Source organism: Pagrus pagrus (genome assembly GCF_965226575.1).
Source record: "Pagrus pagrus genome assembly, chromosome: 19".
Classification (NCBI taxonomy): Eukaryota; Metazoa; Chordata; class Actinopteri; order Spariformes; family Sparidae; genus Pagrus; species Pagrus pagrus.
This window is the reverse complement of record NC_140203.1, coordinates 23,934,281-24,006,369: the sequence shown is the minus strand read 5'-3', so window position 1 is coordinate 24,006,369 and position 72,089 is coordinate 23,934,281. Positions and strand designations below refer to the sequence as shown.

At 40.6% G+C, this 72,089-nt stretch overlaps 3 protein-coding genes across 5 annotated transcripts in view; 1 reads left to right on the top strand and 2 right to left on the bottom strand.

The window, feature by feature from the left end:
• wdr7 (WD repeat domain 7) overlaps positions 1 to 12,675 on the top strand; it is a 121,977-nt gene extending 109,302 nt beyond the window's left edge. For all 3 annotated transcript variants that reach the window (XM_084383740.1, XM_084383739.1, XM_084383741.1), the window contains 2 exons: positions 5,465 to 5,569; positions 7,820 to 12,675. In XM_084383740.1, coding sequence (XP_084239866.1) covers positions 5,465 to 5,569; positions 7,820 to 8,023 — 309 coding nt within the window. In that variant the 3' untranslated portion in view covers positions 8,024 to 12,675. The remainder of the gene's footprint in view (positions 1 to 5,464; positions 5,570 to 7,819) is intronic.
• Positions 12,676 to 55,851: 43,176 nt separating this feature from the next.
• LOC311274985 (cilia- and flagella-associated protein 20-like) lies at positions 55,852 to 57,100 on the bottom strand. The gene is made up of 6 exons (XM_084383124.1): positions 56,935 to 57,100; positions 56,726 to 56,805; positions 56,537 to 56,648; positions 56,253 to 56,441; positions 56,048 to 56,161; positions 55,852 to 55,945 (listed from the first exon to the last, which is right to left on the bottom strand). The coding sequence occupies exons 1-6, from the start codon at positions 57,016 to 57,018 to the stop codon at positions 55,940 to 55,942; spliced, it is 585 nt and encodes a 194-aa protein (XP_084239250.1). The 5' UTR covers positions 57,019 to 57,100; the 3' UTR covers positions 55,852 to 55,939.
• Positions 57,101 to 59,382: 2,282 nt separating this feature from the next.
• On the bottom strand, positions 59,383 to 60,633 carry LOC311274883 (cilia- and flagella-associated protein 20-like). The gene is made up of 6 exons (XM_084382880.1): positions 60,464 to 60,633; positions 60,255 to 60,334; positions 60,066 to 60,177; positions 59,782 to 59,970; positions 59,577 to 59,690; positions 59,383 to 59,476 (listed from the first exon to the last, which is right to left on the bottom strand). Exons 1-6 carry the CDS (start codon positions 60,545 to 60,547, stop codon positions 59,471 to 59,473), a joined length of 585 nt encoding a protein of 194 aa, XP_084239006.1. The 5' UTR covers positions 60,548 to 60,633; the 3' UTR covers positions 59,383 to 59,470.
• Positions 60,634 to 72,089: the final 11,456 nt, after the last annotated feature.

Sequence of the window (72,089 nt, the reverse complement as noted above, 5' to 3'; positions counted from 1 at the left end):
ATTGTTAGCATAACCTGTTCAAACAAGACCCCAACCCACAGGACCCAAAAGATCTGTTTCCCTACGGCCTGGTGTCAGCAGTCCCGTGTCCCTCTCTTAATGCTTCAAAGCTGTTTTGGCAGTACGAGGGGGCCATCCTGGCTGCTTACACACATTCAGCTGCTTTCCTATTTATAGTATCTTTATTTGTTGGATTATCAACTTTATTGTTTTTAACAGTGTTTAGTCTTTGTTTATTAGCATTTTCTATTGAAACCAACATACGCAGCTGCAACTCTAGTATTAATTCTACCCAGTTATTAGCATGTTTAGCTTTCCCTGTTGAAACCAACAGACTCCAACAGTTACATTAGTTACAACCAGTAGTTAGCACTGGTAGCGTTACCTTATTAAAACAGCTTTACTTAGGTGTTTCTTTGATAACACAACACTTAGCGTGGCCATTAGCTTTCCATTTTCTGCATTGTTAGCTACAACCTGCTAGTACTTTCTAGACCTGCAGCAGGTACCAAGGTCCTGGCATAGCCCTAAAGTAGTACTGTTAAGTAGTGGCTGAAGAGATAGTTTAATACTTGCTTGAGACATTGCTCAAAAATTGAATGCAGAATCTGAGTAATGCAAGTTTGTGTGAAAAAAACCCTCTTTTGGCTAACATAATTCTAATTCTAAGGGCAGGCGTGATTTAATAGCTGTTGTACTTACAGGAGATGGAAATAAGATGGTATGATCACACACACACATATACATATACACACACGCACGCACACACGCACGCACACATGCACACACACACACACACACACACACACACACACACACACACACACACACACACACATGCACCCACACCCACAGCCTATTCCCCAGGCATCAGGTGTATTGAAGTACACAGTGCTGTAAATGGTTTCAGTGTGCTTCACTGCTCTCTGATAGGCTGATTGATTTGGTAGGCAGTCCACCGTGACACACACACACACACACACACACACACACACACACACACACACACACACACACACACACACACACACACACACACAAACTGATCATAATATATATGAAAGCATCAATATTTGATGCACATTAAACAGTCGTATTGTGCGTCATGTTTCTTTCTGTGTCTTGCTTTATACATACATGTTTTTTTTTCTTTGTCTTTCTCATTCATGTTGATGTTGTGAGGTCCTCGAATGTCAAACACCATTAAAAAGACTTCCTCTCAGATTAATATATGTGTAAATAGTGATGAATGTAGTAATTCAGAATTAAATGTAATCACAGTGCTCTTATAATGTACTCTTGGCATTCTGTTCTTGTTGCCCTGCACTGTAATTGGACCACAGTACAGGCATTGCATGGAACACGGAATACTTGCACACGTTTGCAAGTTTTTTTCTAATAATTAAATAATAAATAGTAAATTCATACATTTAAAGGTGCCATTTGTAAGAAAAGTAGATTTTTGAATCTCATTCCTAACTAGTCCGATAATGACGTTATAATGAATAGAGTGATTTAAAACAGTAATTTTATTGCGTTTGCATTTAAAGATTCATTAATAAACTCGTAACATTTTCCAAACAATTACATTTCCCAAATCTGTCTTTAAATGATGAATTGATAATTATTTTTTAAATTGAATAGGTAAAATGGTTTGTCAAAAATGGCAGCCCGTCATTTTCCATCTGACATTTAATTTGTTTGCAGCTTCCATTTTCATCACAAACCGAACACATAATAGCAGTGTGCTACCTAAAAATGCATTGTTCAACCCACAGAGCAGCACCGGACGCTGATTGTCTTGATGTTGTGCATTGACCAGAGCTGTGGTGTTGGCAGGAATCTTCTTTTTATGTTCTCAGGGCTCAAGGCTCCATTGCATTCCAAAAGATTGTTAAGTAATATTAGGATCCATCTGAAATTAAATAGCATTTTTTAGTGATACAGCAGACATATCTGCTCTGTAATTCACTTGTCCTGTGTTCTCCTTTGAGAAAAGCACCTCCTACTTCTCATTGATTTAACAGAGTAGTGTCCTGTTAACTGGGACAAAAAAGTAGTACTGTGCTTAATTTATGAGGAACCTGTACCTTACTGAAGTGCTTTTTACTCCACTACATTTATTTTCATTTCATTTAAGTTACTAGTTACGTTGCAGATTGTGTGCTGCATTAGTAACAAAGTAAAACATACAGTATGTAAATGATTTTATTTGATTAGAAAAACACAATGCTGCACAAAAATGCTGAATATTGAATCCAGTAATCGGTCAGGTGGGTAATCCCCTGGTCAACCCATAGTATACAGTTTTAATGGCAGCATGCAATTGAGCTGGCATGGACTCCACAAATTTGCGTAAAACCTGATAACTTGTGTTATCCAAGTATAATTTAAGTGTTCCACAAGGCTTTCTGTGATGTCACAGAATGCTTGACTTTCTTGTCTTCAAGTCTCCAGATAAATGTTCAATAGGGTCTAGGTCAGGTGACTGTGGAGGAAAGTCCATGACGGTCAGGACTCCTTGTTTTTTTGTGGTCTTCGAGTATTTCTTGCAAAGCTTTAAGGTGTGTTTGGGCTCATTATCCTGCTGCAGTATAAAGTCGAGTCAAATCATGGCCGGCATTGCATGGAACCCTAAACACTTTTCAGAAACTGGATCACTTGTCAGTTGAAGACTGAGAAAGCCAAGCATTCTTCTGTGGAACACTGTCAAATCATGTTGGGATAACATGAGTCATGAGGTTTTACACAACTTGTGGAGTCCATGCATGCTGTCTGAAAATCATAAACACTTTTCAAGGATTCCAATTTTCACTTAACTTGTTAAGTGAATGTAATGAATCCAGATGTTATCAGGATCATAAAAGCTTGCTGGTTTGGTTCGACATGATGAGTGTTAGCAGACAAACTGTGTCCACTATGTTGACCTCCTGATCATTTTGCTTTTAACAACAGTAGTGATGGGAAATGTGACTTAGGATCTTGCCAAAGAGAAAATAATGGAGGAGAAAGACTGACAGAGGTGAAGGATGCAAAGAAGGGAAAAAAAAGCTGAGGAGGTGAGAGAGAGAGAAAAGAAAGAGAGGCAGACTGGGGTGGAGGCTGGAAAGAAATCAAAATAATTGAGCTTTTTCCTCAGCACACTGCTGGAATCTAATAGGATTTCCCCTAAAAGAAGGAGGGAGAGACTGAATTAAAAAGATGAAATTTTGATTTCATTGTGTTATTATTTTTTTTCTGCTTTAATCGTCACAGACAGGTTATTATTTCATGGTCTGGGTGCCTGAGGCGACGCGTCTTAATCTCATCTGGAGGTGAGAGTTTGTAATCCCAGGCAGAGGCAGGGTGGAGATTTCTGGAAGGGCGTTTATTGCGTTACACACCCTGCATCTGGTGGGACAGTTTATTGCGTTACACACGGCGTGGCGTCGCTTTATTTTGTCCCCTGAGTTCTGGAGGCGAATGGCAGCATCTGTTGGACCAGAAGCTGGCCCTCATCTGATGGAATTATCTCGTCCAAACCAAACACTTACTGTCAAGTAAAATCTGGGCGGCAAAACGAGTTTTTCTGAGATGCCTCGATGAAATTTCAGCAACGACCAAATTTTGTTCTTCGTCTCGTCTTTATCACAAAACAGAATTTATTGAAGTCTTGAACCTCGAGCTGCTGCTGCTGTAGTTTGGATTCATCAACAAGACGAATCTTGTGAAGAACTCAAGTTTAGCTGCAGTGGTTGATGAGGAACGATGTGGAGGTGCTCGAGATACGCTTGAGGGTTTCTGTTTGTTGTTTTTTTATAAAGAATTGTGATATTGATAGTATAAAGTGGCTGTTTGTTCCTGTCTGTTTTTCATCTGTGAAAAGGTTCTATAAACCTCAATAACACTGCTACACACTTCATAAACTGATGAAATTGTGGTACCATTTTTGGCCATACAGAGCTGCACACACATTCACCTAAACACACTTTTTATGGCGTAGTACCTGTCAGTAACCCCTAATACTAAAGACAGTTATGAGAACCCTGAAATATAATAACATTCAAAGATATAAACCAGACAGAACAATAAGGGAAACAAGAAAGTGAGTGTGAACAACACAGACAGAGCTCAGGTTTCTTGGTGATTATAAAGTCAAAGGCCTCCAGTCTCATGGTGGTGTAGTGCAGCAGTGTGTACTGGAGGAAACAAGACTGAAAAGACTCATCACAGTTTAACAATTCAGCACCCAGACCATCAGCATCCAGACCATCAGCACCCAGACCATCAGCACCCAGACCATGAGCACCTAGACAAAGTCATATTCACCTCCAAGCCGCAGACAGAATCACTCCATTAACTTAGATTCCTCCGTGACGTCTTACTATCTCATTTTACTAAATGCCATACTTACCCACTTCTATAAAATAACAAGCCTAAATGTGTAATTTGTTATTGATTATTTTATTTTATTGACCAAATTTATTTTATGAAGGCAGCAGAAGATGTGTTCTATTATTCAGCAGGACTGCAGAGTAAATACAAAAGGAGTATCAGCAAGCACTAAAATGTAAGAAAATGCAGCACCCAGAGCACTGGTTGATCATCTGCAGGACCTTTAGAATATTCCTATACAGACTTAGATTTAGGATTTACGGTGTAGTACTTCACAGCTAATCTAACAACTTGTAAGTAACTTCAGTCGCCTGAGAAAGTGATATGCATTGTAGAAAACAGCTCAATACTTTCCATTCACAGCTCAGCACTCCTTTATGTTTGATCTAAGTAATCTCTTTTCAATTAAATTGTCATACAAGATGCAATTACATAATTAAAGTCACTGCTGTAAGTTATATGTTTTTATTAAAGTAAATGTTAAGTAACTCTGTATTCCAACAGTAATCACTGTAACAGAGTGTTTGGTCAGTAACCCATGTCTCCTCCCCTGCTCATGCAGTAACAGAGAAACGAAAGTTTCTGTAATCCCTGCCCACTTTATCCAATCAGGACAGAGAACTCCATAAAGAGCCGGTCAGAGCAGGATCGTCCTGTTTGCTGCTGTGTCTGGCGGTTACTGCTGCACGTTCATGTGGTGACGTAGAGAGGAGGAAGGGGATTGCTAACTGCAAAATGGACAGGAAGTTAGCTTTAATTTGTAGCAGGGAGCCCTTTAAATAGAAGGAAAAATACTGTGCCACTGACATTAGATCAGGTTTTTGTTGGTTTATGGCGGAAATGGCGACAACGTCGGTCGGAAACTAACAATGACAATCCCAGCCCGGAGTCCGACATTTATTTCAAAAATTCCCAGTAACATGAAAGAAACCTCTCCGCCAAATGATTCACTGCTGAAAATTGTGTCTGTAACATTCAGTTTGTTCGAGATAACTGAGGAGTTCAGCCCTGTAAAACGTTCATTTGATGTAATGACTCTGTTTCATTTTTTTTTTGACTATCCTCTCTCTCTCCCTATGTCTCTCTGTAGAACATTGTGGGTCATAAGGGTCCCATCACAGCAGTTTCGTTCGCCCCTGATGGTCGTTACCTGGCAACTTACTCCAACGCTGACAGCCACATCTCTTTCTGGCAGGTAAGTGACACACACACACACACACACACACACACACACACACACACACACACAAAAGGGCCTAACAGGTTTTAAGGTCTTAGGGGGTTTAAAGTTCAGCCATCACAGCTGATATTTCTCATTTGTGTCTCACTTTATGTCAAGGAGGCACTGATTGTTTCAAAACTTTAATCGGAGAAAAGCTTTTTACTCCACTCCCTATTTTACATTTTTAAATATGTCTAAAATAAAAATACAGCAGCTTTTTCAAGCGATCATATGACTGCTGACAGACAGAAGCATCTGTTCACATCTGAGCTTTGACTAACTAATCATTCAAACTTTCTAGTGTACAGAAGGTGCTGGCAGTATAGCCATGAAGGAAACGTCACATCAGGAAAGAAACAGCATGATTTTAAGTCAAATAACTCACCAGCTCTGGGGTTTTGCGGTTATAAAGTCCATCTAAAGTTCTATTCTGAAGCCTGCAGATTCTGTGTTAGCTGCCGTTGCTTGTGCAGCTTTGGTCTCACAACATCTGATTAAAGAACTGAGCAGATATATGAAAATATTTCCACCAGAGAAAAGTCAGTCAATTTGTTTTTCCCAGAACCAAACTGAAAGAAACAACCATGAAGTGTTTACAGTTGTTTGTACTTTATTATCAGTAACTTACCCGCCCATATACTGTACACCAGTACTAATACGATTCTTCTGAGACTTTATTTGATGTTCATTTTCATTTAGATGAATACTTACACAAAAGAGTAAGTCTTTATTCACAAACTAAGCCCGTTTTTTACACACTGACTATATCCAAAAATGTTTTCAGAGATTTGTTTTAATTCAGATGTAAAATGAAAAAACCTGCAAAAACATCTTTCAGACGGTGGTTAAAAGGACCATGAAGACGTGTTTCTGTACAAAAAACAACATTTGTAATTAAAAGTCTGAAGCACTCAAGAGGGTAATGATATAATTATAAATATAAATTATAAATGATTAAAAAAAGGGTTAGGGTTAAAGTTAGAGGTTAAATTCAACCTTTTTTCGCCTGGTCTTTACATTTTTTTTAAAATAACGATATCTACCAAAATGAAACTTCACTATCGTGATAGACTTTTCAGCCATATCGCCCAGGCCTAGGACAGCATGTGCACTTTTAGTAATTTTCTCATGTATTTTTCATTTTTTTTGTTTTAAATCTTTATTTTAACACATTTTATTCCTTTCCGCTGGCTTTTTATATTTTGTTGAATTTGATTCTCATTTATTTACTTTTACAGTATATTAATATTAAGCTTTAGATACAAAAACGTAATGAATGACAGTCCCATTCATAAAGAAATATTAATAGCATCTAAAATAACCAATAATAAAACGTCAAGCGACCAATCACACAGGTAAATGATAAACATAACCAGACAGACACACACTTCGTATCTTCTTCCCAGAACTGTTATTTTGAATGAACGGTCTTTACGACCTATGACACGACTGTCTGCAGACACACACACACACACACACACTAATGGCATTACTGTAAGCATAAACCGCTGCTAGTGCACCGACAAGACGGCTGCTGTGGTAATGAGCTGGCAGACGCTCTGTCGGTGTGTGTGTGGCTGTGTGAGGGAGGGGCGGTGTCGTCTCAGGAAACGATAGAGTTTCTCCTCGCTGTGTTTTTCCTACAGACACACACACACACACACACACACACACACACACACACACACACTATGTCTGCCAATTTCTTCACAGGACGCAGCGACTGAGGCCTCATGGGTTAAACTCAGGGTTTTCTCAGAGGATTCAGCAGCTCCATCACTAACAGGAACTGCTGATGAGGCTCAAAATGTTTAGCAACTCATTTTCAATTCAAGAGCTGACAGTACAGTTTGATTGTAGAGAACGTATGAGTACCAACATACATTCAGACAGAATAGAGAAGATGAAGCAGATGCAGGTGAAAGAACGCTTCAGTCTGGTGATATGTAATGCCAATGTTAAATCAAAGAACACCTTTAGGCCACATTTGTATTCAATGTCAATCCAATAACTTAGCGAAAAAACATTACGCCACTGAGCCCTGATGTCCAAACCGACAATAAATTCCATTTTAACAGACGGATTGTGCAGCCTGGGGATAACACTGATTACATACAGCAGCTTCTCTAGAATGACCTTTTTCCCTGTCTCGTGCCAGTCACGTGATGACAGGTGAAATTGACTGTGTTCTCTGCAGCTTCAGGTTTTTCTTGTCCTCCTCAGATGAACACCAGTTTGCTGGGCAGCATTGGGATGTTAAACTCGGCCCCTCAGCTCCGCTGCATTAAGACCTACCAGGTTCCTCCTGTGCAGCCGGCGTCCCCGGGCTCCCAGAACCACCTGAAGCTCGCCCGCCTCATCTGGACCTCCAACCGTAATGTCATCCTTATGGCCCACGACGGCAAGGAGCACCGCTTCATGGTCTAAACCACATCTGTATCTCTAGCTGAGCCCATGGTGTTGTATGTGAGAGACCTGGACGTGTTTTAGGGTTTTTGCTTCAAGGCAGAATCTGAAGCGCTGCAGCGTGGATTCAGTCAGTGGTCACTTAAGTTATAGCTTCAGCTTTGTAGCTGCTTAGTCCAATTGTTGATAGTCTAAAATCAAGCAATCATGAGTCTTTTTACTGAGATTCATTCAAGGGTCTGTTTTAAGAAAAGACATCGCAAGTGAATAATCTGCTGTCTGGTCAGAGAAGTGAAAAACCCAGCTCAGGTCCAGGTTTGGACTGGATGAAGTTTTGCTTTTATGTCCCATAGTAATAACTGTGAGGAAACTCACTCTGAAATATATTTAAAGGCCGTGATAGAAGGCTTGTTTACATAATCACTTGGATTTCTGTGTTTTTTAGTTCTTGTCATTCCTATTTATTTGCTGTTTTGGCTGGATGCCATCTTGCTGCAATCATTTTGGGTCCAACTGTTCACTTAAAGTAAGACTTGGACTCACTGCCATTTGACTTCCCACATAGTTTTTCAGTTTATTTCAATGCATGGTAACTGTGTGCTATTGTTATTAAATGTTTGTAACATCATGCAGGAATTTGTGGATTCACTTGCAGAAACACTGACTGGAACATTTTTAACATAGGTACTAAAAATGAATCAATTTTGTCCTTTTTCCTCAATTTTCAGCTCTTTATATTAAAGTTTGTTTGGGAGTCAGAAAGTGGAACAACCTAAATGAAATTCTTAAATTTCTGGGATGAATTCTGACTGTTGGAAATCTTAAAAAAAAAAAAAAAATCTGCTCAAAGGCTTTGGTTCTCTCTGACCTCTGTAAGACAAGTACACACTTTTCACATTTCAAACTGCATACATGCTGTGTTTATGTGTGTGAGTACTTTGGTGTTTGCTGTTATTTTTGTGACACTTTGGAAGCTTTTCCATTTTCTCTGAGCGTCATGCAGGAATGTGTGTCTATGTATGTGTGTGTGTGTGTGTGTGTGTGTGTGTGTGTGTGTGTGTGTGTGTGTGTGTGTGTGTGTTTACACCCAAGTGTACTTTCATGAACACACATTCTCACTTCAGACTGTTCATCCTGAAAGCACACCCACAGAAAACCTTTAGACAGTGGAGTTGCAGCATTACTCACTGAAGAGAGTTCAAAAAGGACAAAAACTGAAGCATTTATTGTTTTGGTCACATTTTAAGGGGATCATATCAACACTTGCGGTTCAACAAAAGAGGTTCTGGGGTACAGGCCCTAACTCAGCTCAGTTCTTGAGTTTAGGTTCTATGTCTCCAGAGGGTTCATTTGCAAAAAGTACGTCTCCATATTAGTTTTTTTTAAATGATGTTTTTTGTGTCTGCAATCCGGGCAACATCAATTCAAGAGGTGTTGGGTTCTTTGGATTTTTGGATATTTTTTTATTGTTCTTTTGAAGAGAAAATCAATCAAACTGGTGTTGGTTTAATCATTTAAAGAATGGTTTTACTGCTGCTGTTTTTGCAGATGAACTCTTCATTTGTTCAAAAAGGGTTAAAGATAATTTAATAGTTAATCAGGTCAACACAGTAATTTTTCCTAAAAATGTCTTCCTTGAATTCATATTGCATTGAGTCTGAGCAGAACCTTAGCTTACTTTGGCCTCTTGGAGTCAGTTTTGTTTGGCAAATGGTTCTTTAGCAGTGTGGTGTTTTCAGGTGACAGCCTGCTGCCATGGTTCCCTATGTCTACATTTTGGTTTCAAGTGAAACTTTTTTTTTTTCTTTTTTTCTTTTAATGGGTCATGTCACTCACGTTGGTTGGCTTCTCCGGAGTTTTTGTCCTTCTCGTGATGTTTGTGGCGGCCTCCTTTGTTTGTTGCCTCGTTTGTGTGTTTGTTTGCAGATGATTTCGCTTTATACTTCACTGATTGATTGTGAAGACGTCTCTCCACCTTGCAGCTTTTCTCTTTCATTTATTCTGTTCCCATGTGATTCCAGAGAGGGTATCTCTACATATAGATGTGTACATACAGTTTACAGTATATATATCATCAGAACTGCTGAGTAATGTAGTCTGTTAATCTTGTACAGTGAGCACTGATCCTGTTTGGTGTATTTGTTGTGGCTTATGTGACTGTCTGCACTGACTAGTTCTTCAAATGAGTGAATTTCCAGTTTGATTGAAACCTTTTTCACATTTAGACATTTTTCAACCATCAACCACTTTTTCTAGAGCCCAGCTAAAACATTGAATATTTGGGGGCGATGCCGATGCCGATATTTGGAATTAAAACAATTTCAATATCAATATATCTGCTGATATTATATACACAGATTATTTACATAAGCACACATTTTTGTGCAATGATCCCACAAAATGGGTTTATCAAACACTTGTGACAAAGATACATGTGTAATGAAAGCAGGATATTTAGTTTAACAATAAACAAAATTACATCAGTGCACTGACACTGTGAACTTCACTGAGAATTTTAGAATTATAAATTACCCCAAAGCGTGCTTTTCTACATTATGTTCTCAAAACAAATCATATCGGCACATACTTTATCAGACAACATATAAGCAGATACAGATATATTTATCATAAGCCACTATTGGCTGAGATATATGTTGGTCAGGCTGAATTTTTTGCATTTTCCTTTGTTTTTAACAAGGAAGATCAACTGGCCCAGCTTGTTTAGGATTAGCTAAAAGGGCCAAAAACTTTAAAGTTTTCCTGTAACATTAAAAATACGTGAAGACATTAAAGCAGCATCTCTAAAATGTCACAGAATTTAATTTCCTATACACCTGTGGTTGTTTGATGAAGATCTTGACTGCTTTTATTGAGAAAAGCAAACGGTTAATAGGCTAGGGACACGTTTAAGGTTCAATATTTGTTGTTTTTCTTCCCTTTCAGTATAAAAGAAGACTGCATCTGTTCTCTTAAATGTTGCTAACATTCCTTATTAATAAAAGCAGGCATGAAGTAGCTTGTTAGCCTGAAACTAAACATCCCATCGCTTCTTATGAGGAATGCTAACATAGCTTTAACGACATAATCTGTTTCAAGAGCAACGTAACAGCAGCTGACAATGCTTTTGTACCTGATGGTGTGTCAATGCACCATCACTTTTAGGTGGGGTTACAGATGTACCAAAGCACTCTTCTGACCACATAATTTGAACTCTTGGCAGGAATTCCAGCATGACTCTGTTTATTGATGGTTATTACACATCATTCCTTATCTGTTGATCAGGACCTTTGTTTTTTTAGAATGCTGTCGCTGTTTCAGTGTTCAGAGTTTAATGCAGAAAGAGAAATATATATAGACATAGATATATATATATATATATATAGATGATATTTATAGAGATAGTGTTCTGTCAGAATCACTTTTAAATTGTTGATGTTTGAAGGACTTTGACGCACGCAAATTCGACATGACACTTCACTCGCTTTAATTCTATATTATCCACTCTTCCTTCTCTCCCCTCCCTCCCATCTCTACTCTGTCTTCCTCCCTCCTCTCCTCCCACCATCTCCTGTCAGTTTCATTAGTGCTGTCAGAAAGCTTCTAACACTGTTACACACCTGTAAACCCGAGCGTGTCAAAGCTTTTCACAAGTTCTCTGTCTCTTAAGAAAAAAAAAGAAAAAAAATAGGCAGTCAGATGGGTTTCTGAAAACACACACACACACACACACACACACACACACACACACACACACACACACACACACAAACACACACACACACACACACACACACAAACACACACACATACGTCAAGTCTAGACAGCTTTGAGATCTTAATCTTAGGTTTTCTCCATCACTCTTTACAGTTTGAGGAAAATCTGTTTTTGGCAGCCTCATGGGGGAGGAAAGGTGAGAAAAATAAAGAAGGCAGAGAAGAAGAGCTGAAGAGTAAGTAACAAGTGAGGAAGATCAGGTCATCCAGCCAGAAAAAGAAGGTTCTTTGGTGAAGGTAGTGAACCGAAATGTCTGAAGGAACCCTCTGGTTTTTCTTCATGGAAAAATAAGACAACATGTGGAGCAGGCACTAATAACGTCTCAAAAACTGCAGATAAGTTTGTTAAAATCGATGTTCACAGAACTGTAGCGATTATTTATGACAAACTGATGCTTGTCTGTGATTTGAATCTAAAACTTAAGAATATAGAAGGACCTTTTTTCCATTTTTACATCCCTCCCTGTCCCAGATTTTCTTTTTCTCGATCGTCCTCCTCCTGTTTCCTGTGAAATTCAACACATAAAACAGCCTCTTCAGTCCCTCCGGCTGTGGATAACAGGATTTACCTCAGTTTTCAAAATGTCTGATGTGCGATGACCAGACTGATTGTGTTTTAGAAAGATAACGGCAAATGTTCATTTCTGACTTTCACACTAAATGTTTTTCTTATTAATTTTGCTTTAATTTGATTATGCAATTAATGTTTATACAGTGAACTCAGCCTAGATATTTAAGAGTGTGTGCGTGTGTGTGTGTGTGTGTGTGATGTAGTGCATGTATATAAGCTTCCCTTGATGTAACACCGAGCAGGTTGAATCTACTGTGCATCATATAAACATGTGTTGTGTTAAAATGTGATGTTGTTGACTTTGTGTCCAATAAAGATGAAAACGAGACCATGTGTGTATCTGTGCTCTTTTTTTGTCTCCATATTAGTTTCTTTAATGTTAAACTAGAAATAGAGAAGTTTTTTTGCCTTAATGTATCATTATGAAGAAAATGTTGATTTCACAATGTAATGGCAACAGAAAAAAATAACCCATCATCATTTAGACTGGTTCCTTATAAGCCTCACTTCCACTGTGTTAAGACTGACCGACTACATTATAGACTACAATAATGAATAAACTTGTGTTTTTTTCCTGTGTTGTTGGTAGTTGCTGCTCTGAGCAAAGCAGAAACAATGCAGTTGTTCGTGAGGCAGCAGCACCAAAAATGATACCACTTGGAGACACTAATTTAAGCTTGGTGGGTATTTTACCTCCCTGCTGTTCGGACTGAAATGTCCTATAAAGTAAATAAACCAGCGATGAGAGAGACGATTATGAAGAATTTTCCCACTTTGACTCAATGTATGCTGCTGTCAAGTTCACCTGTCACTCACTCAGCCATGAAGAGTTATGTTTTTTAAACATGAACCTGGCTTTATTCGATCATCAGACTTCTGTTCTGGAAATGTATCCAAATGAGTACATTTTTGGAAAATGCTTACTTTGAATATTTCAACATAAAATTTCAGAAAACTTATAATACATGAAATAAGTGCCTTAATGTATGTAATGAATTGGGGAAGTTTCATGGTGATATTTTACCCTAGCGTCTCCCCTTAATGAGACTGTAAATGTCCAACTTGAGTCCCATAATTTGTAGCAGAACACGCTTTATCTTTCAGAAATACAAGAGAAGAGTGACTTGTGTATCTGTTTATAACGCAACTACACAAACTGTAGACTGAATGTTGTTTAATAGACTTTTTCTCAGAAAACATTTTGACATGTCATAATGGAAACCACAGGTGTGATTGATAACTTTAGAGGTTCCGTATTGTTGAAAGTGAGATTTCCACATATTATTTGGTTTATAAAACAGTTCTTGGTGCTATATGAAGTATCAAAACACTGGACCCTTAGGATCTGTGCCTTTAAAAGAACCATTAGGACTTTTGTAAGGTTGTGATGTCACAACTGTGCCTGCTCAGTCCTGTGAGAGCTGACCAATCAGAGCAGACTGGGCTTTTCTGAAGGGGGGACTTTTGTAGTGCTCACACTAAAGTTACAGTGCAGCACCTCACATGATCTCTGTCACGTTATCTCGAATGTAAACACCTTGACAGTTTTTTAGTAATGTTAATACCATAAATAAAAAGCAGAAGAAACAAGTCTTGATGATAAAGCGGTCAGGAAGGCGTGTTCAACATGGGCTGTCTATTCTTCAATGAGAACTGGAGGTGACATTTTAACTGTCAACAGTTGGATGCTAGCTAACGTTAGCCTCAAGGGCTAGGGTTGTTTACTGTTGCTTAGAAACAGTCTAAGTCTGGCCTGAAAGAGACAGGAGCCAAACAGAGGATGAATAGAGGTGCTGCAGCAACGGACAGTATGAGAAAAAAAAAATGTGTTCTTGAACATGAAAGCATGTAAATATTTTTCTAGTGGACACCGTAAATAAAAGTATGAACCTGAAAATGAACATTATATGGGATCTTAAATAATGGCTGCAATCCATTTAGCTCGACCAGTTTCAGGGCCCTGTCATTGTACATGCTGGCTCACTGACATGGCTGACTGAAAGTATGATCTCCGAGACGCATCTTTAGTGATCAATGCCTGTCAGCTCTAACATCAGTAACAAATCACTGCATTTCCTGTGGCTGCTCCACAGAAAAACCCGAAACAGAGGAATGCTCAATCATTTCCTCTAAATCTAGTTCAAGTGGTTACCACAATTTGATCAGGCAGAGAAATGGCTGACTCCGCCACCAACATTGAAAACTACTGTATAATAAAGGTAATTACAGAGTGTAAGTACATCGAATAACTTGCTGAAAAAATATTGACCATAAAACTTCAATTCTTTAAAAATCTTCACCTAAGATGAAATGATAGAATTCTGCACCTGTCCGTGTTTCTATCTGACTAATTATCGCTTTACACACACTCACACATGCTCTCTCTCCTAACTAAGATCATTATGAGTTCAGAGGAGAAGTGCTTTAATGAGTCTGATCACAGAGAAGTCGATCAATCTCTTCCTTTAATCTTAGCTCTCTGACATTCTGACAGTTTCTGTTTCCATCTGTCTGATATTTAAACTGAGCTTCATGTTTTCATCTCATTCAATCTGGTCACATAAAAGATGAAGTCTGTCCATAATTTAAAGGTGAATAATGATTCAAGTTGAAGGTGGAGGGTTACATGTTAAGTCAACTGTGCTCAATTATTCACTTTTAACTGCAGAATAAAAAATGCTGAGTGAAGCTTTAAAAAAAGAGGGCAATTAAAAACAGGAACAAAGAGTCAGTGTTTTTGTCTGGCTTTCATTCATTCATTCATTCTTTCTTTCTTTCTTTCTTTCTTTCTTTCATTCTTTCGGTAGCTTTCTGTTTTATCGTTGTTTTCATAATTTTTTAGTTTTGTTTAAAAAAGGACAAGTTCACCCATAAATAAAAATTCAGTCATTATCTGCTGACGCTCATGCCGATGGAAAAGTCAGGTGAAGTTTTGTCGTCCACAAAATGCTTCAAGAGCTTCACATTCTCCTAAACAACTGAAGTAGTTGGAGACTTGTTTTAAAATGTTAGAAATGACACAAATGACACCAAGACCTTGTAAGAGAGGTCATATACATTTAAACAAATTACCAATGATGTTTTTTGTAACCTTTTGTAAGACACTGGATTCTAAATTTCCCATAATGCATCTGGCTCTCATGTCAGATCCTCCCTGCCTTGTAAATGTGCACGTCTTTCAAACTTCACACTTCAGTTTGTGCTGCAGGTTTTCTATATGTGTGTTCTCTCCCACTCTAAGATAAGATAACCCTGATGACATCATTATGACATCATATGGGGTTATTTTTCTCCTCCAGAGCCACATAAGACAGTATAAAACTGCTGTCACAAGATGAGAGGTATGGGTATGGCTCCTTAATTGTTCATAGAAGCATGCATGAAGGAAAAAAAACAAAAAGTCGGAAAAAAAATGATGTCGGAAATGTCATCTCTGTCTCTGTTTTCTTACTTTCCCTCCATCATCTTCTCATCGCACACCATAGATCAAACCTTCAGCTGAGTTCGACCTTCGACCTAGCTGCTCTATCTTTCTGTTCTTTCTCTCTCTGCTGCTCCATAACTGCTTCCCTTACATGAACAGGATCTCTTCTCCTCCCTGCTCTCCTCTCTGTCTTTAATCAGTGCTCAGTATGAACACCATCAGGTATTGATGGTATTGATCAGGAGCTGTAATCTGCAGTCACAGCTCCACGTTTTCCTCCTCTTCTCTCCTCTCGCCTACAACTTCACATTCCTTCACACAGAACCAGGAAACAACCTGCAGACCTTTGAAAAAGTTTGAAAACTAACTTTGTCTTATGATGCCCTCACACAGAACATGAGCGATCGTGTGCACAGTGTATTTGCAGTTCAGGTGGTTTAACGAGGGAAGTCAGCCCTGGACTTTTAAATCAGACCAGCCCCCAAAACCCAGCGGGAGATTCACCCACACCCATACACCATCCCAAACTTCACAAGGACTAAGAAGTGAACAGAGATTTGATTTCTTTACTATGATCATTAGTAGAGTGATACAGGAATCATAAAGTCTTATTTAATGATAAGAATTATAATAAGTATTTGTGAAATGTTAGAATAAGGGTGAGTAACTGTTAATTAATGACTGTGTGAAGTTGTGAGGTGGACAAAATATCAGACAAACATTCACATATAAAAAGTACCTTCTCAAAGACCATTATATCACTGAGTCAACACAAGTGTTGCCAGGTTGGGAGGGTTTTGGTTGCATTGTGGGGGTAAAATGGGCTTTGAAAGGGAAGAATACGTGGAATAGAAATGGTGATATCGCTACGTCTGTACCCACGTGTCTATCCTCATAGATCTCAACCATTCTGGAATTTTACGCACGTGACCATCCCCACAATTTACTTTAAATGGCGTTAAACACACGTCTAATTATCTGGTTTGCGTATAAAGGGACAGAATTTAGCAAAGTGTCGAGGAGAAATGCGCTGCCCGTGGTGCCTACAGTACATGATCCACAATGCAGATTGCCTCACCCCTCTGCAAAATGTTCAAGTAATAAAAAATGTAAAGAGGGTTCTTCATGCATCTTCCAGCTGGGCTGCTCAGGTCCTCGTCTCTAGCTGTCGTAGGCAGAGTGGCTGCTGCTAAATGCATTCACTTGTTGTTTTGAAGCCTTTGGATGCTCTTATTTTGGAGGATTTTCAAATCAAATCAAATACATTTTGTTTATTCAAAATCACATTGCCTCAGTGGGCTTTAAAATCTGTATGGTGAACAACATCCTCTGTTCTTAGAGACAGAGAGAGAGAGAGAGAGAGAGAGAGAGAGAGAGAGAGAGGTAAACTCTCTGATCAAATGAATGACACAAAAAGGGAACCCAGTAAGCTGTTTAAATTAAATCCTACTTACAGATGGGTTCCAGACAGTGGAGACAAATTCATCATGGCCTTAAACTCACCTGATCTGATGAATGACATATCAATATATGACCAAAACCAATATGTCTCTACCAGAGATGGTGTAAACAAGGCCATTGATGATATCAATATCATATTTTTATAAGGCAGCTATTAAAGCTGACCTCATTAAACAAAAACGGAAGCCTATTAAAAGGCAAAACGCTGACAAATGGAATGCAAGACCATCAGAAAAGACCTGAGAAAAATAGCGAATGAAAAACATCGCCAACCAAACAACCCAGCCTTACGCATTAGATACAATGACATTTTAAAGAAATATAAATGTACAATTAGGAACAAAAAACAAAATTATACCTACATGAAACTTGAAGATATTGAGAATGCCATTAATCAAAATCAATTCTGGGATATGTGGAACAAGTTCAACACAAAGCAACAGACATTACCCATCCAACATGGTGACATCTGGAGAGCACATTTTGAAAATCTGTACAAAGACATACCAATAAACCAAATCCATTCAGATCAGTGTGTTATACAAGAAAAACTCCAACATTAGAAGAAACAATTAAAGACAACCAAGCCCCTTGATTTCCCAATTACTTGGGAAGAATTGACCACACGGACAAAATCTCTCCAGCCGAGGAAAGCTTGTGGTCCAGACAGCATTAAAAACGAAATGCTCAAATGCAGCACCCCAGAGATGCAGGGTGCAGTGTTAAAGTTGTTTAATATTGTATTACAGTCTGGATGTTTTCCTGACATCTGGTGCAAAGGGCTCATTTCCCCCATTCATAAGAGTGAGGACAAATCAGACCCTAATAACTACCGTGGCCTCTGTGTCAGCAGCTGTCCAGGTAAATTATTCTGTAGTATTCTGAATAAAAGAATACTAGATTTCCTTGAGGAACACTCCATCTTGAGTAAAAGTCAAATTGGCTTCCTCCCAAAACACTGCACCACCGACCACATAAATACCCTTCACACTTTAATTAACAAACATGTACAACAAACAAAACATGGTAAGATATTCACTTGTTTCATTGATTTCAAGAAAACTTTCGACTCTATTTGGCATGAAGGGCTCTATTACAGGCTTCTACACTGGGGTATAGGGGGCAAAATGTATGATCTGGTTAAATCAATGTATTTGGAAAATATGTGTGCTGTTAAAATTGGAGACAAACAAACTGAATTCTTCACCCAGAGAAGAGTTGTACGCCAGGGCTGCAATTTAAGTCCGACTTTATTTAACGTGTATATAAATGAACTCGCTGTTGAGTTGGATCAATGTGCTGCCCCTGGCCTCTCCCTCCTAGATAGAGAGGTGAAGTCTCTGTTTTATGCTGATGACCTTGTTCTACTGTCTCCTACTGAACAAGGACTACAGCAGCAGCTGGACATAGTAGAAAAGTACTGTCAGAACTGGGCCCTGGCAGTAAATATGAAGAAAACTAATGTCATGATCTTTCAAAAACACCCCAGATGTCAGGAGAACAAACACCAATTTACCATAAATAATCATATCATTGAACATAGCATGAGTTATACCTGCCTTGGTATAACCATTACAGCATCGGGGAGTTTCAACATGGCAGTGAATGCACTAAAAGAAAAAGCTGGAAGAGCCTTACATGCAATTAAGAGAACATTTTATAATTTCCAAATTCCAGTCAAAATCTGGCTTAAAATATTTGATAGTGTCATCCAGGCCATAGCGCTGTACGGTAGTGAAGTCTGGGGTCCACTCAGTCATCAGAGCTATACCCGCTGGGACAAACATCCAACAGAGTCTTTACATGCAGAATTCTGCAGACACATTTTACACATACACAGAAACACACCAACAAATGCATGTAGAGCAGAATTAGGCAGATACCCACTGATAATTCAGAGTAAATCAAATTTTAACACAATGTAAAGAAACCTATCTGGAACATTGGAAAGAAGAAACTAAAAGCCAAAGTAGATCAGAATGTTATCTGTTATCTCTAAAAAGAGATGATGAATGAGCAGAATATCTCTCTACTGTCAGAGATAGAGAGCAGAGACAGATCCTCACCAGGTACAGGCTCAGTGACCACAAAGTGACAAACAGGAAGACACAAACAATCATGGCAACCAAAAGAAAACAGAACATGTGGTCACTGCTTGACAGGTGAGGTTGAGACAGAGATGCACTTTCTCCTACAATGTAAAGCATTCAACGAAACCAGGAACATTTATTTTAACAAGTTCATCTCTGTAATCTCAGAGTTCAAAGAGCTGAATGACCTCTCAAAATTAAAAATACTCCTGGGAGAAGGAGACAGGGCATATCTGCTGCCCAATATGTGTCAACATGCCACAACCTGAGGGACAGTGAGTGACCGACACACACACACACACGCAGGCACACGCACACACACTGTATATACTCACAGTATATACTGTATATATCAGAATCAGAATCCGAATCAGAATTCCTTTATTTGTCCCGCAAATGGGGAAATTTCTTTGTCACAGCAGCCAAAGGACAGTATCACACTTAAACAGTAATAAAAGTAAAAAATAAACAATATAATAAGACATAAGAAATAGAATTTAACTGGTATATACATAATATCTACAATATGAATTTGGTATTTACAATATGACATAGTATTTATTATTTATAATATGGACAGTGTAAGTTTAAACAGTTGGTATTTTTATTTACAAACAATAAATAATAAATATGGATATTAAAAATTGTCCAATTTGTGCAAACCAGAAAGTGTGTGGATATGTGCAGAGTTTTTTATTGTACAGTGCACAGTGAGGTCTACTGGGAGCAGTGCTGGTTGTAGACTCTGACAGCAGCAGGAAGGAAGGACCTGCGATACCTCTCCTTCACACACTTGGGGTGTATCAGCCTGTCGCTGAAGGAGCTGACCAGTGCTGTGATAGTGTATATATAATTAAGTATTAAGTATTTGGACAGATGCTTTGGCAACATTGTTGTTAAAACTTTCATGCCAATAAAGCCCCTTTGAATTGAATTGAATTGAATTGAGGGAGAGAGAGAGAGAGAGAGAGAGAGAGAGAGAGAGAGAGAGGGAGAGAGGATCCTAGGCTGCCGGTGGTCCAGCAGAGAGGAGCCTGAGAGGGCAGAGTGACTAATTCTTCTAAATTGTCTTTGTTTAACCAAAACTAGGCAACAGATCCTGCTGTCCCCTGACTTTATTTCTGTTTTTGTTTTGTTTTTTTATTATCCATTTACCACATGGTGGAGGGGTCATCGTGGAACAAAGAAAAGTCTAAAAGTCTAAAAAGCAGCAGGAGGTTCAGTCTCTTTGGTCTCATATTTTCTTATTGATCGACTGAGTGAAGCAGCCAACCAAATTCTCCCTCCTCCATCTTACTTCTCCCCTCTCTTCCTTTGATTCTTCATTCCTCCTTCATTTCTCCTGAACTCTCGTCAGTTTAGTTTGTGCTGTTAGTTTTTAGTCAAAGCAGAGATGTTTTCTCTCAAACAGCACTGAAGACACTTTGGAATCATATCGCTGTTGGTTGAAGTTGCTCTGGATGTTAAAGTTTTGTTGAGATCAGAGAGTCGTGTTGTTCCAGTTTGTGTGTTTATCATTATTGATGTTCCCAAAAGTTCCTGCATTTCAGCTGCGAGTGGTTTATTTCTCTCAAGATAAAAAGATTATCAAAAGATCTGCGGTTGTTTAGGATCGATACGATCTCACAGCTGGATGGGAGAGTTTCAGGGGGAGAACAGAAAAATATTTCATTTGCAAATGTGTTGCAGGGACCAAACTGTTGGACATGACCCAGATACAGTACAGCTACAGAACCAATACGGTTTGTCATTTTTAAATAAATGTAATAAAAGAGCTCTGTGCTGCCCTGTCTCCTAAAGGTAATGTGTATGTACTCACTTTACTCTTAGCAGCAATAACATTTTAAAAGAATCAGTATCTACTGTTCGTTTTGTTTGTAGTGTTTTTAGCATTTTTGAACATTTTGTTAATCATCTAGTGAGATCAGCCAGTGTGCCTGTCTCCTAACCCAGCCAGTGTTTTGGGGCTTCCAGTGATGTCAGTTGATATCCAGATAACAGATATCCGGGCCATGTGTCCGTCTTCTGTTTGAGTCATTTCAACCTATCTTTATAAACACATATTTCCATATGAATGCAGACGAATTCAAATAAGATAATAGAAAGTTAAATCATCATCATACAATAGCTGATGGGTTCTAAGATTGCATTTTGGCCAATGTCTTCTACCTGTTTTGCTCTCCACATGGATTGTTTGCTGCCTTCAACCAAAATCCTCTCACGTGATTGGTCAATACTACAACAGAAACCAGAATGCTTCTGATACTGAAACCTTAGATCAGGAATCAGCTAGCCTCGTCAAGTTTATGAGCAATTAGGTTGGAGATTTCCTGCTCGCTTTCGTAAGACAGTGTACGTAAGTCACTTCACTTTTTTGGATTTTCATCCTACACATTTAAAAATAACAACAAAAAAGCTTTCCTGATATGAAACCATGTGATGAAGGCTTGGTTAGATTTAGTCATAAAAACACTTGCTCAGGTTCAGGTGAAGATCATGGTTTGGTTCAGATAACTACTTCATTAAGGCTTGAAGACAATCATTGTCATTGATAAAATAATAACCACTTGGTTAAGGTTTGACCAATTATGGTCATGGTAAAAAGAAACCAATGCTGACGGCCGGCGCAGTCATAATTACTGTAGCTGCTTTGTCATGAACGGAAACCGGTGGCTGACTGGAGGGAAGGAACTGAACGTAGAAACTGATAAATGACGTGGAAAACACCAGGCAGGGGCATGATAATTACATGGTTTGTATTAGTTTGTGGTAATTTTTAATCTAAGGCAATTGGTATTACTCTAGTTTGTGTTTTGAACTCAGATTTCCAATTAAAACTTCTCCCTGCAGTCTCCACTATCAGACCTTTATCCCTACAAACAGTTTTAAGTAGTCCACTTATCCACCCGCATCTTTTCTCTGAGCCTCGTGACAGCAGCAGCACATTTCAACATCAGAGCCTTCAACATGCTAAGTTCTCTTTGATCCTGAGAAAGTACCCGTGCATACTTAAACGTGGGACAAAGTACACGGTGTCGACGTTTAAAGAAAATACGAGGGAAAGTCGATGTTAAGTGCCGAGTGAAAAGCAGATCAAAAACAGGACAATATGTGTGTTTAGCTCCGACAAGCTTGGAGTTTGTTGTTAAAGTTAGTGAGGATGGAGAAAGAGAGCAGGGAGAGAAAGAGGAGGGAGTTTGGAAAGAGGGGGGTTAGGTTTCGATTAGTTAAGAGCAGAGAGGCTGTGATTCTGCTCAGCTGGAGAGAGAAAGTATTGACGTGGAGTCAGAGAACCTCGGCTTCCCCTCGCTTCCCTCCCCTTCAGTCCCTCAGGTAGGCATTAAAACCCAGCCGAGCGATGGAGGGATGGAAGGATGGAGAGACAGAGGGATAGAAACCCCCAAGAGCCCAGCCGGAGCTTTGATTCACCGGGGTTTCTCACATCAACCGCAGGAGTCTGGGGCCCGCAGCTTGAGGAGGGGCCGCCGTCTTTAAAACACAGCGCTGTCAAAAACTAATCGCGGCCGCTTTACTTTTCAATTATCAATTCAGTGTCGAGCTGCACTGCAGCTTAGAGCGGGCTTAACATTACTAACGGCTATTAAGATGCAGGGGTTTGTGGGATTTTGCGAGGGAATATTGTGTGTGTGGTGTTTTTAACAAGGTGAGGAGATCAGAAACAGATCATCTGAATACACTCAAAGAAGTGAGGAGGACTGTGCATGTTTTTATGCTGGAATTAAACTTGAATTATTTCAGCGGTTGGAGCAGAGCGCTTAAAACTGCAACGTGTGGTGGAGTGAAGAGTGTTAGCGTGTGTTAAAGTGCAAGTGTTAGTGTCTTTAGCACGTCCAACTAACTATCTAGTAGTGAGGCTGACTACATTAGTTTGTGGGGTCACAGGTTACATTTTTGAAGAAGTCCTGTTATTGACCAGCAGATCCTCTGTGAGGTATTTCCTGACCGTGAGGGAGCCGGTCCGGTGCTATCGGAGTTGAGGTTACACCCCGCCTTTCCGAAACCCCGCTGTTCCGAAAATAGACTTCCATTCTTTGTAATGGAAGGGTTTCCCATTTTTTCTAAAGACCCCGCTATTCTGAAAAGGCTATTGGGGAAACCCTATTGGGAAGTAATTTGAAGTTGAAAGTCGGAACAGCGTGTTTTGGGGGGAGGGTCGGAACAGTGGTGTTTCGGAATGGAGGGGTTTCGCAATGGAGGTGCAAGGATGTCCCCCGCAGTTGAAGCCTACGTTAGCAGTTTAAACCCAGCGACTGTAAAAAACAAAAGCCACAAAGCTAGCTAAGGCTAACAGCTAGCTGTGGTCACACAGAAAGAGAAGCGCCTCGAGTCATTCATGTGCATTTGATTGTGGGATCATTTGTGTTTATTGAAATTACTCATACCCCTAATGTCCAGAATACCTCACTGTGCCTACATTTCCCATGAGCTAGCGCGCAACAGCAGGCACAGAGGGCGTGTGTTTCCATGTGTTTGTATTCAGCTTGGCTTCTGGATAAAGTCAGCGCTCACCAGAGGCACAGCTCTGTGTTATTCACCAGGACATCTTTTCTTTTTCCTTTCTCTCCTCTGGTCATGACGTGAAGTTGGCTACATTTTCCCTTCCCATTCAGCAGTTAAATAGGTCAAATTACAGTGGACTTGTGCAGTTCTGCACCGGCAGCTGTAGAAGTTGAGAAAAATCCACTTTTTAATCTCCAAAGTTAATAGAAAATCTTTTATTTGCATGAAAAAATCCTCAAAAGTCCCCAACACCACAAACACGGTTGAAAGGTCACGATCAGTGACTGGAATTAAGGTGGTTGAGGTTAAGCCTCAAATCAGCCACGCCCTTATTTATACATAACTTTGAGCCTTAATATATTTAGATGAGTGAGTTACTTAAAAATTCACCCCCCCTGTACAGTCGTCATGAGCGGGGAACTTAGTGATAGAGACCAAAACCATTTTTCGTACCAGGCTGTAAACAGGGAGTGTGCTAGACTTTGAAGGCCAATTCCACCTAGTGGCCAAGACATATAATGACAGCGTTATGTGACGCACACTGGCCCAAAAAAATTAATTATTTTGAGCATCACAATCACAAAGGCCACATAATGCAGAAGCTATAGAGAAGATCTGGGTAGTTTTACAACCAGGACGTCAAACTTTTTTGGCCTCATGCACCACTGAGCTCCTTTCATGGCAATGGAAAATGCCTCTGAATGTGAATCCAGATTTCACTTATTAAATCCATGGGATTGAGCCAGCCTCTACTGGCCATCCAAAGAACTACAATTTGTTGCTCTTCTGCATCGGCTTCATTTTTCAGCCCCAGAGATCGTCAACTGCATTTGGCAAACACTATCGATACTCCACATGATGAAAACTTTTTGCCTTTAACTTTAAAAGTAAAAAAAAAAGCATACGTTTTGAAAATATGAACAGTATAGTGTAAATCTAACCTCTGTCTTGTTTATCTGAGTATGTAAGCAGGGCTTGGCAATATCACCTGGAATCAATATCACGATCAATAGTCAAATTTACCTCTGTAACATTTGAAAAATGAAATATGTACAACTTCTCCCATAAGGACGTTTATTATACATTTGCTATAATATTGTCATAATCAGTTTTTTAATCAACCGCCACTTTTCCTCGCTGAGAGGAGATTCAGTTAACATTAACAACAACACAAAAAGTGTATAACTACACTAAACATGTGTTATCACCAATTTACTAAATGTATAATAATGATATACTTCTTATTATGCTAAATAACAGGTCTTAAAGTGCTGTCAATTGAAGAATAATTAAAAGTAAAATCAGACATTACAAGTAACAGATCCTGAACACTGAATGTAAAATCTGAATGTACATGTATAAAGAAACTAAAGACTGTAGGTGTCATATAGCTGTTTAAATTAAGCTATGATCATCACTATAGTCAATGAATTACTGTGATGTTCCCTTAAAGAACACCCATCTGTACCTCTTCACCTTTTGCAGTGTTCTGGCCCCGCACAGTGGTGAACTCCTCTCTCCTCGGGATGAAAGGTACAAGAGCCTCAAAGAACAAACTTTCTAATGTTACATATTGATCAAAAATTACTTATGCAGCAAATTTAGGCCACGTTCCTTCATTCTGCTTCTCTTAATTCCTTTCATCAGGCGCTGTGAAGGCTTTTCTCCATCGAGCGCAGCCCGAACCTTCTGATGAGGAGCGGAGGCAGTATTTATCTTGGAATGACCTCGTTATTTATTATAAAGAAAAAGAAAAGTTCATCCACTGCTCTCCGTTTGCTGTCTCCACTCATGTTCATGAGCGAAACAAGCTGAGAAGTTCACTCTTTTACTTTTCCCATGTTCAGATGTTTCACTTCTGCAGAACTGCTGTGGCTCCATCAGCTGGAGGAACTTTTGGGCATCCTGATAGCCCGGTGGTATTATTAAAGGTGCATACTGTACTGTACTGGCTGAAATGCCAGAACAAGAAAAGAAATTTAACTTTAGTTTCAGTGGGATTCATAAAGGTGTTGTCATCACCTCTGCCAAAGAGGTCGTGTTTCACCTGTGACCGTTTGTTTGTTGGTTTGTCAGCAGGATTACACAAAAACTACTGAACTGATTTCCACGATACTTGGATGAGTCTCAACCCAGAATAGACCCGTTAACTTTCAGTGTGGATCTGGATAACAGAACAAATCAGAATAAATGAATCTGAATATTTTACCTTAATTTACCTTTCACCATCAGTCATGATGCATGTGAGGTATTTGAATGGATATTCCATTTCAATTTTAAATGAATAGATTTTAATATATATAGCTATTGTCAATGGTCATTAATAAAAGTTGACAGTTTAAGGAGTTTCCTTCAAAATAACCAAGCAATGTTAATGACATCTTTTGATTCACACCTTAAAAAGCCTTAATTTAACATCTGTCTCAAAACACCTTAATTACCTTTAATTAACCCCAAATTTGGGATGAGTCCCAGAAATAAGAAAAAAGAAATGGAAACAAGGTTTCAAGGTTAGCATCATGTAAACTTTTAATATATTACAGTTCATTCATTCATCCATTCATTTATTCTTATAATTTCCCTCAAACTTGGGGTTGACTTATTAATGTGTAAATTAAGGACAATGGCCGCGTTTCCCAGATTCGTTAAGAAGCTCTTAAGTGCTAAGATCTTCTTAGGAGCGCTCTTAAGAACGCTGTGAAAGAAGGATGCGTTTCCCAGAGTCGCTCTTAGCTTAAGAAGATCTTTCACCAAGAAGGAAATGTAAGATCGAGCTGACCCACTCTTAACAGCCTTCTTAGCGACCAAATGCTCGGTGATCAAGCGCGTCAGGGAAATTTATATCATCCACTTTGCGAAATAATAAAACAATGCTCAGTGTTGAAATGCGCTCATAGCTGCGGACCACTGGCGCAAGAAAAACAAAATAAGAAAATGGTAGATGGAAAAAACCTTTTTATTGAATTACACGTTTAACTTTTCCGCAACATCTGCATATATGAGTTTATAGTACTACACATAAAAAAAACAACAACCCTGTGGCATTTCACAGATATCAAGGGAACGGGTGTATTAAACTCAGCTGAACCTCATCCAGAGAGGCTTCCCCTGCTACTCTGCGTTGCCAAAGTCCGCGCGTGTGAGAAACCATGGCTGCAATACAGCACATTCTCCCTGCGAACCAACAGCGTCGCCGTGCGCGAAGCCAGACGGTTTACATAAATGCATACGTGCGTCAGCACTTCTCCCCACTGGACGTGCTGTCAGACCGGGCTGTCCAGGCAAAGTACCGGCTGCCCCGTGCGGAGATCCAACGGCCGTTGGATCTCTTTGCCTGGACAGCCCGGTCTGACAGCGCGCGCACACACACGCACTTATGCGCTGATAAAGAGGTGGGTGATCGATCTGCCTGGCATCGATTGATTCAGCACAGCAGCAGCGCGGTGGACAGCTCCCACTAAGAGCTTCTTCAGAAGCTTCTTTGGCTGGATCTTAAGGTTCTCCTAAGAAGGCAGTTAAGAACGCATCTGGGAAACACCCGTATCTTAGCGCTCCTTCTTAGCCGAACCCTTCTTAAGAGCCTTCTTAAGTCCTTAAGAACGATCGAATCTGGGAAACGCGGCCAATGTCAGGCATCCCTTAAGTTATGCTTAATTTGTTCATTCAAGGGTTTTTAAGTTGAAAGTTTTTTTGTTTTATTTTCAAAAGAATAATTTAAAGGGTCTTGTCACTGGGCTGTGCTCTGTGGTAAATAAGGAATAAAAATTGTTATTTTATGTGATTCTCACAGATCACCTGACAGTTAGGAATAATGGTAATAAACTAGGGCAGTATCAGCGGTAGTCTGGGATTCTAAACGAGTGTTTGTAAGGTTACCAGTTGTAACTGTGCTGTGGCACCAACAGTATAAGTACTTGCAATTGTATCAATAGTAAAAATAGTAGTAGTAACAAAAATAGTTCCAGCAGTAGCAAGGCAATTTTTTGTAGAGGTGGAATTGGTCGCAATAATGCCACTATTGTAACGCCAGTGTTTTTTATTTAATTTTTACTATGAATGCTGTTGTAGCTGTTTTTTTTAGACTCAATAATCTCCATTGCCCTCAATAATATCCTGCATTTTATTAATACTAACACATTGTGATTAAAATGACTTCGCTGCCTCAAATTTCTTTAGGATCAAAAACTTTACCAGACTTTACAATCTTAAAGGACTCTTCCAGTGGATTTACATAATTGGAGATGATCTTACAGCCATGTCACACACACACAGCAGACAATACAAATACCTTCATACCACAGATCAAGAGAAATGATCTTTATGTTGTAGCAGTAAGTAGCTGCAGCAGTAATTATTGCAGTAACCTAATAGCAAAAGTAGAAGCACTCGTAGCAGCCCACAGGGAGCAGGCCGGTACCATCAGTAGTATTTTTCTGTTCTTTCTCATTTTCTCTGTCATAAATAATCAGCTGTCATTATTTATTAATGAGCCTTGTCTGATTTTTCTGCTGTTTGTCTGAACTTGTTTCACTGGCTGCAGGTTTCTGAGGGGAAGAACGAGACAAGATGGGTGTGTTCTGGGCTGAGAGCCGCCTGGTGACCCACAGCCGGTCCTGCCTGTAGTCCTGAGCAGCTCAGAGGAACATGAGACTGCTAAGATTACACATAACAGTTTCTCCCTGTTGTTATCAAGCAAAAGCAGGAAATCAAATTCAAATCAAATCAAATTTTATTTGTATAGCCCAAATTCACAAATCACAGTTTGCCTCAGAGGGCTTTACAATCTGTACAGAGACGACACCCTCTGTCCTTCGACCCTCGATTCGAGTGAGGAAAAACTTGCCCCCCCCCAAAAAAAGCCCTTTTAACAGGGAAAAAAAAATGCGGAAGAAACCTCAGGAAGAGCCACAGAGGAGGGATCCCTCTCCCAGGACGGACAGACGTGCAATAGATGTCGCATGTACAGAGCAGATCAACGAGATCACAATGTATACAATTATAAGCGATGGTTGACAGGAGTGAAAGTACATAAAGATGTATTACAGCAATAATAATGAAATGCACATGGAAATGTGATTACTAGTGATAACAGTAGTAGTGATTAATGGTAAGGATAGTATGTAGTAATGCATTACAATAATAGTAGTGGAACGTATGTAACAGAGATATGACTAATATTAGCAACAGTAGTGGTGGGTGTCAGGCAGGGTCATGGCAGTAGGCGCATCCATGATCAGGCAGGGTCATGGCAGTAGGCGCATCCACGATCCACGACCCGGGCGCGGCCAGGATCCATGGGAGCCTGTAGGATGCCCCCCATTTTTTTTTACTTTGAAAATGAACTTACTGTCAAAGAATTCATAAAGCTACATATGTGTGTGTGTGTGTCAGCTCAGTGGCACACACATTACTGTCTATTTAGACCATCCCGCCTCCACACACGTCCTCTGACCCTCTAGGGTTGTGACCTCTGACCCCTGCACTGCTCATCACAATGTCACCACGTCCATCTGTGTGTGCGTGTGGGTGTGGGAGGAGGGAGGGAAGGAGGAGTTCCTGGAAACAACCCATCTGTCCCTTTTTAGGACACACAGATGTTTGTATTTCTGTCCTTCTAACCTGAAGCTTAACATTAACCCTGAAATCAAGACAGAACTTCATATTTACACCAAACAAATATCCTGCACAATTTTATTTATATTGCGCTACTCTTCTCTGCAATCCATGTCTCTGTTCAATTTTATTTATATATTTTTATACTTGGTGTTTTACCGCACATCATGACTGCAATTATCCATCTTGGTCTGTCTATCTCTGAAATGTGAATAAAGTGTATACAGTCTTTATTATTTTTTTTTCATCTTATTTTTGTATTACTCTATTTTTGTCTTGCTTTATTTTTATACATCATTTTCCCCCTCTCCTTCTGACTCTTGAGCCACTGAAACAAGCCAATTTCCCAGTGCGGGATCCATAAGATCTTATCTTATCTTATTTTATCTTATCTTATCTCATCTTATCTCATCTTAAAACTCACAAAGGGAAAGCTACAAAGATGCCACAGAGTGTCACAACACAAGCAGCACGTTATGAAAAGAAACTCTGCTCTAAAACGCATTAACCCAAAATAATATATATATAATGCAATATTTTCTAACTATTACACAAAGTGTATTATGTTCCCCTGGGGTTTCTTTTAATTTAAAACTACTTTAATTTCTCATAATAATGAAATACTTTCCTACCACATTAGTACAAGACAAGTACGTGACATTAATTTATGGGAATGCAAATGTAATAATTATGTGATGTTAAGAAATCAGTTTTATGGTTATAATAATAAACTTGGAATTATGAGAAATTATTATTAGTATTTGTGCAAATAAACTAAAAGACAGAAAAATTTAGTCGTAATCAGTCAGTATTATACAATAAGAAAAAAGAACTGTAATTTTAAAGAAATTATACTTCTTGAGGATAAAGGATGAAATTAATCTAAAAACTGATTACAATGTATAAACAAGATGGTCATGAAAAAACACTGGTGTAGCCCTTTAACTTAACGTTTACATTTTCCTCCAGGGTCCCTCCACCCCCTGCTTCTGTGTTCTGAATTCAGATTTCAGATGAAAACTTCTCCCTGCAGTCTCCACTGTCAGACCTTTATCCCTACAAACAGTTTTAAGTAGTCCACTTATCCACCCGCATCTTTTCTCTGAGCCTCGTGACAGCGGCAGCACATTTCAACATCAGAGCCTTCAACATGCTAAATTCTCTTTAATCCTGAGAAAGTACCCGTGCATACTTAAACGTGGGACAAAGTACACGGTGTCGACGTTTAAAGAAAAATGCGAAGGAAAGTCGATGTTAAGTGCTGAGTGAAAAGCAGATCAAAAACAGGACGATATGTGTGTTTAGCTCCGACAAGCTCCGGAGCTCGCTTCTAAAATGCAAAAAACCCAACTGTGTGGTGCTTTAAAGAGCAGATGGAGCTGTTAAACTGTCTATTCAGATCAGAGGTTTAATCCCCAAACCAACTCATATCCAGGTCAAGTACCAGGAACTGTGTGGGTGCACGCAGGGCAAGATCTACCCCAAACCACACATGTTCAAATAGCCTGCAGCAACACAAATGTATTATAGTGCAATTTAAACAGGGCAGTAAGGAAAGATGGTCTGTTTATGTTTTGTACAGACCTAAATCATGAACATGTTGTCTTATGTAAAACAACTACATTATGGAATGTGGGGTTTTTCTTCTTGGATTCCGTCCAACGTCATTTCTGCAGCGTTATTTGTAAGATCGTGTTTGCAACCTGTTATGAGTGAACAATAAGATAATAAAACAATTAAAAAAAAAATTAAAAATGTTTTCCTCTTTTCTCTCCACAAGACTTTGTTTTCTCAGAGGATGAATGTTATATCTTCTGTTTTAAAAAAGAAATGTGTCGTTTACCAGCAGCTAATGATTATTCTGCTTGTACTGTCCGAAGAAGCATGTAGACGATATGGATTGCAGTTAATATTGTTTTCATGGAAAAGGGGTCCATAGTGGAAGACTGGAATAATTCTGATTCTTATTTTGACCACACTCGGTGTGTATGTTCACATTATCAACATACAGTAAAGGTCCCATATTCCCAAAAAGTGAGATTTCCTGTGTTTTTTGACTATACAGCATGTCCAAGTGCTATATAATCTCTGTGAAAGTAATAAAACGCTTAACCCAAGCAGAAATGTGAACAGCCAGTATCCAGAACCTGTGCCTTTAAACAAGCCAACTGCACCTCTGTAAGGTTGTGATGTCATAACTATATAGTCACCATCCTCAGCTATGCCCATAGCATGGCCATTGTTTTAAACACCGGCAGAGCTCATGTGGAAACAAGGTGGGCCATGCCTGCTCATGCCTGTGAGAGCTGACCAATCACAGTAGACTGGGCTGACAGGCACTAACAGAGCGTTCATACAGAGGACGAATAGAGGTGCTGCAGCAATGGACAGTTTGAAAAAATAATGTGTTTTTGAACATTTAAGCATGTAAACATTTCCTATTACTGTACACACCTAAAATACACATTAGCCTGACAATGAACATAATATGGGACCTTTAGAAGATCTATTTGTGCTTTCCTCTAGTGGCCAAAATATCTGTTACTGCAAGTTTAAATAATGTCATTCTGTGATAATACGACACCAATCCAGAGATGGACAAGATGTGTCTTTCAGTATTATTGTTTATCTATTCAAACACTTTTTACTATGGTTTTCCCTTTGCTGGGGAGTATTTTTTAAGGACGGTTGTGTCCTTCACTGTTATCCCTCTACTAAGACTAATGAAAAACTGTCAAGGGTCTCTCTTCATTTCTGATGGATGAATGATAATAAGGGAACTTTTTTGGATTGAAGACAAAGTGCTTTGTTTTTTGGGGACTGTTCTTACATACAAAAATTAACTTGAAAAAAAAACAAACAACTTTGTTTTCCAGGGAAGTTGATGAAGCTCCTGTTAAGTGTCTTTAAATTGCTGAAAAGCCCCATCATAGCCTTCCTGACCTCCGACCTGCTTGTGAAAGGGGAAGAGAGTCAGTTCGAACAGGAAACAATGCAGCATGATATATATTTTTGAATCCCTCTTGTTGTTAAAGGGAAGCAGATAAACCCTTGTCTCCATGTTCATATCAGTTTCATGCTTGGTTTGAAACATTAGATCAATAGTTCTTGTGTTTGATGTCTTGAACAAGCATCGGTACGATTCCGTTCTTAACCGTAGTGATTTGTACACCGGAGGGCATAACGATTGATCACGTTACCAAACCAAGAGCTGCTTGATGATAAATATTTTATCTTTGTGCGTGTCGATAAATGACTCCCTAACAACGCGCGAGTTGATGTGAACTCATTCTGGACACAGACGATCTCAGTGAGGATATCGATGGATTGTTTATGAGCAGCTGATGGGAGATGAATTGGTTTTGTGGCGTAGCATCCGCTCTGTATGTCCGAGCTGCTGCTCATAATCACACCTCAGATGATTGACAGCTGGCTGTCTTTAGCCTGTGATCCATTCATGGGAAAATAAATGAAGAAGGAAACCTTGTATCTCCAGCTTACAGCTGTTGGCAAGTCTTGTTTCAGTTTGTATTCATCAGGGTCGAGATGTGTGGCTTTGAAGGCTGATCAAACCAAGAAATGGTGTTGTTTAAAACAGGTGAAAGTACAAATAAAGGCTCCCCTGCCTGCAGTCATTTTCAAGTCTCTGCAAATTGGAATTTAAAAGAAAATAACTGAAACATGTGGCTGGCTGGAGAGAAGGGAATCGACCTATAAAGTGATGAATTACTTGGGAAATGATCAGAAGGAATGGAAAATCAAATAAGGATGCTGATTTCTGTTGAATCTAAAATCCTACAGACTTCAGTCCTGGATGATTTGGTGTTTCTGGTCACTGTATAGCAGGTGAGGCCTTAGTGACAGGTGTATGATTTACACCCTTAAAAATGTATTAGGCAGGTAATTATATACATAACCACATTCAGCCAAGTCTCCAGAATAAATGCTAGGTGTCAAATTTGTGTCATACGTATCATATTGACATTTCTAAAATATGTGGCACTTTACTTTTGCGCTACATGTATATGAGCTGACTTTGATGTCTACAAACCACATATTTTTGACATGCAGCTGAGCTGGGACATTTCCAGCCGTCTTTGGGGTGAAAAAAATTAGGTATTTTATGCCAAAACAGGATCTTCTCCTGACCCTAACCAAGTGGTTTTTGTGCCTACTAAACTCGGCCATAAGCGCAGTGTTGTCACCAAATACATTCACGCACATCATTTATATGTGGACATCTTCGATATCTAGAAGTAAACCAACTTGCTGGAAACAAGTCAAAACCATAAAATGTAATGTCTCATGGACAGGAAGGGCCTCGCTGTCTCCTAGAAAACTATAAAGCAAAACTTGTTTTGCCAAAAAAAATGTGCTTGGAGGGAAATGTAATTGGATTTTGTTCAGTGGTAACTTTTTTTTTTCTAGTGTAGAAAGAGCTTGCGATGGGAAGGATGGGATGCAGAAGTGCAGAGGCCAGAGTTCACCTCCTGAATCCTGTGTGTCTTCAGGTCTAAGTAACTAAGTCACTTTTTGACTTTTTCATTATTGAACCATGAGTCATGACCACCATTATTTCTGAATTTTAATATTTAAACTCTTATGGCTCTGTTTCGGCAACTCAAAGCTCTTGGTTAATCAATTTTGAGTTGCTCTGAGCTGATGTTGTATTTCAAAAGCAGACATTGCACTAAAAACTAATAAAATACATTGCCGCTCACACTCATTAAAAAATGTCATTATGTTGTTTCGACCATAATTCAGGTGACATAGAAGTTATCTCTTGTTGTTGCAAATTCATATTTATTAACAATATTAGTATGATCATTTCTGAAAGTTTCCTAAACAGAAAAATGTAATTTAGGAGTATGTGGAGAAAGGTATTTATGTAGTAATATAAATATGTTTGAAGAGAGCTGCTTAAATCGTTTTAAGTGACAGAACCATTTGAAGCCATTCGGACAGTATATTGACAGTATATTGATTTACGCTCATTGGGATCACCATTAGCTAACACTATATCATTAGGTGGAAAAATATGTTGACGATTTTGTAAGTTCAGATGAGCTTGGTATAAAATAAAGGTTATGCTACCAAGTGTACACCAACAGTGTCTTTCCCTTTCTAGGAAATATCAATGGAAAAGAGACTTATGAAATAAAACCTTACCAAAACTATAATAGAGGTGAATAAAAAGTGCACATACATTGAATGGATACTTCTTTAAAAATATTGGACTCGAACATCGCTGATTTTTGTCTGGCTTGTTTCCTGTCATCTCTCTGTTGGCACTTGATAATAAAGTCATAAAGAGAGAATCATTTTTAAATAGGGTTGTCTATGATTCCAAATCTTAAAGATAACAATTTAACAACAAAAATGCAGGATCAGCAGCATAATCTTTTAAAGCATCCTAAAGTGTGTTGTTGCTGCTCGAGGCACTTTGTGACAGATTCAAACTGAAGCAAAAGCATTATTAGAAACTTTTGGTGAGAAACATCGTGCTGCAAGTTTTCTGAAATTGAAAATCCCTCAAACCAAGTCCAGAGGAAGCGAGGGGAAAGAAAGATTTATTTTCTCTCCTAAATGGCAAATGTCAATTCCGTGAAGCTACCACGTCTGAAACACTCTCACATCATTCTGTAATTTCACCTCAGAGCGAGCCTGAGTAACAAAAAACAAAACTAACAACGAACAATAACAAATAACAAACCCCCGTCTGCAGGAGACACATCGTGGAGAAGCGAGGTTGTCACCTGACGGAGGTAAATCACCTCCAGACCAGATTCCTCAGGTCTATTACAGCCGGAAGCCAAGCAGGAGAGACGGCGGCGGGCAGGATGTGACCAGCAGCAGCATCGACTGGTTAAGGCTGAAGATTGGTGGGAGCGGACGGATCGATACTCTCGGAGCCTGGACAGAGAGCTGGAAGCAGAAAGAGAGAGAGGCCTGTGATTACTGCAGAGAGAGAGAGAGAGGGAGAGGTCTGATATTACTCTCTTTTATTCTGTTTGTTTGTCGGAGAGTTCAAAACTATGTTAAATGGGGATTGAGCCTGCAGGTACACGTGTATTAAAACAACAAGACAACAGCCAATCTTGTCTTAACTTAACTTAAACTTAAAGGGGCTTTATGTAACAGTTTGTAGGAATGTACATGTATTAATAACTTTTCTATCGGACACAAATCCCTGACTTCACCCCAGAGAGATGTGTGTCTGGAGTTCTCATTGTTAGTTAGCAAGCTAGCCGAAAAAATGTCAAACACAATGGTTACCATGTACATATTGCAGGGACTGTTTATGGCTGTACAAGTTGACGAGACAACCGATGTGGTATTTGGGAGCCAGTGTGTGATCGTGCCCAGGTACAACACATGTTCCATTGTGAAGAATTCTATTTGTTCCCATCAATGGATAGAAATGTGGTGGGACTCAAAATGTATGAGTGAGAAGCTCCGGCCCTTCACTAATGTTCTCACTCACAGCTCGTCAAATATGGCGGCTTGGTCAGTGGCCCTACGCTTCAAAGTATGATGCCCTGCGGTCAAGTTAGCTGTAACAAATACTGTATGCAAAGTCTAATTAGACTTTCAAAAATGCCAGCAAACATTACACATTTTTTGATGACATATTCTTTTAGACAGTCATAAACATTGTGAAATGGTTTGGTTAGGGTAAGGCAACAATGACAGTTAGGTTTAGGCACAGAATCCACTGGTTTATCCACTGGTCTAAACCAGAATCAGTGGTTTGGGTTAACATAACTACGTTCCTTATGTCAGTTCTGTCACTTCACTTTACTAACGTTAAGTTAATTACGTAGGTTACCATACATACGTAATGTACAGTAGCTTAAAAATAAATCAAACTTGACACTTGGTCACACACAGGACTCAAACCCTGACTCTGGTGGAGAGTCCTGTGTATGACCCATCCAAACACCCTGTCCACCCCTCAAATTGGACTTTTTCCACAAGCAATACGATCAATCTAGAGATGTGCTTCGAGAAAGGATGCTCGAGGGGTAACTACAGGGTCAGACTTTAAAGCGTAGTCATATACAGTAAACTGGACAGTGAACAGGTCACACAGCATCATCATCAGGCTTGCAGGCAAGGCTAAAAGAAAGGTTCCCTCACTAGCTTTGTGCACTTCTTTGCTCATTGGGTAAACCTTATTATGCAACAGGCCTGCTCATCAAACCTGTCAGAATATTTTTCACCAACATCTAAGTTGTTGCAATGTTTTTCTCCAAGTCCCCCAAGAGAGCTGCAGGCCTGGACCAAGTGTGTGGCCAGAGGATTCCAACGTCAGGACAAACAATGTGCAACTTTGATCTGAATTCATTTGATACAGTTTTTATTTTCTTTTGAATACAACGTATTGAGTCCATGAATAGTACGGTCCCAAAGAAGTCAAAGGACAAAAATCCGAATGAAACAGAGGGTAGAGTGTGTATGTGTGTGTAACCTTGACACTAACTTTAGCCTTAGGCATGTCCTTTAGCTGGGGGGAAAACACACACACACACACACGCACACACACACACACACACGCACACACACACACACACACACACACGCACACACACACACACACACACATACTGATGAGGTGCACTGATGACACACATGCAAATGCAGGGACACAGATGAAAGTATGCAAAAATATCATTGTTTAGACACACACACACAGGCACACACACACACACACACACACACACACACACACACACACACACACACACACACACACACACACACACACACACACACACACACACACACAGCACCAAGTGTAGCCAGCAGGGCTGTGGCTCATTAATATTGCATTGATTGGACAGATAGGAGCAGTGGACTGGAAGAACTGTGTGTGTGTGTGTGTGTGTGTGTGTGTGTGTGTGTGTGTGTGTGTGTGTGTGTGTGTGTGTGTATGTGTGTGTGTGTGAGGTTAGAGGAGACAGGAAGGAGAGAGAGGAGTGTGAGACAGACCAGTGGAGGTTTTGGACAGGGACTGACAAAAACAGAATACATTTTAATGCATTTGAGGCTATAACTGATCTCATATCAGCAAGAACAACTGCAATCTACCAGAATCTCACATTAGAAGACCTCAAATCTGACACACACCGCAGGGTATCTGCAGGTTTTAACAAGCTTTACATGTTATAAGACTTTTCCATGCCACTACAGGACATAAATGTGTAACTGAAAGTAACAATACTTACAGTTCTGACAAGACTGCAGACAATAGGCAGCTTATAATTATTGATATTGAGAAACACTTAAAGCAGTGCTGTTTGACATGGAAACAGACAAATAATATCTATTAACTGGAAGTATACAGTATGTTTGTGACCATTATTGTAAATGTGTTTCCAACTACACAGATTTGTAAGAGCCTTGGAGCTGTCAAGGTTGTCAAAGCTGTCAAAAGTTCAGACAAGGGAGCGCAATGTTAACTGGACAGCAAGTTCAAAGTAAGATGGTTGAACAACAAGTGGTTTGATTTTCTTTTTCAGCAGCCTGCTAAAGAGAGAAATAGAATGTATGAGAGTCCAACATACAATCCTTATCACAAGCCTTTGAATCCAGGAATGTTTTGTCCTAAATAAAGAGCTTTAAAGTCCAATTTCTTAATAAAAGCTAAAACAGGAGAAAAAAAAAGTAATCCACAATTCAGTTCTTGCATAGTGATCTGTCATGTCCAGATCCAATAGTGCTTGCTTGTCGACAGGGTCCGTTGGCTCTGTCGGTAGACTAGTCTACCGTACAGGCTACTGACTGGTCGACCGGTCCCAGGCCAGCAGCAGCCCCTGAGAGACGGGGACCTGGAGGACCCCCCACATATGCTGACATAATCTCAGATCAGTCTGTGGTTGATCAGTGTGTGTGTCTAAATCGGATTCAGAGAAACTGTAGCAATTGAAAACAATTGATTTAACAGGGCTAATGATCTGCAGATATCCTGCACTACACGTTATTATCAGAGCTCTCCAAGTCAATAAACACAGAACGCCATTTAAAGTCTATGACTGTTAATCATAAACCAACCATTTATACAGTCACAGTCTGCAGAACAAGTAGATTTGACTTGAGATTGGCACACCTGGAAGATTATCTGCTCTTTCTTCCTTCATACAAACGTATCTTTTCACTTCAGCTAAACTGATCTCACTTTCTTTAATCTTCCACATAGTATCATAACAGGCAGGATGCCCAAAGCTCTGACAGCTGACTGCATATTAAGCTACATTTTCATACCAACCCTACTGTCAGACAAGAAGATGGAGGGATGGAAGATGGAAGGGGATGCAGGAAGGGAGGTGATAGGTGAAGGAGCTGAGGATGGAGGAAAGAAGAGAAGGAGGATGTGAAAGGGAGACTGAGGTAAGGAATGAAGGAATGGAGGAAGGAAAGAGAGATGGAAGAAAGGAGGGACAAAGGAAGGTGTTAAAAAGGAGATAAAAGATGAGTGTGAGGAAGGAGTAGAATGACAAAAGAAGAAAGGAAGGATAAAAGGAGGGACAGAGCAAAGAAAGGAGAGAGAAGAGAAAAGGAGGGATGGGTAGAAGAGAGGCGAGGGAAGGAAGGGAGAGAAGGGAGGTGAGAAGACAATTAAAACAGTCAACAGGCACTTTGGATTCCCCCGACTGCATCTCATCATTACATCACAAACACACACACACACACTCGCACACACACACACACACACATACAGAGTTTACAGGCGAAGTGAGACAGGCGGGCCAGACACGAAGCTCTTTGGTTGCCGCGGGAAACACTTCCTTGTTTGCCCTAACGCCCTCACTTCCTGTCCGCCGAGACGTTTAGAGAGCTGTGTGTATGTGTGTAGTTTTTATGTTGCATGGCTAATTTTGACAGCATGGGAATGAGAGAGTAAGTAATGGTCCCGGCAGACAGTATGTGTGCATGTGTGTGTATGTGTGTGAGAAAGAGTGCGTGTGTGTGTGTGTGTGTGTGTCCAGAGAGTTCCATCCATTAGTGATAATGGGGAAACAGAGCTGCTATTAGCTGTTAATGGACAAACACCCAACCACACTACAGGCTTTCTCTCTCTCTCGTTTTCTCACTCTGTCTCTCTCTTTCTCTCTCTCTATCTCTCTTTCTCTCTCTCTCTCTCTCACACACACACACATACACACACACACTGGATTGCTTCAACAGTTAAGTGAGAGCTCATTCAAGTCAGTAGAAAATCTGTTTTAGCAGGATTAAAATATGTTCCATCTTCATGTTCTATGTATTGAATTGTTGACCCAGTAGACCAGCAGAGCCATGGAGCCAAAGGATGAAGCTCTCAGCCTTCATCAGGTTCTGGATGCTCCTCGATGAGCTGACGTGCCTCAAGGGCCCCCACCGTCAGAAAGACTCCTGGTTTCTCGAGTCACATTGTGACTTTACCTGTACATGAAAAGTGTTGTACCTGCATCAAAGAGACATTCAAGTCACTTAAGGTTTGGAACAGCTACACTTATGCCTTCTGATGTGGTCGATCTACACTTTGTATAGAACTAGTTCTTTTTTATCATAATCTGACTTTACCATGCTAGCAGCTCTACATGTACCTCGGCACATCAGTGCTGTGAGCTAGTGCTTATTTTAACATGCTAACATGTTAATGGTAAATGGACTTGGAAAAGCGTTTTACAACCCTTGCCTCATTCACCCATGAGCCATAGCGGCCATAAAATGCTGACACAGCACACATAACCTTTACCATGTTTACCCTCTTAGTCCGGGATCACACTACAAGAGTTTAGGGCCCTTTTAATCGCGATATGCCTGTCCTGACATTCTGAGAAATTGGTAATGACGTTCGGCCCAGATTATCTGGTAATGTGAGGGGTGTACAGATCCAGTCTTAAATCTCAGACTGCTCTCAGACTCACTGGGGCAGCCTGGATAATATCAAACATGTTTGATATTTAAGCTTTAAAATCTGGATGATTACATCAGTATTTTCCAAGTCGGACTACAATTGCCAATGAGAGGAGGATCCCGGAGCATCTGACAGCAGAGATGGGGAGTTTGCGACTTGGACTCGAGTTGCACTTAAGTCACACACTCAGTGACTTGAGACTTGACTTGAGACTTGACTTGAGACTCGCCCTAAAAAGACTTGAGACTCAACTCGGACTCAAGATTTGGGACTCGTGAACAATCTTTGTTTGGTGCCGCCACAGGTGACAACAACACTGTTGACGAGCACAACAACTGCTGCTTGTCTCCTGTTTCTCATAAGCTTTGCCTACAGGAACTACACACAAGGTGCAAACAAAAGAATCACCAAATGCAGCGTTTGCAGAATGAATATAAAGGATGCTGGATCGACCACATCAAACCTTATCAGGCACCTGAAAACACACCTGGATAGGTCTGTCACTTGGTAATGTGAAAGTTAACCTCAGCACCTATGGACGGTTATCAAACATATTTAGCTCAGCATCAACAGCATGCAAGGGGTCAGCTCACTTTAAGTTTGGATTTTTTCTTCAGTAATTGAACACTGAAAATGTTAAGCATTAGAAGGTTGTGTTATCCAGCCAATAAGTAAATTACTGAAAGTTGATGCTCTACCATAAGAGAGTAAACTGCAGTTTCTTTTTACATTTCAAATTGCTTTAATTGTGACTTGAACCAATGCTGCTACACACCTTTAGTACAGTGTGCTACTTACATGTAAACATAGAACTGTTTATTAGTTTAAAGTGATCATATACCAAACAACTTATCGGTGCTGATAATACTCTATGCTAGAGTATTAGATAGAGTAGCTCCAGATATTTAATCTGACAGTCACAATCTTACCTTCAGTTCTTGCTGACAACACATCATCTCCCCAAACATTTTTATAATTCAGACACATTTTTTTCTGGTTTTGTTTTTTCTCACCGCAAAGTTACAGCAAGTTGTTGCGCCACATTCTCCATTTATTCACATCTGCTTCGCACATCTATTTCCTTAGACAGGTGCACAGGAGAGGGATGAGTAGATTAGGAGTTGAAATCCTGCACGCTGTTTAACTTGCAAAACCTGAGCTGGGTGGGCAAAGGCAGCACTTGCCTCTCTTTCATTACCACCACTGAGGTGCCCTTGAGCAAGGCCCTTAACTCAAACTGCTGCAGTGGAGCAACTCGGTGGCCGAAAGATCAGACTGTGGTTGTACTGAGCAGCTTCCAGGTGGGAATGTTAACTGTTGGAATATTCTCAGGGTGATCCTGAGAGAGCAAGCATTACTCTCATTGAATTTCCCTGAATACATTACGGTTTTAAAAAAGGATTCATCAGCTGGGGTTACCATGAGTGTCTGTGTCTGACCAACATTCCCATCCCTAAAACCACTCCACTAGCAGGGTTGATGTAAAAACAATCGCAAGCTGTGTGTGGACAAGTTTTGTTAATGTGATAGTGTCAAAACCATGCGAGATGTGTCGCATATCTTCACAGGTGTGTAGTTGACATCAAAATGAAAGGTGTGGTCCAACCCATGAGTTCTGAGCACTCATGTAATGATATGGTATAATGACTGAAGTGAACAGTGTAATAATGTGGTGAACAGACTAAGGGTCGACTTTTCAGGGCCGATATCGATGCCCATTAGTTATCAAGGTGACTAATCGCCAATATTTGGAATTGAAACGAATTCACAGTAAATATGAAATTTTTAGTGTCCAAATTTGAATTGAGATATCACAAACTCCAACATAAAGCTCAGCTGAAATGCCCTTAAACATTTGTTTAATTAGAATATAACGTTCATAGTTTCATAGCAATTCAGAATAATATATTATACTACTGGATAATTATAATTATGCATTAATGTGTTCATTACTTTAATGTTGCAACTGGTTAAGGGGGAGCTCATATTTATTTTGTTTATACTGTTGGATAGCTTAATCTAATACAGTGCATTACTGTAGTAGTTGAATTTCATTCTATATTAAGCTGAATCAACAAAGTAACTAGTAACTAAAGTCATAAAATAAATTTAGTGAAGTAAAAAGTACTTCTTACAAGAACGAATCAGAGACAGCTTCATGAGACACTTCAATAACATTGCTCCAGTTTACTTGTTGAGACTAGGAGCATGACCGGCCTTGGTAAGTGTAAGTAATGTTTCCATGCACAAGTCCAGCTATGGTTATATCGCGATTAGGCCATTTAATTGGACTACTGGCATTGTCCCAGTGTACATGCACCAGGGGAAAATTGATTTATTGACGGAAGCATGTCTAACTTCACCACGGTAGGTGGTGTTGTGCACCGTTTCAGCTAGTTGCTACTGGACCTTCATCCGGTTGACCTATTACGCCACATACCAAACCAGTTAAGAAGTGGCAAACGGGCTGAACAACGAACGGTGGAAACATGGATGATTTTTCGCTGTACATTACATAATATAAACTGTATTATTACCTTCATCATCGTCTCCTTCTTTTGTTTTTCCCGGCTTCCTGCTACGGATTTATGCCATGGACGACTTCTGGGTCAATGACAGAACGCAGATGCCGGTTCAGTTATAGAGGCCAGATATGGGAGCCAGGCCGATAATCAGTTGACCCCTAGAACAGACTGTAGCACTCCAGCCACAGTCCGTTCACCCTGCTGCCATCTAGCTAAAGATATAGAAGCATCCGCTGCCATACCACCAGACTACAGAGCAGCTTCTCTCCCCTGGCTGTGAGACTGAACTCAAAGCTGTCCTATAAAAAAATGTTGTTTTTTTTCTTGTGTAGTATAAATGAACCATAACTTAATTTTGTTGTACAACTCTGTGATGTGAAATAACAATTCAGTGAACTTTGAATACTCATGGGTGGGAACATCAACATCCTATTGGGCATCACGGCTGGTGTGACCTCATCGCAAGATGTCTTATTATCTTATTTTTGGGGCGATGATGAAAGATATTCAAAGCTTCATTCAAAAACATCAAAAGCTTCCAATGTAAAAAATGACATTCTGTAACACCCCACTCGCAGCATTCTTTAACAAGCGCAGGCAGTGCTTACTTTGTAAATCAAAAGGTCCCGGACCACAGACAGGGTTCTGTTCTGACGGGTTAGAGGGAACAAAAAAGTCACGGAACACATCAAAATCTGGAGCACATTGGACAACGCCGGGGGGCTAGCAGTTAACAAAGCTAAAGCTGTCCTTACAAACTGAACATTACTTATTCACATTAATAATCAGAACATTCACAACAATCCCTCAAAATCAGCAGGGAGAGGTGCGTTACTGTTTGCATGCACCATCTCCCTCTTTTCCTCTCTCTCTCCTTGTCCCTTCACCCCCTGTCGACTCATCTCTGTTTGTGGACTGCTACAATGGTGGGAAATGAAACAGGGCTGGAAGATCTACTAAGTACAAAAAGCAGCAGGCGAAGAAACCAAACTAAGTGACATGTTCTGTCTGTCTGTCCATCAAACAGCCATGTGTGGTTTACAGTGATAATATGCATACATTACATGCCGCTGTAATTTGTGCTTCATGCACAAAAGTCAGAGCTTTAATTTTTAGTTTTATCATTACTGCATGACATGACCGCTCTCTCTATCTCTTTTTAAAATCAGATTTAAAATGACTACAAAAGTGGCAAACGAATGAAATATTATACAACATGTATTTGATAGTAACCAAAGAGGTGGCGGTTCCAATCTGGGAACACATTAAGCCCTGAGTACAGAAGAAATCTGCTGTCACCATTTGTAATTTACTCCTTCTCTCCTCCTCTTCCCCCATTTTCTCCTCCTCTCTCTCTCCCTCTTTTTCCTACTTTTGCCTCCCTCTCTCCCTCACCTCTCCACCCCTGCTCCTCTTCACTCTCCCCTTTTTACCCTCTTTCTTCATTCTCCTTCCCAGTCACTCCTTTCTCCTCCCTCTCCTCTTCTCTCTCTTCTCTGGCTTTTGGTCTTCCTCTCTTTCCTCTCCACACATCCCCTTTCCTTCTCTCTCCCTCACCATCCACACCTTTACATATTTGTCTTGTTCCTTAAGTCCCTCCTTCCATCTCTGCTTTCTCCCCCTCACCCTCCACACCCACACTTCTCACCTCTCTCTCCTGCATTTCCTCTCATTTTCTCACACCTCTCCCTACCTGTTTTCTTCTCCCCCACTTCTCTCCATACCCCTGTCCATTCTTCCTCTTCTGCACTATCCTCCCACTTCTGATCCTTCCTCTTTGTTGTCTTCATCCACTTCCCTCCCTCCTCTGTAAACCTCCCCCTCTCTCCCCCTCTTCCTCCTCTCCTACTTTTCTTTTCTCCCATTTCCTCCCTGTTTTCCCATCTCTCTCCTCTACTTTTCATCCTCTCCATTTTCCTTCTTTTCTCCTTTTTCCTTCATATTTTTTCTCCCCTCCCTCCCTCTCTTCTTCCCTCCATCCTCCCCCCTCCCTCCTTCCCTCATCCTCCCTCCCTCCCTCTCCCCTATTAAGGTCAGGATGGTGCTAAGTGTCTATCAGTGGTGATGAGGCTCAGGAGACTCCTTTGTTCTAAATGAGGGTGAAAATTCGAAACAGCCACAAGAGTGAATAGCGTAACCCCCCGCCCCCCCACTCCTCCTCCTCACCCCCACCTCCACCAACCTCATCCCTCCATCCCTCATCCCGTCGTCCGATCAATCGCTGCTTCTCCCTAACAACTCTATTGATCAAATGCACTAACAACATCTTTCATTTATTAATTATGAGAGAAAGTCTTCCTGGGATTTCTCTCTCTCAGTTTGTTCTCCTGACGTCCCCCTCCTCCTCCTCCCTCCCCTCCCTCCCTCCATCTATCTGCCCATCCCTCCATTTTAGAGCTCTGATAATTGATGCTCTAATTTTTGATGTCTTTAAAAATATGTTGGCACGGTGGCCTGTTTGATATTTGGACAACACAACAGTTCATTTAATTCACGAAGCTCTTCCTGCATTAAACACATTTGTCCGTCAAATATGGAATCGCTTCAGGTTTTTCCTGAAAGCTCAGTATTTCACCTGTGACATTCTCAAGGTGTTTTTTGGTCCAAACCCTTCTCCTGCTTGCACCCCCTGTACAGCCCCCGTTGACAAGCCGACAAGGACACACACAGCGGAGGAAATAGTTTCTGGGCTTTGGCTACACATGTGTATCTGACACACCTCAGCCCACTATCCTCAACATTATTTCTTCTTCTTTTTATTATCATTATTACCTCCATATTGGACATTTCATCATTAAGTGCAAATGATGGAAGCTGTGGACCGGTTGCAATCAAAGGCCACTCTGAAATGTGCAGTTTTATTAAACAACATAATTCCAGAGATGCCACAAGTATTGAGGGAGCATGCAGTCGGCATGTTGACTGTAAATGTTCATGTAAAGAAACCCCACACCTATCAGCTGTGTGCTGGAGATCAGACTGAAGATGTAACCGCTTAGATGGATTGGTGTGCCATGGGCTTAAAAAAAGATGGGTGGGTACAAGCTATCTTTCTACCTTTGAACATTTTAACACAAAACCCATTTTATATTGTGATATTTAGATGTCTCTTTACTGGAGATGACATACAATACAGCCAACAGTGAGTAGAGGTAGTGTTTTTCTTACCAGAAACTGTCAGTCCAGCCATACATAAGGAGGTATCATATAGATCACTTCTTAATGAACTGTTCCTCATCCATGATACTGTGCTTTTATTTACTGCGCAGCGTATGCTAGGACATTCCAATAGAAAGCAATGCAATAAAACGTGACGGTGCAGCCCCACTGCTCGTGAACGGACTGCTGACAAAACTCACAGTCATTCATAGTTTATGGGTACAACTGTTGACACGACATTTCGAATTTCAAGGTCAGTTATGACTCTTTCTATTATGGATTTTTGATCCATGGAGGGTTTATGTTTGTAAAACTTTCATTGAGCCAAGATTTAAAAATCTGTGAGTGAGAACTTGCAGGCGGGGCCAGCAGGAGAAACACTGCACATACTGGATTCAGTAGAAAGTGAACCTGGCTAGAAACCTTTTTCACTATGTGTTTCCAGGCGACCAGCTCTCATCAGACTGAATAGGTGCCTTTGGGTCCATTATCTAGTTCTATTATATCTATGGATGAGACAAAAAAAATAATAATTCAAAAGGTGCTTACATCAGGAAAGCCAATCAAGGTACAGCAACCTACAGTGACTTTTTGAACAGCTGTGTGTACGACCAAGAAATGCAAAAGCAAGACAGGAGCATGAAGGGAGCGCTGATACTGGCTTATACCACATTTAGTCAGGAGGAGGACAGTTGACTTAACAGACCATGTTCATTACATGTGAAGGGCCCTGTTATGATCTGCAATATAACCAATTTGTAACAGAAAACTGAAATCAAACTTATCAAAAATATCTTCAATCTTGGTAAATGAATAAACGTGGGGATTTACTGACTTATTAACATTTACAAAACCTACCCAGTCATGGTTGTTGATGCTGTGTGAGTATTGAGCTGTCACGTTGAGTCTGTATTGATATAGAATAGTTGTTCTGCTGCATCAGACAAGGATTCCTAGAGCGAGAACTCAGCTGCAGCTTCATTAACGTCCTTCAGCCTTTGGATGGCTGGCAAGATGGAGATCTGTGTCCAGATGAGAAAAAGAAAGGAGGAGGCAGGTGAGGAGAAAATGAGGTAGAAAGTACTTTATGGATAATCGATCTGTCTGCTTGTTTTTTGTTACTATTTTTGACCATTGACTTCTCCTTATGTTTGGCTCCTATACTATATTACTGTCTCTGTCTTGTCTCCTCCTTGTTGAGCCATCCTTATCAACCCCTCCCTGTTTTCTCCTCCTTGTTGAGGCCTTCTTGTTTTTTCTTCATTAACTCCTTCTTCTTGTTGTCCTGTCCTTGCTGTCTCCTCCTCGCTGTCCTGTCCCTACTGTTTCCTCCTTGTTGCCCTGTCCATATTGTCTCCTACTTGCTGTCTCCTCCTTGTTGCCCCTGTCCATGTTGTCCTCTCGTTGCTGTCCTCTCCATGTTGCGTCCTCCTACAGTTGCGTTTCCAGACTCGGTGAGTCTTCATTGATTGGAGGAGCGAGTGCTGACAGACTGACAAATAGCCTTTTTATTAACGGCCTGTCTGTGCCTGGTAGCCAGAGATCGCAGAGAACAATTCAATTCAGTTCAATAGACTTTATGTCTCCCTGCAGGGCCATTTTCATTACAGGCATAAAAACACTGATTAAAGACAAAAAATAGACATCACTCTCATAAAGTCTGCCTGTACCACAGAGCATTCTCTTCATGGTTTACCTGCCTGCGCCCAGGCCTATTTATAGGCTGTTTATCTTACAGGATGATACGGATCTATATTGACAGTCAGCAGTCTGATTTTCAGTATGAGGAGCCCATCAGCTGCTAACAGCAGTGTTTAGTCTGTTTTCCAGCATCTTAAGTAGTATGTCGTAGACCCTGGCAGTACACTGATGTTTCAAGGTATTTCAATGTTTTTTCAAACAAGATATAAGATGAGACATAACCCATTTCTATGCCACTATTCTCCTCCTGCGTGTCCCTGCAGAAAGCCGTATATGCATCTCTCCTCTCTCACACAACGCGACCCTCACTCACTAACACGTTCTGCACCATGAAGGTCCATACTGCTGAAGAATATCCAAGCTGTTTTCTTTTACGAACTCTGGAGAGTCAGGAGGCAACACATGTAACCACACGGCAACATGATCTCACCTACACTACTGGAAATACTTCCTTTGGTTTAAGCAAGGGGTGGGTGGCACCTGGGTCAGACCTGCAGGAGGATGATGGCTGCTGATGATATCAGTACTACATGTATTTGGATGAATCCACAATATCAAGGAAAGAGTGGAAAGTAATACAGTAATACAGACAGGCAGCAAAGAGTGCGAACAAACAATGGTTCAATTATTTGCTGATGATTCAGATTTAAAAGATCAGATGAACAGCTGAACCATCACTGCTGTGTGTTTTGTTAAGCAGAAAAAACCTGCAAATGCACTTTATTTTAATCAGTCTGTTATCATTTCGAGCACTCTCATTTTCAGGCCTGTTTTTATTTAATATAGGCTATTCTGAGTGAAAGCCACTCCTAAGTAAATGTTCTCATTTCTGTGTAAAACCATTTCCTTTGATACTTTGTGTGTGAATCTCGTAGCATCGTGGTGAAATATTGTCTGTTTCAGATCATTTTTCCTGCTTGAGGACACACTCTCCCTCTCCCTCTCCCTCTCTCTCTCTCCCTGGTGTCCTCTGTCTCACCCGGCCCTCAGGGGTGCTGTCACACGATTGGTCAGTGACATGACAACCAATTAAGGACTAATTAATCAAGCTCCAGTTGATAGGTAATATCCTGAGCCACTCGGGGTGAAACTGTGTGTGCGACTGTGTGTACGTGTGAGAGAGAGAATGAGTTAAATTGAGGGGGAAAGCAAAGGAGAGAAAGTGAGAGCGGAGGCGAGAAAGTGAGAGAAACGGTTTGTTTCCATCCAGACTTTAGAACAAACCTGACTGTGAATCACTGGGTTTCTGTTGGTTTGTGTGAAATGAATATTTACAAGACAATGTGACAAAACGGCAGAATAAAACCAGCCCCATTAACGCTGTAGTTCTGGTCCATCACGGCGTATTACTGTTCATGTGGCATTTCTCATATTTCGAATAATAAATTTGTCTTCTCCATTCACACACTTGATGTTTTTTCTTCTTCTGTATTTTGTTTTTTCCTGGTAGAGTGGAGGCTATAATATAATATACTCACCTACTCATGCAGGCACTACACTAACAATGTGCTCACTGCAAAGCAAAATCTCTCCATTTGTCGAGATAATGGTGCTATATACACCTCCAGCTCTCCATAGCACAAAACCAAACCGTCGTCACCCAGAAAAAACAACTAACGTCAGACTGAATAATTGAGCGTTGACTAAATCCCCTGTCTCAAGGCTGAAGGTGGATTGGACAGATTGTTGTTTTTGTAGCTCTTACACCTCAGCAGGCTATATAAAGACCTCTGAAGCACCGTCTTAATGTCCAATTTGTTCAGTGATTCTAAACAGCCTGGTGCTGGTGTCTTTCATGGCTGTTTTCACCAACTGGTGAAACAATTGAGCAATCAGAGGAACATTGGCAGGATTAAGAGTGGGGATGTCATCTCCCTACGTAGCTAGCTAGCTATCTTGCAGCATTCGTGTAAAATGCAAACATAAAAAATGGCTCCAAATAATACGTGTGGATAAGATGAATACAGGTATAAAGATTTTTTACGTCAGCTTAAATCAATACATTTTTAGTGATAAGCTAATGCTAAGCTAACTGTTCTTAGCTACCGCAATCACAGCTTCTGAAAATGACTTTGTGGGACAGACACGTCAGTCATTTGCTGAGCTGATGATTTGTTTGGGCAAAAAACATATAACAACTAACAGACTAAGTAATGAAGTGATATAAAATGAACACTCAGTCTGATTATCAGGCTGAAACGTGTCGTGTCATTTCTTCTGTAATGCAGCAAATGGAGTCAGTATAAATTGTATGTTGACCGTATACAGCGCTGCTGCAGTGCAAACACATGGAGCAGTAATCTGCCCTGCAGTGAAACTCTGTCGGCCCTCTAAAAATAAATGTGATCACTGTGGGGGGGCCCGGGGCCCTCGGGCTGACCGAATGGAAGTATTGATGAGAGCAAAGGAAAGAGAAACACACACACACACACACGCAGAAGCAGAGTGTTAGAGCCGCTGGCTAGAGGCCACAGTAAACCTATTGATCCATTGTTGTTTTCAGCCCATCTCTACACGCGCCAACACACACACACACACACACACACACACACACACACACACACACACACACACACACACACACACACACACACACACACACACACACACAGGCGTGAGATGCCATTATTGTGGTTTCTTTTTGTTTTGTTTTCTGTTTTTCTCTCCCATGCCTCCATTTTAACCTTTCTAATACCTGCTTTCACATGGACAGAACACCTTTAGACTTTTAAATAACACAAACAAGTTAAAACCTCAAACCTGTGGTACACTAAAACATATAATTCTGCTCTGGTTAATTTGTAAATTTGTTTGAAAATTCAATTCTATTGGACACTGCCCTTCAATACAAATCAAGCACAGGCTTAGAATGATGGTTAAGCCTAAATTTGCGAAATGTCTCTTTAACGTGTAGCTTATTAAAAACTCAGAACTGGAGAGTTGCTGTCAGTTCATAAGGGTGAAAGTTGAACATGTGGCAAATTCACACAACCCAATGAAATACATACATGTGCTGAGGAACTGGAGTTCTGAACACGGCTTGGACATCCCTGTTGGTGCCATGGTTTGTGACTAATGAAGTTATTTAAGACTTCATGCATAGTTTTTCTGCTTCCTTTGCGCAGTCTGAACTGCAGTATGCACTGACTTGGTGGGAGCACGTAGATTTCAAATTGAAAATGATGGTTAATTTTAAAAGTTGGAGAAAAAACATGACAGAAAACTGCTGTTAATCAGAGATAATACCCAGGTTCATCAGTGATGATAGACAGACTGTAGCCGGTTATAAATGTAGAAACGACCAAGTGAACATAAACAGTGTTTCCTAGTATGCAAGGTTTCCTGCATAAAACAAAAAAAGTCTAATTGATCAAGATGTTTTCCTTACTTTGCTTGTGTCTTGTCTTTTTGGATGTGTGTTGAGCTCTGTAGTTCCCTGACATCAGCTGCCTGATTGAGTACTTGAGAAATCTAGAGATGTGACTTGAATCTGATCAAATGTGACCCAAGAGCTCATTGTTCCCTGATTGGACATGTAGCAGCGTGGTCAAATTGGCTTGTTGGGATGACTTCAGTGTTGGAGTACATGTTGAAATCAATGTTGAGACTGATTGACAATATCAAACAATTAATGCAAAAACAATAACCCCCCCCCCCCACACACACAAAAAAAAAACAATGACACAAGCACAAACAATGTTTTAGAGCCACTGTACCTGGTACACACACAACTACGCTGGCTGTGTGTATGTGTTTTGTTCTTTCCCTCCCGTTGTGAAGCCAGCCCTCATGCTCTATTTGCAGTGATTCTATCGCCCCATTCCCATGCCCTCTCTCTCTGATAGGGTATTAGTTTGTTCACACACACCCACCCACCCACACATACACACACACACACACACACACACACACACACACACACACACACACACAGAAAATGACCTGAACAGGAGCTTGAGCGGACAAGAGCAGAGCCTAAATGCAATGCGTTGCTTCCACATGAGGAGACAGTCCAAACACCTTCATACAGCTGTGCAGCTGCTCCATCAGCTCGGTGCTGGACAGAAGCGGACTGGAATGACGCGGCTGATTGTGTTTTCTTATACAACATGCATGTAGGCCAGTTATCAACATGAAGCTGAGAGGAAGAATAAATGAAGCCAGTGCTGATCTGCTTTTATGTTTCTAACTTGTATGGCTCCATTAAAGGACAATTCCAGTTTATTACAACTTGTGTCTTCATATCTTAGTGTCTCAGTGTTATTTAATAACATTGTACTCATTAAGTTATTGTTAATGAAAGAATTACTGTACCAGTCAGAAGTTTGGACACACGCTCGCCTCAAGTGAGTCTCAACCTTTGACTGGTATTAAAGCATGTTTCTAATTTCTGGCCGATGACCGTCGACTTAAGACTGAAAGAACAGCTGTTGTTAGCAGATCTGTCGAAGGATCTTGAACGCACTTGATGGCTACATACAGAATGGTAATATTAGCCTACTGTACAGTATTGTATTGAAAAATATTGTTTAAACTTGTTGAGATTTCTATGAAGAACATACTTAAAAGAATCAGACAGTCAGACAGCTTGGAACCAAACCGGAATGTCAGTGGTTAACTGTTAATTGGTTGACCACAGAGAATATGTTTGACTGGTCACGTCAGTTGGTCTACAGGTTAATGAGCATACAGACACACTGTCTGCTAACGGCTTCACAACAGCAGTCTGAGGTAAAAAGTGAAGCGGGCTTAAAGAGGCTCAGTGTGGGAACATCCAACATCCTCCAGGAAGGTGCCAAAGTCAAATCTAAGTTAAAATATGTGATGTTCCTCTTTAGTTTAGTCGTAGTAGCCGACTAGTCATTCGCTGCCCTGCTGCCATGACCGTGGATGACTCACAGCCAAAGATCATGTCGCTGCAAGCTGGAGGGAGAGAAGTGTGCTGGTCTGAGGAGATATGCTGCAAATCAGTGTGGTAGAGGGCGAGGGAGTCACAGAGCTAGTTTGTTATCTCCAGCTGGAGTATGTTACGACACGGAGAGCTGCTGTGACGAAACACATGGTTAAGCACTCTGAGAAGAAGAAGGATGCTGAACTAAAAGTCAAGCTAGCCAGGGCAGACAGGCTAACGTTAGCTCTGACTGCTGGACAGCTCTTACAAACAAAAAGTCCAGTTATGCGAGACTAGTGTGCTCCTCAGTCAGAGCCTCTCCGTCCAGGACATGTCATACAGCGTCACCGAGAAGCTGACATCTCATTGAGTCAGTGGATCTCTGGAAAAAAAGGAAAGTGCCTCCGGTGTGTGACTTCATTTTGCATTTCTTTTCCCTTAATAATTCACCAGTAACTAATTAACTGCACTGACATCCCACTTTTATAAAAACCTCCTGTGCTTTACAGTTTCACTGCTTGTGTTTCTTTCTCAGCAATTGACTCAGGACGCACACCTTTTATTTTTTAACTGTAGGAATGTTAGACAGAACTACACAAACTCAAACAGACTAGCATTGATGATCATCACTTTGCTTAGCTCATTACACAAACCTATCACATATTCACAAGTCCCTTAATATTACTTTTATGCAACTTCCAGTCTGCAGTGACCCCCAGCAGGTTAAGTAGCTGGGCGACATCTAAATAACAGGCAGAAAGACGAATGTAAAGACAGAGACAGACATAAACAGCCTGCACCAGACAGTCAGACAGGAAACTGGTATGGTGACAGTGAGTCTGTGAACAAGCAGCCGTGTCACTCAGAGATGTATCGATCTAAATCATACAGCATATGATTGATTCTATTTCTGTCTTTCTTTCTTTCTTTCTCCCTCCATCACATCTTTCCTCGATCTGTTTCTTCTTCTCTGTCTCTCCGTCTTTTGCGTTACTCACTCTGATTGGCCCTCCTCATCCCTCCCTATCTCTCTCCCTCTCTCTCTTTCTCTCTCTCTCACGCACGCACGCACACACACACACACACACACACACACACACACACACACACACACACACACACGCCTTTACACACACTTACTTTAACATGGCCTCTGGTCTGTTCTCTACTCACAGGCCAATCAATAGACAACATGTTGAGCTCTATACAGGCAGAGCTACTATGGATCCAAGGCCTAATTGCGTGACTGTACGTCAAACAGAGTATGTGTGAGTGTGTGTCTGTTAGTGGTCATTTAGCACCTGACATTGATTTAGTTCTCTTCCTCGTCTTTTGGCGAAAATGTTTAAGTCTTAGTCATTTGATTTTTGTCATTTTAGGTGAGTTTTGATAAAAAAAATAAAAAAAAACTTTTACTCAAGGTTTCATCCTTGAAATGTAATTCTCATGTAGCCATGCATCTTTAAGTCTTCTTAGCATTGTGAAGCTACATTACAGCTGTTGCCATCTGTGTTGTGACCAGTTAACATTGTAACAGGTGTAGTTGCCATCTATCGAGACACCTTGTTCACACACACACACACACACACACACACACACACACACACACACACACACACACACACACACACAGTGTCCATGTGTTACAACTGGCTGGCTCTCCTCAGTTGACAAGTTCCCTGCTCTGAATCGTGTTTCTTTTTTTTTTCTAATGATTGGAGCCTTGACGGCTTTGTGGTCCTGGTGTTCTGTGCTAAATGCCTCAGTGGTTTTGTGGCACTGGTACTTCCTGCTAAATACACCCATGAATCCATTTGATGGAAGAAGATGATAAAAGTGGTGAAGTTCAGCTCATTTCCTTTCCTTTGAACAAACTTCGAAAAAATCTAAGAGATTTTTGCGGCCCTGGTAGAGAACACGAGGGAGGGCGGGACGTCAGTGGGCCACGATGAATTTACTGTTTAATCACACCACATATGAGGCAAGAATAAGCTAGCTAGTGTGTTATTTCCTCACTTTGTGTTCAGTGGTTTTCTGGTGTTGATGGTTTGCATCTGTGCAAACAGTCAGCAGCAGAGCTGGTACAGTGGCTTGTGAGCTGTAGTCTCACACCAACCTCTTTGTGAGTTAACAGTTTGAGTCAAGTGTAGAGAATGAAGGCGACCGGTCAGAGGCAGAGTAGGGTGGGTCTTGCAAGAAAACCAGTGGGATCCGTGATAACCGTGACACACATGTTAAGACAGCCATTGACAGTAACGTAAGCGTTACACCCGAAGCAATTTATAATGTTACGTTATCTTACGTTTTTATAAATGTCAGCGTACTGCCTGCATGTTGTGTCCCAATACAGAATAGACCAACATAGTAAAATTATAGATGTGTTGTAAATATATTACATTTGTCTCCCTCCAAGTAATTCTACCCAAAATGTACAAATCAGAATATAACATTACAGGTTTCTGACACAAATATTCATGTTTACCTTAATGTGATGCCAGTTTAGCAAAACTTATAGTAAATGTAAATTGTGCCTTATGTGTTAAAGTCAAAGTAAAATACTACAGATAATGAAACAGGGGAACCATCAGAGATGATTTTTGGTCTGCCCCAAGTGTTTCTGCAGAAATGGACTGTTTGTCCAGTGCAAGGTGACCTTCACAGTCAGACAGGATGAGACACATGCTGATGATGTCACAGCGATGTCATCTGTCAGGAAGTTTAATTGTACGGTGGCGGTTTTAATAACTGAAGCTCATCACGGACATCGTCAGTTCTGGCCTGACCCACTATCTGTTAAAGAGGCAGGCAGACAGACCCTAATGCAGAGGAATACTTGGAAAGATTAAAAAAGAGATGAAGAGAAACAGGGACACAGAGGCAGAAACTGAAAGGACGACAGAGGATGAGGAGAGGGAGTGAGGGACAACTGAGAGAAGAGAAGTGCAGGAAGAAGTGGAGAGAAAAACAGACAGAAAGGTCGTCTACAGACAGTGAAAGACAGACAGGAGTGAAAAGGCTTTATGAATTGTAGACAATGACTTATTACTAATAAATACATAATTACCAAAGCCTCTGCAGTGCCTGTGCACAGTCTAATGTCTTGCTTTTCATTCTGGCATCCATGTTAACAGGTAAGAGCATTTTACCGTGCATTGATTAAAGCAAAAAAAAAAATCTTTTGACTGAAATATCTTTAAAATACAGCATGCATTGAAATTGAGGACAAAAAAACTTTATTGTGCAGAAAATCTTACACATCAAAACTCCACATCAGGTCCGGGGGAAGAGAGCAGGTTGAGAATATCTACTGCTGCAAGAGACAAACACAAAAACAGACAGGGGGGTAAGACAAGTTATATGTGGTGTTACATGTACATGCAGTGATGTGTGTGCGTGGATGTGTGTGTGTCACCTTGGCTTTCTGCTTCTGGACAGGCAGGCGCAGTTTAAACTCTGCTGGGAGCTCGTCCTCAGAGTACAGTCTGTCTGAGAAATACACTCTCCTTATTCGACAGTTAGCGTGGATCTGAGAGGAAAACAGCAGGTCAGACATTAGCAACTGAAAGAGAATACAGTCAGAGTTGTAGCTGGTTTGTAATCTGCCTCTGTGCACTGACCTGTACACGCAGCGTCTCAAGGTAATTGGTTCCATAGGCCCTCCTGGTGAAGTCCAACAGGTTGAACTGAATCTGGTTCCAGCCATCGTCCAGCTTCAGGGGCATGGTGCATCTACCCGGATCCACTCGCGTCGTGCTCCGGTAGGTACTCAACCGAAACCGCCGGCGAATGTTTTTATCATCCAGCACCTTAAAGTTTAAAGACGGGAGAATATGTCCACTTTACTTGTTTATACCACCACAACATGGAACAGGTCGGTATCTGTGAGAGTGAATATACCTACCTCGACTTCAAAGGTGAAATACTTCTTCAGATTCTTGACGATCAGAACAATAATGGGAAGCTTGATGCCCAGTGTCTTCTTGGGGTCTGCAGGACATGTTATGCAGGTGGTACTACAGGGATGAGAAGAGATGAGGGTGCTTTAATGAGTTGCCCTGAGTTGAAGAATCAGTTAAACAGACAAACTCACCAGACGTTTGCCCCCTCCACCTCCAACACCTGGGAGCGGATGTTATCGTCTGTGACTCTCTCGATGCGACCATTCCTCGCCTGTGTACACACAGAAAATTATGTATATAAAGGCTGCGCAGTCAGTCGAAATATAGTTAGTTAGCTTTAGCACAACCAGCTAAGGAAGCTTGATAAGCTTCATAGCATCCACTCTGAATGGCTGCTTACCTTTTCATCCCATATCTGGAGCGGTTTGCTGCCGATGCTGTAGAAAATAGAGAAGAATCTGCCTTGAAATGTGTTTTTAAACATCTTCTCTGAGTTATGTTCGTCCACGATCGCTTTACACGTGTTTTTAGTACAATGAAAAGGTTAGCAACAGATTTAGTTAGTAAACACTGTTTACTTACTAAATCTGTTGCTAACCTCTTCATTATTTCTTGTTGCTAAGGAACGGAATATTTAAGTGGTTCCACGTTGGTTGTTAGGTGACGCAGCTTGTATTTCACGAAGACCCGCCCCCTACTAAGCTTCTGATTGGCTGCTCTTCTAACCCCAGCAAAAACAACCAATCAAGCCAATTAGAGGCAGATTAGGGCGGGTCTTCGCGGAATGAGTTTAATAATAAAACCCAAATCTTCAATATGAGGGCTCATTTAGTGGTTTTGACCAAATTAATCCCAATGATTATTATAAATGAGCTATTTTTTACAGGCACTCTGTAAAATGACATCACCTGTGATGCAACATAAATCAAAAGTCCCTTATTACTTTCATAAGAAACCAAAGTGAATTCATCTGCTAGTAGTCAGGCGAGGTCTGCGCTACAGCAGTTTGTTTGACATTCTAACACACACTAAAACACAAACACACACACACACACACACACATTGGAGGGGCGTCAGTGGGCCACGATGAATTTACTGTTTAATCACACCACATATGAGGCAAGAATAAGCTAGCTAGTGTGTTATTTCCTCACTTTGTGTTCAGTGGTTTTCTGGTGTTGATGGTTTGCATCTGTGCAAACAGTCAGCAGCAGAGCTGGTACAGTGGCTTGTGAGCTGTAGTCTCACACCAACCTGTTTGTGAGTTAACAGTTTGAGTCAAGTGTAGAGAATGAAGGCGACCGGTCAGAGGCAGAGTAGGGTGGGTCTTGCAAGAAAACCAGTGGGATCCGTGATAACCGTGACACACATGTTAAGACAGCCATTGACAGTAACGTAAGCGTTACACCCGAAGCAATTTATAATGTTACGTTATCTTACGTTTTTATAAATGTCAGCGTACTGCCTGCATGTTGTGTCCCAATACAGAATAGACCAACATAGTAAAATTATAGATGCGTTGTAAATATATTACATTTGTCTCCCTCCAAGTAATTCTACCCAAAATGTACAAATCAGAATATAACATTACAGGTTTCTGACACAAATATTCATTTTTACCTTAATGTGATGACAGTTTAGCAAAACTTCTAGTAAATGTAAATTGTGCCTTATGTGTTAAAGTCAAAGTAAAATACTACAGATAATGACACAGGTGAACCGTCAGAGATGAACCCCAGTAATGATCTTTGGTCTGCCCCAAGTGTTTCTGCAGAAATGGACTGTTTGTCCAGAGCAAGGTGACCTTCACAGTCAGACAGGGTGAGACACATGCTGATGATGTCACAGTGATGTCATCTGTCAGGAAGTTTAATTGTACGGTGGCGGTTTTAATAACTGAAGCTCATCACGGACATCGTCAGTGTAAGGGAAATTCTCCTTGTTGAAGTAGAGAGTTGCTAATTCTCTGAAGAACTTCAGAATCAGTATCATGAATCAGATCTCTTTAATACATGCTGCATGGAGAGAAGACCCAAAGTGTTCTCTCCCGTCTTCCAAAGGTTTCTGACTTAAATACAAAACAGAGTGGGGGGTTACAACATTTCTTCCCAGAACAATGACTCCTTGATGTTTGGTGGATCGTCTCTTTCCCAGGACAGTGACCCTTTTGCTACTTCATTAGAATGTAAATGTCGTCTACCATCTATCTTCCTGTAACACCTCAGACGAGAGGCAATTGTCTCTCGTCTGACTCTATGACACTTACAGCAAAAGGGGTTTCTCCCCTTCTGCTCTCACATCCTGATATGGTGTTTACAGTATATTTCTTACTGAATGGAAAACTATTTAATTTCTCACATTAGTTCTGGCCTGGCCCACTATCTGTTAGAGAGGCAGGCAGACAGACCCTAATGCAGAGAAATACTTGGAAAGATTAAAAAAGAGATGAAGAGAAACAGGGACACAGAGGCAGAAACTGAAAGGACGACAGAGGATGAGGAGAGGGAGTGAGGGACAACTGAGAGAAGAGAAGTGCAGGAAGAAGTGGAGAGAAAAACAGACAGAAAGATCGTCTACAGACAGTGAAAGACAGACAGGAGTGAAAAGGCTTTATGAATTGTAGACAATGACTTATTACTAATAAATACATAATTACCAAAGCCTCTGCAGTGCCTGTGCACAGTCTAATGTCTTGCTTTTCATTCTGGCATCCATGTTAACAGGTAAGAGCAGCCACACTGGCTGCGTGAGTTGCGCTTCAACTGGAGTCCAATTTTTACCGTGCATTGATTAAAGCAAAAAAAAATCTTTTGACTGAAATATCTTTAAAATACAGCATGCATTGAAATTGAGGACAAAAAAACTTTATTGTGCAGAAAATCTTACACATCAAAACTCCACATCAGGTCCGGGGGAAGAGAGCAGGTTGAGAATATCTACTGCTGCAAGAGACAAACACAAAAACAGACAGGGGGGTAAGACAAGTTATATGTGGTGTTACAAGTAAATGCAGTGATGTGTGTGCGTGGATGTGTGTGTCACCCTGGCTTTCTGCTTCTGGACAGGCAGGCGCAGTTTAAACTCTGCTGGGAGCTCGTCCTCAGAGTACAGTCTGTCTGAGAAATACACTCTCCTTATTCGACAGTTAGCGTGGATCTGAGAGGAAAACAGCAGGTCAGACATTAGCAACTGAAAGAGAATACAGTCAGAGTTGTAGCTGGTTTGTAATCTGCCTCTGTGCACTGACCTGTACACGCAGCGTCTCAAGGTAATTGGTTCCATAGGCCCTCCTGGTGAAGTCCAACAGGTTGAACTGAATCTGGTTCCAGCCGTCGTCCAGCTTCAGGGGCATGGTGCATCTACCCGGATCCACTCGCGTCGTGCTCCGGTAGGTACTCAACCGAAACCGCCGGCGAATGTTTTTATCATCCAGCACCTTAAAGTTTAAAGACGGGAGAATATGTCCACTTTACTTGTTTATACCACCACAACATGGAACAGGTCGGTATCTGTGAGAGTGAATATACCTACCTCGACTTCAAAGGTGAAATACTTCTTCAGATTCTTGACGATCAGAACAATAATGGGAAGCTTGATGCCCAGTGTCTTCTTGGGGTCTGCAGGACATGTTATGCAGGTGGTACTACAGAGATGAGAAGAGATGAGGGTGCTTTAATGAGTTGCCCTGAGCTGAAGAATCAGTTAAACAGACAAACTCACCAGACGTTTGCCCCCTCGACCTCCAACACCTGGGAGCGGATGTCATCGTCTGTGACTCTCTCGATGCGACCATTCCTTGCCTGTGTACACACAGAAAATTATGTATATAAAGGCTGCGCAGTCAGTCGAAATATAGTTAGTTAGCTTTAGCACAACCAGCTAAGGAAGCTTGATAAGCTTCATAGCATCCACTCTGAATGGCTGCCTACCTTTTCATCCCATATCTGGAGCGGTTTGCTGCCGATGCTGTAGAAAATAGAGAAGAATCTGCCTTGAAATGTGTTTTTAAACATCTTCTCTGAGTTATGTTCGTCCACGATCGCTTTACACGTGTGTTTCGTACAATGAAGAGGTTAGCAACAGATTTAGTTAGTAAACACTGTTTACTTACTAAATCTGTTGCTAACCTCTTCATTATTTCTTGTTGCTAAGGAACGGAATATTTAAGCGGTTCCACGTTGGTTGTTAGGTGACGCAGCTTGTATTTCACGAAGACCCGCCCCCTACTAAGCTTCTGATTGGCTGCTCTTCTAACCCCAGCAAGAGCAACCAATCAAGCCAATTAGAGGCAGATTAGGGCGGGTCTTCGCGGAATGAGTTTAATAATAAAACCCAAATCTTCAATATGAGGGCTCATTTAGTGGTTTTGACTAAATTAATCCCAATGATTATTATAAATGAGCTATTTTTTACAGGCACTTTGTAAAATGACATCACCTGTGATGCAACATAAATCAAAAGTCCCTTATTACTTTCATAAGAAACCAAAGTGAATTCATCTGCTAGTAGTCAGGCGAGGTCTGTGCGTCAGATATTCTGACACACACTAACATACTGTTAGTAATCAAAGAAGCTCCGAGGCTTTGTTCTATATGTTATAATACAAGATTTCAGCATTTAGCTACAATCAGGCAACATTCATGATTTTGTACAGTCAAACTAACCAAAAACTTCTTATTGATCATCATTATAAAGTTTCAGGGCGGTCCTGTAACCATGGTAACTCACGGTGCCAGAGGGGAGGGAGAGACGCTGAATGAAGCCGTTTACACAGATACACTGCAGACAGAGTCCAGACTATAGTTATTTCACACATGTAGCACACAACAGGAGACTCTCCGTGTCAGACGAGTTCTCACGTGCTGACTAAACTCAGCTGATAACGTAGCAGCGCGACGAGTCCTTGCTAGCTAAGCAGCTAAACTTTAGCACCGCTCCGTGTTTAGATCCCGCCCTGTGTGGGTCACTGCACTGTCATTGGTCAGGCGAGCACATGCTGTTAACGATACAATTGACTGTAGAGTGTGACAATCTGTCAATAAACATCAGCCAACAGTTCTCCTTCTATCTACAATGATCTCACAAGTCGCCTCTGTGAAGTTTGAATGACGGAAATCCATCGTAGTGACGGAGAACTTTAATCCATGACCACAACACGCGTGCGGTTCTCGGCAAAAAAAGACCTGAAAAGGACCTGTAGACAGTCATATCGGCTTCATAGCAGTGTTGCACTACAGTTTTAATGTCTGTGTGTGTAGAATATGACACAGACATGGAGAGACTACACACAACAGGTGAGGGGCAGTTTCTTTTCCTGTACACTCTTTCTCTTCCTCCCTCTCTTTTCCCCAACCGCTTTCTCGCTCTTTTCGACGGGGGTAAAGGAAAGTCACGTCATCATATTTATCGATATATATCAGAGGTAAACTCCATGTTAACAGAGTGGGCAGGCAGCAGCATTCCTGGCTGTGTGGACACACGTGCGCGAGTGAGCAGCAGCGGCTCAGCAATGCAGCCGCCACACAGCACACAAGCATCCTGTGTGGTCAGCCTGTTACAGATCAATAAGCCATCGTTAACAACTTTGGATTGGCAAAATTGGAAAAGTTTTGAAAACTGGTGAAACGGATGCTCATGGCAATGGCAGCGCATGAAGATGCATCGGCCATTAGTTCCTTCAAACTATACAACATTTTATTTTTTTAAATTTTATTAATTTCTATTGCTCAATCACATGTTTTGGATTGAGAGCAGCGTACTTTGAGACCATCACGGTCCACGGTGTCTTTCGATCATCCAACCTGACTATTTGGACCACCCCAGGGAGGAAGAAAGTCAGAATAAGAGCCATGCTAATCCAGCTTGGTTTAAGGCTGCTCCTGGCTGATGTCCCTTCACAGGAAAAGGAAATGGACAAAATGCAAACATGGAAAACAATGTGAAATCAGAGACTGTTGTTCCCACAGAGCTCTGTCTCGGATCAAGCTGCAAAGATGCACTTTGTGTTTATGTACATTTGGGTATAAATAACTTCAGTGTCGCATGAACAAGCCATGCTGTTGTGGTCTAGACACAGAGTAAGAGGTACAGAGACAATGACAGTTAATGTGATACAGGTACAGACTTAGAGACAACATAAGTCAGACCGGTACAGTGAGACAGAAAGACAAAAATTAAAAAATACACAGACGCAGGGACAGTATTAGACATATTGGTACGGAGAGATGAGGAAAAAACAGGTACACAGACAGTAAGAGAAAAGGACGGACAGGGAGATACAGACAGTATCAGACAGACAGGTAGGGAGACAGGCAGGGACAGGTGTTGACCTCTGCGGTGCCTCCTCATGTATCTGCCCCCCTCCATCTCCCCTCCTCCCAGATCAACAGCAGGACGAGACACAAACGTATGACTTGCCCTCTCCATCCAGGCTCCATAATTCACCTCCACGCCTGCCGTTAGCTGTCACCGCACGTAGAGCCACGCCGCTTTCAGGGTAAAATACTGCCACCTGGGCCGTCCCCGCGGCCCTCTCCAAAACAACGTTAGGCTGGAAAAATTGCAGGAGGAAGCGTGGGGTTAATAGAGTGATCCTCCTCTTTTAATTGAAAAAGTTAAACGAGGGGACGGGGCGAGGATGTTATTACAGGGAATGAGACAGGAGCAGTGAGATGAATGGTGGCCTCCGAGGTTGGGTTAATGAGGACACAGGGGAGCATGTACGATACTGGACACGGGTCAAACGTGTGTATGTGTGTGTGGAAAATTAGGGTTCACAAGGATAAAGGCTGAGTTTGACCAGTCTTCATCTCTTTACAGCAGCTGATTAGAGTCAAAACCTGTTCTCGATTTTTTTTACCTACTATACAAGAAATCCAAAGTATGTACTGCTCGGCACTAACAGGGAATAATAACAGAAGCAAAAAGAAATGTGACTTTGAAATAACATCATAAAACTTCAGAAAGACACAGCAAGAATGTGCATCAGTCTGTAGCTTGGAAATGGTGGTGTGATAAAATAATATTGCCACAAGGTCGGCATATTTGCTTTTGACAGGAGAGCATGGAAATGGATGATTTTATATCAACTGAGATAAATAGATATTACAAACTGAAAACTCTTACTGCGTTGCTGTTGCTAACTTTATTAAAGCTGGGAAGCATCTGAAAAGGAAACCAACACATTTAAAACATATCAAAAACATCACCAGATATTCAAAGCGTTTCTAAAAAGGTGGGCTTTGGTCAGTGATTAACCTGGACAGGTCCGTGCTGTCTCTGAGGTGTTTGGGGAGAGAGTTCCAGGGGGAGGGGGCAGCTATGGAGAAAGCTCCTTCACCCCAAGTTTGGTGGTAAGTCCCGAGCGTTGAAGACAGAAGGTAGGGATGAGAGTAGCAGAGGCTGCGGGAGGGAGTGTGGCAGTGGAGTGACGAGTCGACGAGGTAGAAAGGGGCCTGGCACCTATGGAGGGCTTTGGAGGTGAGGAGAAGGACTTTGAATTGGATGTGTTGTGAGACAGGGAGCCAGTGGAGGCTCTTGAGGACAGTGGTAATGCTGCATTGGAGCAGGAGTGGGTGAGCAGGTGGGCAGCAGAATTTATATGTAGTGTAGTTTGTTGTGATTTGTAGAAACCAGCAAGAACAAGCAAAACATTCCAGTATGCAACTGTAAAAATCCCAAGCCCTCCTTTCAGGTCTCCCTTCAACGTGCACTGCTTGACTACAGACACCGACTGCAGCGGCTGTACTTTTTGGCTCAGGGGTTGTTTGCTTAGTCTACTGAGCCAGCTGCTGAACAACAGGCTTAGAAGCTGTGTACTGTGAGCGACAGTGCAACATTGTCATCGCTAACGGTACCTAACTACACCTAATATTATCATAATCAATGCAAAGAACAAGCATTGCTATTGTTAGTACTCATCGCTGTCAAGCGAACATGTTACTATTGGGAAATATTGGCTCCACTTTTTCTGCCATTCATTCAGCTCACTAACAACTTTAACAATATAACCTTGTGGAAGAATCCAGTCGTGCGCAATCCAGAGTGCACGTGGGGAGGCAGCTGTGTAGGTAGACAGACAGGCCGAATGAAACAACTGCACGTGCTTATTATCATGTTTTTAGAATCACTTACCAACCTGAGCTGTAACAGCTGATTGTTAAGTCCGCCCAGCCAGCCTCTTTCTTTTTTTTCCCAATTGATTTTTTGAAGGTGAAACCTCCAGCACTGAAACGTCGGTCAGAGCCATGAATTTGTTGTAATAGAAACAGCTGGAAACACACAATCTGAGGAGACATCCAGATATTCCTGTCTGTCATCAACAAGTGTCACTGTTTCTGCTCCTGTGCAGAGCAGAAACACTACCCGCTTCTCAAGTATAGTCCTTTGCAAATAGTCCATTTTTTATCTTTTCTTACACAAATCTCTCAAATTTCGACAACGGTAGTGAGTGCAAAGTTAGTATGATCCATAGTTAGAACAGCAAAAACACCCAGTGGGAAAAATACCCTGTTTTCCACACACGCAAATTCCCTTTTACCCCTTTCATAAGAACTAAGTTAATACAAAAAGTGATCTTACATGCGGCCTCAGTAACTTCAGAGCCTGATTTAGTAAAATAATGGAACAGATGAACTGATTAAGGACGTAACTTAACTGAGGGAACAGGTTTCTTTCCTGTACAATTAGCAGACAAAACTGTTTCCATAAACCAGAGGTCCTACTGCTAATAAAATGCATTTTCCACAAATTTGTAAAAAATCTCTTAATTCTTGAGCACCCACAGATGGTAAAAACTGATTTAATCACCTCATTGCCACAAAATGAGACAAATCAAGCTCTCCTTTTTCTGTTTAATATCTGAAACTGATCCAACTCTCCCCCTTAAGGCCCCGTCAGCTCTCACAGTACCCCTCCCCCACTTTACATGCCATCATTTATTAATGGTAAGAGGTCTGCATAAAGCATTAGCCGTGTTTGTGATAAACCATTAGTGATGTATTTCATTTCTCAGTAGGAAACGGAGGAGCGTTGGGGGCCGTTAATATCCGTTAATGTTAAGAGGCGGCGGAAGGGGAAGAGGTTCCTCCCTCTGAGGTGATTAGACCCGTCCATTTAGTTAGAGGACGCGCACCCACGCACACACACACACACACACACACACACACTTCTACAGCCCTATGTACATGTGCACACACTAGATATACACACAAACAAGAAAACATGTGTGATTTAGTCTTTGTATCTGTGTGTGTATTTTTACACACACACACACACACACACACACACACACACACACACACACACACACACACACACATAAACAATATGCTGCTCTTTTTCCAGTTGGCAGAAAGTAACGACATATACAATTAATTACTTCAGTAAGAGTCCATTTACTTTAAGTACTGTACTAAATTACAATTTTGAGGTATTTATACATATTTTATATTTCTGGCAGGAAAACGACCACCACAAAACTGTGTTGTTTATTAGACTGTGTTCATAAAACACAGAAACAGTCCAGTAATCACCACATAATGTAACCAGACTGTATGACAGACTCATCAATAAGCATGGTAAAAGTTAACATAATCAAAATCTACTCCATCAATGTAATTTAAACACATTTTGAAGTATTGTATTCCAAAAGGATTTGATTTGTTTTGTTTATGCTCACTTGAGGACACTTTTTGCCTTTCTTGTAAAAGAGTTAATGAACTTAACAGGAGCTGAAAACACCTTTTCCAAATGACTGATGATTCAACATTAAACTCACATGACTGACCAGCTATGAAAAAGTATCTGTTTCCACTGTTGGCGACCATGTCAAGGTAATTATCACATTGCCTTGTAGATGGCCAAGGTGACTGGCTTTGTTTCTTGTTCTTGCAGCAGTTCCAGAGCTTATACTGCAACCTCCAATGAAACTATGAGGCATTCAAAAGTTCCCTTAAAATTTGCTTGACATTTGGTTGGAAATACACCTATATATACTTTATATATAATAACTTTATGTTAGTAATTAGTAATTAATTAATTACCTTTTTAACTGTCATATGCAGGCCTACTGTTTGTGTGAGTGTGTTTCTGTCTCTCCAGGCAGGTCTTCAGTGTTTAGTGTTGTCCTCTAATCAAAGTGATTGTATCTGCTCCATAAACATGTCTGATTGTTAAGCAAAACCTACATAAAGTATCTTTGTAACATAGCAGATTTACGCTTTAAAGTTTTGTGTGTGTGTGTGTTGCGTGTGTCTGTGTTGCGTGTGTGTGTGCATGCGTGCACGTGTGTGTGTGTGTGTTTGTCTCTGGAGTGTTAGCAGACAGGATCAGATATAAATTAGTAATGATGAGCATGCTGCTGGTGTGACTCTGTCACTACAATGTCGATTTTCACAGACACATTTTAAATCTCTTCAGAACAACAGAGAACAGTCTACATCTAATAATGTGTTTCATCCATAATAGTAAAAGACATCTGTGTAGAAACTAGACAATGTATTGAACTCAAAAAATAATCTGGTCAGCCTCTAATTTTAAGCAGTTTATAAATCACATGAAGTATTAACTGCACTAACTGAATTACTCCACACTGATTGTTATTGGGAATACAGTAATCAGAACTGACTCTCATTATTAGATGCCAACTCTATATTACCACTTATAAAATGTATCTTAATGACTTTGTTCATCACCAGACATTTCTCTTAGCACCAACACGCAGATGACATTTTTTGCTTTTGAGCTAAATGTCTCGACAACTCCTGCATAGATTTCCATGACATTTAGAGCAGAACTTCATGTTTCCCTCAGGATGAACAGTGAGAACTTTGGAGATCCATTTACTTGGATGTGGTGCCATAAGGTCTGTCTGTCCTCTACTTACAAATTGCTGCAAAACTAAAGACATTCCCATCTGCCTTAGCTGTTCTTTGTATTTAAGTGCTGATTATCAAATCATAGCATGCCAACACACTAGATGAGATGGTGAACATGGTGAACATTGAATCTGCTACTATTGTGCGTCACCATGTCAGCATTGTCATTGTTAGCATACTAGCCTGCTGATGTAAACATTTAGCTGAAAGCACTGCTATACTTAATAACTGAACAGTTGGCAAGACCGTAAAAAGTCACTCCATTGGTGCACTCTGGCACAAACTGAGCAGCAGAGCAGTCAGTGTTTTTTTAACCGTTGAAAGGGCGTTTCTAAAACTTATTTTCATGACATACTGTTACAGTATTATGTCTCATTATCTCTTACATTGTCATCTGTGACACTGTCAACAAGCTCTTTCACAAGCGGCACTAACTGTTGTGTTGGAACACCTTGTAGGTTTAGGGGCCTGACCCTTTGGAGGGAGAGTAAAGTGCAAAGATCTTAATTATTGCAATAATTCATATATATTTTTAAGCAACCTGTAGCACATTTTGGTATTCCCTTACTTACTCACTTATTAATAATAACAAATTAAAAACAGAATGTACCCACAATGTTGATGGTTGTGTAAAGTTTATGACTATGAAATAAGTCCGGGTTACACAAATTTGCAAAAAAAAAAATTGAATAAAGTAAAGAAAATGTTAATTAGAACAGATGATATGTGATAACTGAGTATTGTCAAAAAATCTTTGGAGCTTCAACAAAGGGAGATTTTGTGATTGAGGGACAACTGCCCTGAGCAGCAGCAAGAAAAATCCACTCATGTAGCTCAGACACTGGTGGTGGCTGATGAGATGATGAAGCGGATGACGTTGGAGAAGCTGTGAAGACTGGGCGGTGGTGGATTTGAGAAAACTGGACGTTGTTGGGAAGATGAATTGAATAAAGAGAGACTCATATATAAAAATACAGCAGCAATGACAGTGAAGGTGTGTCACTGCTATCAGACAGATGTGACTGGCTGATGTGAACAGCTGATACAACTGACAGCCTCAGATAATGACGGCAGGAGATTATAATTTATTGAATGGTTACATTTGGTCAACCGACCATCGCCTGATGAAAGTGTCTGAGCAAAGATACTTGACTAAATTATATTCATTCAATAAATTTACCTCGACTGTCACAAATGGGGGTCAAGGCGACTATCATCTGCCGTTTCAGAGCTTTTTCTGACGTCCAGAATACTTTGTATTTTTAGTAATTTGCTGCATTGAAAGGCTCAAACTGAAGCTGTGGAATGACATCTCAAATATTCAAAGACGCACAAAAATGAAATAAAATAAAATGAGATAAAAGCATCAGTAGCACTGCAGTGTCACAGCCCCGGTCTCTGTGTAATAAGTCAACCACTAATTACAGAACAAGTGAGATTACAACCTGAGTGTGTTCCAGCAGCTGCCTGCTTGTCAAACATCCCTCCAGCAGAAATCAATAGGTCATCATCTCTACATATTACTACATATCAGGAGGAAGGGGGGGCTCGGGGGTGGGGGTAAGGAAGGATGAGGAGAGGCGAAAAAAGAAGGACAGACAAGTAGAGGAATGTCATATCTATGTTGTTGCCATGGGGTATACGGACGATATTGTGTCTTTTCGTTAGTGTTAATATTTGATGATTGATACAGGATGCTAAAAACCCAGTTAGCATTTTTTAACCAGTAAATCATTCACTAGTTTATACTGCAGGCATCATGAAATGCAAAGACACTATGTCAGTGGCAAAAACTGGATTGTGTCTTCTTAACTATGAGAACAGATCTACAACCTGTCAGGACAAAACACAAAGGCTCAGTTTCATTGTGAAAGTGTATGTTACAGTGTTTAGCCACATTAGCTGATTGGGATCAAAATACTCTTATCTTACCAACGCATATTAACATTTAACAATCTCAAAACACATAGTTTTGATCTTAAAGAAGCTGTATTCACTAGATCTCATGACTACCCGCAGAGACTAAAGCTGGGATCACACTAGAGGAATTGACAGACTGTGAAATCGGGATTCATCATGCACATAAAGAAAATCTTCATCTGTTCTTCTCTCTAATCTCAAACCTGCACACACTACAAGACTAGAAAAATAGGAAATAACACATCACACGCTACAGGACTGGCGTTCCATAGGGAGCAATGTAGCACCTCATGTGATCTCACATGTAAACAAATGCAGACACCTAGCTGTAGTAATGTTAATACTTTGCAGTGAGAAATAAAAAGCAGAATAAATGAGCCTGGATGATGAAATGGTTGGTGAGATTTTAACTGTTGGTTCTTGTGATCTGTCAGCAGTATGCTAACAAATGTTAGCCTCAAGGGCTAGGGTTGTTTACTGTTGCTTGGCTACAGTAGTCAGTTGCTGCGGGATATCCCCCTAACTGGCAATTGTGAAAGTTGACGCAATCACAATTGCATCAATCCAGATTTTGAATCTTAGATATCAAAGACGTTTCATGTTTATTGGGGCGACCCCGATTAAGGTTTAAGTCTGGATCTGTATACCCCCTCACATGACTCCACATGTATGTTAATTTTGTTCCCAATGTGCTGGATGTATAAATAGGCAACTGCCTGCTGACAAGTTCGACATATTAACTTGTGATAAAATAAAATGACCGTGTTGTGTTCACAGCTTGTTTCAGTTATTGCAGGTTTGAGGCTCAAACAAAACAGCATTTTAAACAGCAATAAAATATTAGACATGCCAACCATACTGGCACTGCCCGCATTTTAGGGAATGGAGCATTGAAGAGTCCACAGTGCTAACATATTAGCTGTGTTGTACTGTCCAATTTTATATTAGCTTCCTTACTGTTTTAATTAACTGCTACACAACAAATGTTCAGTCAGTTGTCAGACAGCAGTCGATACAAGTTCTTGAATGAACGACCATTGTTTGTGGAATAAGTCACAGTAACAGTGTAGTTTTATAAATGAGTTACATAGTTAACTTAAAACTTAACAAATAACTAAGATGGTGGTAAAGGTAGCGAGCTGGCAGGTGGATAGGAAGCCTGGATGGCGGGCTATTATGACTGCTTGCCCAAACATGTTACTATTCAGCTTGCTAGCCACAGCGGCATGCCAACTGGCCTACAAATAGTCACTGTATATTGGGACACATAAATTAATCTCACAATGTCACTTTCTGACCTGGTGTGTAACTTCTCTAAGCTAGTAAGCTACCGAAAAATTAGCTTATTTTAGCTAATAAGTCCACATATCTAAGCTTACCAACCACCATCCATATTGTAAAATAATAATAACTTTTTCTAAAATTATTCATAAAACCTGAAACTTTGTTTGCCCGTTACCTTCAGCTGTGCTGCAACATGTTTATAGTACCATGACCTCGGATATGGTCGCCAGAGGGAGTGTTGCACCCTCAGTGCAGAGCTGACGGTGGAATTCAGAGTAGGTCAACCATTGGCCATTGTTCTGAAAGAAATGTGATAGCAACAATCAGTCAGTGAACAATCAGGACATTAATGAATAAACCGGTTAAATTGGGAAACTACAAAGCAGCTCTAAGCGGGTGTGTTTGTGTGTGTGTGCCAACAGACTGACACACTCTACTAAAATCCACTTAAAATGTGCCGCAGTCAATGATTAAGCAATTCAGACTGAGAGTCAGAGTGCTGATGGGGTGTGTGAGCTAATATTTGGATAGATATTGATTGTCATTTTTACAGGTCATTTCCTCTGAAGATGATTAATGTGTCTGTTTCTCTTCTCTATCTTACGGTCCACAATCTCTCTGTTTAACCTACGGGCTGGCTCGGCCTCAGAGGGTGTCAGCCCTGTCTCCTAAAAACTATCCTTATATTCTCATTTGCAAAAGCTTTAGTAATAAATTCTTAAAATAAGAAAATGTTCATGTTCATTCAGCGTGTCAGCAAAATGCTCCATGACAACTTATTTTTTTTAAAACATCCACCTGTGGCAACTAAAGCAAACTTCAATTTCATAATTCTATTTAGGAAAACAAATAACCTCTTGGTCTTGTTCATGGTCTTGGTAAAATATTAAAGATGTCAGTTTTGACTTGAAGTGTTTTATGAATCAAAACTTAACGTCATTGGACACAGGACATGAACCACAGTCTAAATTATCTTAAGAAGATATTGAATGGATTGCCATGAACCCTTGGTGAAGACAGTCAAGGTCCCCAGGCGATGGACTGTAATAACGTGTGCGATCTCCGTACTCTTGACCTCGCACAGCAGGTCAACGTTTTCACTTGAGTGGAAAATCTTGATATCGATAGGATGAATTGGCATACAAAATTATGCCTATTTCAGACAGCTGTATGAAATTGCAGCCCAGTCTCATCAATCTACATGCAAATAACAACATTAGACTTATAATAAATAATAACATATAACAGATGTGTCCAAATAATACACATAAAAGATGTCAGGTGGTGTAGTCTCAAGAGCAAGACAATTAAAGCCGGGTAAAGTCAATTCATCTTATTTCACTTAATCTTTTCCTGAGCCTGACCAAGTAGTTTTGTTGCCTTAAAGGTCCCATATTATGAAAAACTAACTTTTTCTGGGATTTGGGGTGTTATTTTGGGTCTATGGTGCTGCCACACGCATAAAAACTTTGAA

Bases quoted from the DNA above. Each gene is read 5' to 3' on its own strand.
- LOC311274985 (XM_084383124.1), bottom strand. From the start codon at position 57,018: ATGTTTAAAAACACATTTCAAGGCAGATTCTTCTCTATTTTCTACAGC. The intron at 56,806-56,934 runs GTAAGCAGCCAT...GTGTGTACACAG, and splicing joins TCCAGATATGGGATGAAAAG to GCGAGGAATGGTCGCATCGA. The intron at 56,162-56,252 runs GTCAGTGCACAG...TTTTCCTCTCAG, and splicing joins TTGAGACGCTGCGTGTACAG to ATCCACGCTAACTGTCGAAT.
- LOC311274883 (XM_084382880.1), bottom strand. From the start codon at position 60,547: ATGTTTAAAAACACATTTCAAGGCAGATTCTTCTCTATTTTCTACAGC. The intron at 60,178-60,254 runs GTGAGTTTGTCT...TCATCTCTGTAG, and splicing joins GTCGAGGGGGCAAACGTCTG to TACCACCTGCATAACATGTC. The intron at 59,691-59,781 runs GTCAGTGCACAG...TTTTCCTCTCAG, and splicing joins TTGAGACGCTGCGTGTACAG to ATCCACGCTAACTGTCGAAT.